At 55.0% G+C, this 69898-nt stretch overlaps 1 protein-coding gene across 2 annotated transcripts; it reads left to right on the top strand.

The window, feature by feature from the left end:
• Nucleotides 1-31432: 31432 nt before the first annotated feature.
• On the top strand, nt 31433-42207 carry CFAP161 (cilia and flagella associated protein 161). 2 transcript variants are annotated; one of them, XM_049614344.1, is made up of 8 exons: nt 31433-31620; nt 31856-31947; nt 32701-32790; nt 34042-34274; nt 35230-35314; nt 39534-39692; nt 40689-40762; nt 41377-42207. In XM_049614344.1, the coding sequence occupies exons 2-8, from the start codon at nt 31879-31881 to the stop codon at nt 41570-41572; spliced, it is 906 nt and encodes a 301-aa protein (XP_049470301.1). In that variant the 5' UTR covers nt 31433-31620; nt 31856-31878; the 3' UTR covers nt 41573-42207. The 2 variants fall into 2 exon arrangements, with proteins under 2 accessions (XP_049470301.1, XP_049470300.1); XM_049614343.1 differs by lacking the exon at nt 31433-31620 and having other exon boundaries at nt 31806-31947.
• The last annotated feature ends 27691 nt before the right edge of the window (nt 42208-69898 follow it).

The raw sequence follows: 69898 nt of genomic DNA, 5'->3' as shown, positions 1-69898 counted from the left end.
AGCCCCCCCGCGGGGGGCCCTATTGCCTTCCTGTCCAGCCTCTCTGGTTCTCTAACCACCATGTTCCCTGCACCAGCCTCCGGCCACCTAAGGTTACAGGACCGACCGCTCAAGTCCACGGCCGTGGCTGGACGCGCCTCGGGGCCGGACGCAGTCCTGTGGCCATCCCGCCATCCAGCGCGTCCCCCGTGGGCTCCGTCTGGCAGCCACTGGCCTTCCCCTTCTCAGGCGAGGCCCGCCGGCTCCCCACTTACCGAGGAGATCGAAGCCATGCACTGAGAGCCCGGAACCCCTCTCCATCCGAGCCGGTGCCCGTCCCACCCGCCTGCCTCCAGAGGAGCCCCTTCCCCAGGGCCCGCCCTGCAGGGTCCCCCCCTTCCACCCCTTCCTCTCTCTGCTTCTTTTCTCTCTGGCGAAATGCAACCCCCCCGTCAACAGTTCTCCCCGGGGGGTTGTCGCTGCTCTGTCCAAAGAGTGGCATGGCTTCTCCCCTCACACCTCCTGAAGCACTGATGTCCCTCGTGTGTAGAGAGATTTGGGGACATCGGATGCGAACTGGAAACACTCAGGAGAGCCAATAACTGCCCCACCCCCACCCGGGCCCCTTTTAGATTCTGGTTTTAGATTTTTTTTCTAGGTTCTGGATCGCTGCCTCCTAGCTGGGACCCAGTCTGTGTAAGGAGACCTTCTCCCATCTCCCCTCTTCTCCAAGGCCGGGGGGACCCTGCGCCCGTTTCTGCCATCGGCGAGGGGACAAGTCCAAATCCCGGCTGGTTTCCTACCCAGGCCACCTCTCCCCGCAGAGGGAGTCCCATCGGTGTTTTCTCACACATGCGCGCGCACACACACACACACACACACACACGGTCATTGGCTCCTTAACAAACATACGGAAATGGCTCAAGCTGCAGCCAGCTTTTGGAGCAAACTTTTCCTTCCCTGCTACCAGTGGTGGGTACAGTTTTGTCAACGACACTCTTGCTGTCCCTGGTCACACACGCCACGAGAGACCCTGTGCCTCACATTCTGCCTTTTTTCTTTCCCTTTACTTTCCCTCTTCCTTTGTCTCTCTCTCTCTCTCTTCCTTCCTTCTCTCTCTTTCTCTTACTTAGAAGGTTAAGTGGGGCTCATCACTGGGTATCACGGGGGTCGCTTAAGAGAACCCTGGGGCCCGTGGTTTCCATTCACAGTACGCGGCTTTTACATTCATTTCTTTAACGTTTTCCGAGGGTCTACTCGATGCCAAGGACGCTGACAGGTGCTGGGGATACAGATGCTGCCATCATCCTTCAGAGCCCACAGATTGGGAAAGGAGAGACCCACACAGTGGTTTTGGGTCTGAATGAGTGTATGTGCAAAGTCAATCTGGAGGCAAAAGACCCAGGTTTGAGACCTCGGTCTCCTTGTCGCTAATTCAGAAACCCCAGGGGGGTCCTGAAAGACTGGGGCAGGTTCCCGGGTTAGGCCAACGTTTACACCTGACAGTGGGCAGGGTGGGACTTGGGGCCAGGAGTGCCAACGTCCGGCTTAATGTCCCTTTCTTTGGGCCCTCCTACGGCCTCTCACCAGGGAGAAGGCCCAGAGGATTCCCAAAGTGCAGCAAGAAAATCATTGCAAATTTGAGCTTCCTTTCTTCTTGGAAGGCTTCTACACGACGCATTTAAAAGCACCCACTTTCATGAGCATTATGTTTCACCACTGTCCCTCTGATGAAGAAAGCAGAGATTTGGAGAGAAACATTTTCCACCGACTGGGGAATTCATTAGAGGACGGATGATAGAGGCAGCTTTGGGCCAGCACATCACAGGATGAGGCAGGGGACGGAGGAGCCCGTGGCAAGGATGCGGGTTTCCTAATCTAGTTTCCTAACTCTTCAAGCTCACGAATAATTTATGGAACAGCTTGAACTTGTTGCAGAGACGAAGTTTTTTTAAAACCTCTACACTCTTCCCGCGACTGTTCTGTGCTGAGTCTCCCGTCTTTCCCCCTTCGTGGCGTCTCAGGCAGAGTCGTGATGGGGCGCCCGGGTGGCTCGGTGGGGAGGCATCTGACTTCGGCTCAGGTCATGATCTCGTGGTTCGTGAGCTCAAGCCCCGTGTCGGGTGAGCACGAGCCCCGGTGAGCTCCGCTTCTCTTTCTCTCTGCCCCATCGCTCACTTATGTCCCCCTCAAAAAAAAAAAAATTGAGAAAATAATAAAATTTGGTGATGATGTTGAGTTCAGTGCTCACTGCATCCGGGTCCGGCCTGCCTTTTACAGCCCTGCTCTCCCTCCCGGGGGTCACCCTCTCCTCCGGGCGCGCTGGGCGTTGATGCTGATACAGCCCCTCCTCTGTTGCTCTGTCTCCATCGCGGCCATCTGGGTAGCAAGTGCTCGGGCGGATCCTCCTCTGTGGGGTCCACATGTGAGTCCTGTGGAAGGAGGACCCTCTTGGAAGGTGCCTCTGCCCAGCACACTTCCCTGATGTAGGAGATCCATTCTTGCCTGGGGTGACCTCTTGTGATTCCCAGAAGCTCCCACTTGGATGGTCTGTTCCAGAACTTCCCACGGGAGAGGCTTCCTCACCTGCTGGCCATCCCTTCTGAGAGGCTTATGGGTAAGAAGTCTCAGTCCTGGCTACTGTTGTGGTGTTCGCCTCCCCATGGGAAATTCACGCGGCCTTGACTCTCCAAACTGGGGAATTCAGACCCTGCTATCCCACTTTCCACTTGTTCTTTCTCCCCAGTTCTCTCCCCCCCCCCCCCGCCCCGCCATATCCTGGAAGCGTGTCACTGCTTACTTTGTGCAAGCAGCCATGTAACCGGAAGTAAGATGCCCGTTTCCCATTCTTTCCAGCTCCCTGCTCCCTGTGACCGGGTATCTGGGACCACCCATTACAGGTGGAAAAGCCCCACACAACATCCTGCTGCGATTCAGGAGATAAAAGATTCTCACGGGATCAAACCAAGGTCTGAATTAATTTAGACGGTGCACAGAGCTCGTCGGGGCCTCTCCCGTGTGGACCCCTCCCAAGGCCCTGGGAGGGGCCCTCCAAACGCGTTCCATGGTCATAAGCTGTTTTACAATGTGAACAAACAAGGTATTTTTAACCACGTTTGGTTAAGACCACGGTGTCTTTCCACTCGGACTTCCCCTCTGCTCATTTCCGTTTTGTGTCAGCAGGCATAGCAGTGGCTGCAGGTATATTTGGGTCTGGAATAGGCTGAGGGATACATCTATTTTGGGTTTGGTGGGACCTATTTACGTGATTCACAGTCACTTCCACGTCCAGTGAAACTGTCCTTCCCCATATCCGTATAGGAACGGCCTTCAGGAAGACTCATCGGTGCTGTGTTGTCACCACCCATAGGGACACAGAGCACGGCCAGCATGGGAAGTGCGTGGTATTGGTAGAGAAACAAGGTTTGAAAAATATTCCCACTCAGCCTAGATGGTTGTCTATATCCAACCGTAACATAAAGTAGATTCCAAGGGATCCACCCAGATTAGGAAAACCAGTTCTGGTTTAAATTTATGAGACGGGCACCCGGGTGGCTCAGTGGGTTAAGCATCGAGCTCTGGATTTCGGCTCAGGTCATGATCCCAAGGTCATGGGCTGGAGTCCCACGTCCTGCTCTGCACTGAGTGTGGAGCCTGCTCGGGATTCTCTCTCTCTCTCTGCTCCTCCCCCACTCGTGTGCACACACCCACTCTCTCTCTCTAATGATATTAAATAAAGAATAAGTAAATAAATTTATGATAAACGCAGTTATCAACTTAGGAAGATGAATTGCTTTTATATATGAAAGACGCCTGACGGAGGTGTTCCCAAACTGTATAGCAGTTGTAAAACTATGTGATTCTGCTAACGATGAGTTGTGGAGCTGGAAGGAAATTTTTAACCTGTTCATAGTAATAAGCAATTTTGGTTGGCCGTGCCAGAGGAAAGACTGAGTTAAATTTCTCTTGTTGCCACATACGATGATACTCAACACGGCCATCGTGTGAACAGGACATCGCAAAGTATGGAACCGAAGAGGTAGGAAAAAATATTACAGAGGGGCGTCCATTAATTAGTGAAAATTATCTTTTGAATTTTGCGAATTTGTGGCATTGATGTCTTTGAAACTTTTGCGATCTGTTTTGAATTTTTCTCCTCCCTCGTTCGAAAAGCTCACTTTCATACTTAGTTCTTGTTTAGTGACGTCGTATTCCTTTCTCTTTAAAAAAGATTTTTTTAAATGTTTATTTATTTTTGAGAGAGAGAGAGACAGAGTGTGAGCAGGGGAGGGGCAGAGAGAGAGGGAGACACGGAATCCGAAGCAGGCTCCAGGCTCCGAGCCGTCAGCACAGAACCCGACGTGGGGCTTGAACCCACCAACCGTGAGATCAGTGACCTGAGACGAAGTCGGAGGCTCAACCGACTGAGCCACCCAGGCGCCTCCGTGTTCCTTTCTCTTAAAGACAGTGTCTTGATTGGCTGAAGCTGTGGCATCACAAGCTTGGCTCTGCCTTTGGTCATCTGCTGTTGGCTGTTGCAAGGCCGTGCTGGTGGGGCTGGACTCCATCCTCCTGGATCCTCGAGGTTTTACGGCCTTGTTGAAACCACAGGGCTCCGGGTCTGTCCTCAACGCGGGTGAGGGTGTCCCAGGCCAGACTGTCTTGCGTTTGACTCTTTTGAGGCCATACATCAAGAGCCATCTTGATCCCGACTCTTGGGAATTTGTCCTAGTCAACTAATTCCTAAGAAGAAGCAGCTGGACCTTCCCGATGGTTTTACTACGTAGCATCTGTGGGGCAGCTCAGATGGCCAGGCCTCAGGACACAGTCAGAGCGCGACGGTGCGCCAGTCCTCAGTGTGTCCGTTGGCAGGAAAAGCGCTCAGAGTGCCATGGTGACCAATCTTCGATCACAAAACGATGCGTGCACGGGAGCAGCAACGTGCAAACACGTCCGCCTTTGGACAATGCCTGGAAGGCGGCAGGACGGTTGCTACACGCAGAGTGGGAACAGGGGGTTTTGCTCTCTCTTTTTCCTTTCTCTTCAGTGCTGCCATAGGCTGACTTCGCATTTGCTCCCAAAGGAAAGAGACTCCGCGTGCTTTGGGCGTCCGCTGCCTGGGACCTCCCAGCTCACTTCCTTCTTTCCCCCCGCCCATTCTGACGTCCCCAACCCACGCACGCAGGAGCACGCGCTCGCACGCACACCGTCACACACACATACGCACACGTTTGCGCACGCTCACGCACGCCCAAACGCACGCCCGCTCACGTGCACCTCCTAGCACCTCTGTTTTCCCAGCCACTGGCATCCACGGCGTTTGCTCCAGAACGAGAGGCGGGGACAGCCGTAACCCCTTCCACCCACCCGCCAACCCTGCCAAAGCTGAGTTTTCTGGCCTGAGCCGAATCGTGCCCTTCTGGGCATCGCCCAGGCCAGGCCTTCCCAGGACGTTGATGCAGGACGCCCTTGTCCGGTGCAGCGCCTACTTCCACACTGGCTCCCCCGGGAACCTCTGCCTCGTCGGCCACCGAGCGTCTGTATACACTAGAGCTGCCTTTTCCCATCTCTAACTTTCTGGAAGATTCCATTTGTCGCTTCAGGTTAAGCAGAAAGGTACCAAGCATGTCTAGTGGCATCACCGCGTGTCTTCTCCACCCCCCCCCCACCATGTCCCTCATGCCCGGGTGCTCCCTTCCTGACCGTGCTGACCCTCGGAAGACCCAGGACAGTCCCCAGTGATGGCCCGGTGGCTGGAGTAAAATCCACCTGACGTGCGTCTGGGCGCTTGCTTGCTGGGTGACCCAGGCAAATCACTACGCCTCAGTCTTTTTCCTTTACAATCTTGAAAGAGTTGAGCCAGGAGATTTGTAAGATCCCTCCTGGCTTTGGTTCCATCACTCATGACCCATGAATCCTTCTCATTAGTTCTATTTTGGGATCCATCGCAGGGCTGTGCCACATGATGGCTGCTGCTGCCCAGGGAGGGGCTCAGATGCTCTGGGGGCAGCAGAGTCAGGAGCTTGAGCTCCTGCCTCCTGGAGCCCCGGGCTCCGGGGCGCAGTTTCCCTACAAGGGGTGGTTATTCGTTTCGGCGTCTGAGCGCAGAGCGAACGCACAGGACTTAGGCTCTGCTTGTGGATGAAAAGCTCGTGTTCGTGGAACCACTGAAGGTTCTGGTGACGTAGGGCCAGACTTCAGGACGCAGGCAAGGAAAGGAGCCTTCTCCTTCTCCTACTCAAGGCAACGGAGAGGACCGTTCGCCCAGATTGGGGAGCCCAGGCGAAAAGCGTCGAAGATGTTGGGGAAGATGGGGGTTCAGCGAAGCCTGCGATGGACAGAACAGGGTGTTTTGCAGATGGATCACAGTTCCAGAAAACAGCATAAAGACCATGGAAAACTTTGTTTAAGGAACTGCCTCTTCCTTTGTTTTGTGGTGAGTACCGTCCGGCGAGCTGGGTACCCAAGCCAAGCCTGTGACAGAGACAAAGGAGAAGGTCGTAAAAGGGGACTCAGGGAACACAGAGTCACGATCGCCTGACAGGTGGGTCCTGGGTCTTCCGAGGGTCAGCACCTTCAGGAAGGGAGCACCCGGGCGTGAGGGACATGGGGGGGAGACAGCACAGGAGACCCCCGGAGAGGCCGGGTGAGAGAGGCCATCAAGGAGGTACCACTCGCTAATGCACACACGTTCTCCACTGAGGAAAACCAGGCTGCTAAGGACACACGGTGACGAGTCTCAAGAACGAGGCCGTGATGGGCGGAGCTGTGCGTCAGGCTCCGTAGGCGATAAGACCCAGCGCGTTCAGTGCTAAATGTTTCAGAAAGGAGACTGGAAACCCCTGCCCGGCGGGTGCCCGGCACTCAACTGAGGGAGCGTTCTCACCGAGTAACTGTCTACCGACTGACCCCTTCCCTGGGGAGGAGACCCCGGACAGACACGCACTGCCATGAGAAAACTGTTCAGGCTGGCTGCAGGGTGAGGTCGTCACCGAAGTGGTCGAAGGTTGGCAGGGTCTGTCCCTGGAGATTGGGAAGGATGGGATCAAGGAGCCCCCGACACGCACGTCCCACTCAGGGCAGGGAGCCAGCCTGAACGAGTGACCGGTAACCTGACGACACGACACAGACCTCTGCGGCCTCTTTTTTGAGTCCCTTTTCCACATTGTGGGCTCGTGGGATGGACACCCAGAGCCGAGGGTCCTTCCCACTCAGCCCAGGGAGAAGGGGCTCCCACAGGACAGATGGAATCAGCCAGGGAGGGACCCCACTTCAAACAGGGAAGTTAAGAACCAGAAAAACCATTGGAGCTGTGGTTGCCGGGGGCACAGACTGGGGACTGACTGGGAGAGCAGCATTGGGAAATTCTCTGGGGTCGCGGGAGAGTTCCCCATCCTGATGGGGGTGTGTGTGTTTTCCAAATTCATCAGGCATGCACGTAAGATATGTGCATTTCTTCGTGAGGGAAGTTTTAAATAGATATTTAAAAATAAATGGTGGGGGAGATTATTTAGAAATATTCCTGCGTGGGGGCGCCTGGGTGGTTCAGTTGGTTAAGCGTCCGACTCTTGGTTTCAGCTCAGGTCTTGACCTCACGGTTTGTGAGTTCGAGCCCCGCGTTGGGCTCTGTGCTGACCGTGCAGAACCTGCTTGGGATTCTGTCTCTCCCTTTCCCTCTGTTCCTCCCCTGCTCTCTCTCTCTCTCTCTCTCAAAGTAAAGAAACATTAAAAAAAAGAAAAAGAAAAAGAAATATTCCTGCATGGTCCATACTTCAAAAAGGAAAGAGTATGTCCTCAGGCTACAGTGCCAACCTGGACAGGGGGACCTGACAGGTAACTGGCAGAAAATTCGAGAAGACCCAGATTCAAGACCCGGGCTTGCAGGCCACTCGTTATCAACCACCGTCTCTCACTCTCTCTACCTCTGGCCTAGTCTATTAGACTAAAGGAGTTTTACAAGGAGGCGGCTACACTCTGGTGATCGGAGACTCTCTGTCCCCGCTTTCCGAGACAGGGGCTGACCGGATGAGCCCTGGGTGTGGCCTGATCTGGGGATTCTTCTGATCTGAATCTCTTCCACATGTGTGGTGTCAGCCGGGCGCGGGGAGGGGAGGGCCGGGCAATCCGAAACCTCCAGGAAGTTCAGCTTCGCTGGTGCTAAAATTAGAAGCAGGCTGCAGCTTACATCAAGGTCATTCCTTGCCCGGGCCTCTCCGTGAGCTGACTTTTCCCTCCGCCCGGCGTCCTGCAAACGCTCACGATTACAGCGGCCCGTGTCACGTGAGCGCCAGATGACCCCGGGCCGGGGACCGAAGGCAGAAAGGGGCGTGGGGTGTCTGGTCTCGCGGGGACCCTTTCAGACACGGAGCCAGAGAGCAGGTGAAAGGAACAGGAAGGAAGGAAGCAGGCAAGAGGACAAGGAACGCAGCCCTGGGCCTGGAACGGGGCAGGACGGGGAGGGAGAAGGGCTGCCCAGGTCTACTGGGTCCATCGTCAGTGTCTTGCTGCTGTCCCCCGAAGACAGCCGTCCATTCCACTTTTAGACGACACTCCCGAAAGAAGGAAGTGAGTTCTGCACAGGTGTCGTCTTGCAGTAATGGCCGAGACCCCCGTGCCCGCCAGGAGAGAGCAGGGGTCCCAACTCTGTCGCTGAGTGACCAGGATCCTGAGTGACTCACCTGAGGGCTGATGCCTCTTCTCCCTTATCAGCAGAACAGAGATAATGGGTGGGGTGCCGGGAGGATGCGGGGACAGTGGGGGGGGGCGGGGTGGGCATGCAGTAGGGCCCCTCCGAGGAGCCCGAGCAGGCTGCCTGACCCAGGTCTCACTGGACACGTGTAGACGATTTCGGGGTCCGCGGGTGTCTGTGGGGTCTGCCTCAGGGATCTTGCACCGCTGGGGGTCCCCTGCTTCCTTCCTCTGGGCCGGCGCGCGGAGAGGGCGTCTGGCCTGTGCCTCCCCTTTCTGGGCCACCACGGAAAGGCGACAGTAGCTCCCTGGGAGCCGCCCTGCGTCGGTATCCCCGCTGTCGCAGCCGTGTCTTCCACCGCGAGGGGCGGACCTGCCCGAGCGCCATGGCCCCGTGCGGCACGACGGCACAGCGCCCGACGCCGGGTGGGTGCGCAGTAGGCGCCCAAGACGGTCCTTGTGCGCTCCGGTGGGTGATGAAGAATTTCTAAAAAGTCACTCGATCAGCCAATTCATTCCTTTGAGGCTGTGGGCTTTCCAGCTGAACGAAAACGTGCGTACTTTCTTTGGGGGACAACACAGTTTGGCGCCCGGGGGCCCGGCCGCTCCTCCCCACGAGGCCATTCTCGTCGTTGCTGTTAGCGGTAGTGACTACGGCGGCAGGGGCGGGGATGAGACGCTGAGGCGCCAGCAGGGCTCTCGTGTCCTACGGGACGAGACTCAGTCATCAACTGGATCCTGTTGAGCAAGATTCAGGGAACGAGCTGCACAGAACCGCCCTGCCGGGCTGCACCGCGTCCACACCGGGGCCGCCCCGGACGGAGCGACAGCCTGCGCGCGGGGAGCGTGTCCAGAACGACATTTCCCTCCGCCATCCCGGCTGTCCCTCCTTCCGCCTGACCTCTCCTTTCCCGTGGCCACCTGCCGCTGAGGACAGCGGGAAGTGGCTCTTCGCCAATCTTGCCGGATGTGTGCAGGCCTGGGGTGGGCACCGGGACCTCCATTCTGGGGTCTCTCCCAACCTGGAGAGAAGGGGACGGGCCTCTGGAGTCGGGTGAGTGACAGGGACGAGCTGGCATTTCAGGAGCTGCTGTAGTGGCAAAAGACACGAAAAGGAAAGAGAGAAAAGACAGAGACGGTTCCTTCTGGACATAAAAATCTGAGGCTGAGAACCCTGGAGGGAGCTCAGCGGTTGACTCATGGGGGGCATGGCTGTTCCTCGGGCACGTTTGAGGCCCCACAGGGGTCTTTTCCGTGGAGACGAGTGACCCACTGGATCTCCTCAGTGGTAGGCATGGAAGAGAGCACTTACGCTCGGGTTTCTGTCCCTGGGCCTCCGTGCTTCCCAGTGTAGGTAAGGAGGTCGGTTGAGATGGTCAGTGGCCACCTCTCTCCTGCCTTTGGAGCTCGAAGTTGGACATCCCAGGGCTCCCATATTCTGGTTCAGCCCCACCTGTGGGACTAGACGTCTCCGTCTGCCATCTTGGTTGTCCCAGCATTCGGTCGTGAGCCAGACCCGGGGCCTGGTGTCTCTCTCACGAACTAACTGTCTTTCCTCAAGTCTTTTTCGTTGCCCATCATGACATCTGTGAGGCTCCCACACCTCTTCCGAGTCTGATGAGCAATGGATCCCTTGACATCATTCAGCATGGGGTCCCATGGGGGACAGACACTGGTTGTACTTGAACACAGAGCCCTGCTTGCCTCAGTGGGTACCAGCCCCTCTGCGGTCTGCCCCTTGAAGGGTGACCCTTGTCCCAGCTCCAGGACACCCCTTGCTGGGGCACGCTGGCCACCACAATCTCCGGGATGAACCTAGATGTGGTCTTTGGGATCTGATATTAAACAGACTCACACCAACGTTTCTTCCTCCGACGTTCTCAAGGTCTCTACAGCTGCGGAGAAAGCCCTGGATATGGGCCACGTGGTCTCATTTCCTTGCAGAAATCCCTGGTCTCCGAGCCGCGGTCGAACACAAGAATTGCCCGTCTGAAGACATCTGGGTGCTTTTGCAAAAAGCTCGTTGGAGATGCTGCTGTGTTACCTCATGTCTGTTATGTAAGGGCTCGCTTGATAAATTTCTCCTTGAACACGGTGCCAGGAAAAATTTCTCTTTCCAATCTGATTCCAGTCATTGTCCAACGAAAAGTACACGAGCCAGCCTGTTTCCCCTTCATCCAGGAAATTCAGAGATAAATCCAGCGTTGGGCTGTAGTAAACAGCTCATTGCAGGTGGCTCGAGACCTAGTGTTTCTCTCTTACCCTCCCTTGTCCTTCTGTGAGTTTTGTTCAGCTGGTCAAATTTCCTCAGAAGTTTTGGGACGTTTTGGGAAAGAGTGAGATGCACCTCCCCCCAGAGACACTCAACGCACACACGCACATGTGCAAGGCACAGACGTCCCCACTTCTTACCGTCACCCCCGCCACGTCCCCGGTCCGGGCTGCGCGCCAGGTGGCCACCCTGCCCTGAGCGGCTTGCGGTTGGCCGACGGGGCAGATAGGCCGACGGAGAACGGACCTGAAGGTGCGGCACAGCCGGGTCCGCGCCGAAACCAGGCGGCGGGGGGAGAGGCTGGCAGCGTTCAGAAGTAGACGTGGGACGTCAGCACGGGGAAGACTTCTTGGAAGAAAGGGAGGCTCGCGGGGAAGGGCGGGACAGATTTCGAAGGCAGAAACGGAGGAGGAACACTGCTGACGAGGGAACAGTTTGCACAAAGTCTTGTGAAGGGAAAAATACACTGCCCTGCGCGTTTGGCAAAAACATTGGGAATCTAGTTCAGCTGGCAGGTCAGACACGTAGCGGAGGCACCGGGAGCTGAGGATAACGTTCTTGTACTCTGCAATTTGGAAGCGGAATCGGGCCCGATCTATCCTTTTGCCCAACCACCCTATGAAGCAGGCAGAGCAAAACTGATTGTGCCCTCGTTGGGGTCAGGGGCTGGGGCAACGGACCCGTTAAGTCACTTGTTCACAGAGACCCCGCAGAAGCGAGAAACCCGGGGCCCCACACCCAAACCTGGCTCTGGTTTCCCTGCCTTGTTCCATCTCTGGAAATGCCGGAGGAAGGGGTTCGCGGGGTCGGGCTAGGGGGGCCCACCTCGGAGATGAGATTCAGAGTTTTGCTTTGTGTTTCCTTCAGGGGCGGGTGGGGTGCTGGTGAGAATCGAAGGGAGGCGCCCCCGGGTACAGTCACAGCCCAGGTCCCCTAAGAACGCCCGCACACGGGTGGATCTCTGCGTGGCCGGCTTCTCTGTTCCTTTTCTGCTGCAGAAGAGGAACAATGAGGGAGTGAGGGGTGAGCAGTGATGTTTATCGTTCCAGCTCTGAACTTCCAAATGCTGGAATCCCCCGGGTTGGGAAGGGTGGGTGTGGTCACTTCCCACCATTGCCAAGGCGGACCTGTGGCGGCCCCCCTGGGGAAGAGGGGGTGTGATTTCCTCCCAAATAGGAAATGTATCTCTCGAATGGGGTTCTGCAGAGAGTCATCAAGGACTTATCTCCAGAAGCAGATGACCAGAGAGGGGCCCTGCCCAATCCTTTACCCCAGAGGGAACGAGTTGGCCAGGGGAGGGAGAGCGAGGTCAGGAGCTGAGGACCGGCCAGGAGAGCCCGCTTTCCTTTGTGCAGGAGGAGGGCTTCTCCCTGCCAGACTCTCCCGGGACCTGGGGACCCTCCGAGGGATCCCAGCAGCTCCTTCCAGGACCTCCAGCGTGTTCCAGCCAGAGAAGCGAAGTTCACTTCTGTAATTGAGAGGACAGGGGAATCTGGGTCCTTTCTTCCGACTGGGTCCCGGATCCCTGGGTGATCATCTCAGCTCTTGGAAACCAGGCTCTGGAGATTCAGAAAGCTCCCCCAGTCGCCCCAACCTGCGGGCTGTTTGTTGATAGGAGGCATCCTCTTAGCGCACTCAGAACATTGCGGCAGGAAGGACCCCTGCCCCTTTTACAGATAAGGGACTCGAAGACGGAGAGACAAAATAGATACTCAGTCAAGCTTATCCATAGTGTCATTTCAATGTTTCTAAATCCTGCTTTATTTCCCTGTGCTGCCCTCATCCTCCTTGGCCTGTCATATTTCTAAAGGGTTTTTCCTTTTATTTGCACAAGTAATTGACTTCTCCGCACCCATTTTGTCACTTAGGAAGTGGGGGTGATCTTGGCCACGGACGTGTGCAGGATTCAAGTGCCTACAGCAGTGGGAGTATGGTGTGGAAAGCACTTTGCAAACATTTGAGAGAAGCTGTCGTGAGGGGGGAGAAAATCTCCCATTTTAATTTCTTCCACCTCAGCCGGCTTTCCAGGTTTTGGGTATAAGTCTGGGATTTTTTTTTTTTTTTTGGACGAGGTTTAATAATGCTCATTATTAATAAGTCCTTTTTTCTTCAAGAGTTATTGAAGTGCATGATTTTGTCAGTGTCTGTCCGTGTGATTATTTTGTCTGAGTTCTGTGCCCAAAGTATTCCCACGCTTCTGCAATATACGTATTTTCCCCATTTATACAGAGCAAGTCCTTCCATAATTCAGTCTCCCTATTACTGAGTGCTTTAACTTGGTTTACAGCCCACTTGTCCAATATTGTCAAGGAAAGTTACCTAAGAGGCATGTTTTGCGCTGACTTATGCCTTAGAATGTCCTTCTACTGCTTGAACCACAAACACCAACTTGCTGGGCTCTGAAGTCTCGCTTTGCCGACCTCGCCCCTCAGAGTTTCCTTGAGGCTGGTTTCATTGCTTTTCCCTCGCCCCTGATGTTTATATGCCTAGATGAGGGTAGGCGTCTCCCTTTATCCTTGAGATTAAAAAAAAAATGTCTCCACTTTTTATCTCTTAAAAGTTCTCACTCTTAACAAAAAGAGGTTTGACCTGGCCAGATAACTCCCCCACCAAACGTTCACGCGCGATCTCCTTGGGAGGTCATGGAGGTGGGTAGTGCCTTCTTTCCCTCCCCCCATGGTTGAGGGCTGGCTGTCACGTCTGTGCTCGCACCTCAGGGATCTGGCTACCCTCTTGGTTGGCTTGAGGAAGGAGTCCAGAAAATCCCCAGATCTGTGTGTTTTGTTTTTCATGATGCTACTTGACCGGGGCAAGCATTCCATGATCAAATTTCTTTTTTTTTAATTTTTTTTTTCAACGTTTTTTTATTTATTTTTTTTGGGACAGAGAGAGACAGAGCATGAACGGGGGAGGGTCAGAGAGAGAGGGAGACACAGAATCGGAAACAGGCTCCAGGCTCCGAGCCATCAGCCCAGAGCCTGACTCGGGGCTCGAACTCACGGACCGCGAGATCGTGACCTGGCTGAAGTCGGACGCTTAACCGACTGCGCCACCCAGGCGCCCCTCAAATTTCTGATCAAGTTGGCTTTCCTTTTGTGAATAGGTCCAGCTGGCATTGGCAGCCATGACATTTACCCACCTGTCCCAGCCAATCAGAAAGAAGCAGAAGTCGTTATGGGGGCAGAGGTGTTAGGGACCCCCTCTTGTGCCAAGTCTTTATCCTTAGTGGTTGAGGAATGGTGGTGGTGGAGGGGGATGATGTTGGGTGACCTGAGAGGGAGGGACTGGGGAAGCCATTGTAGCAGAGGGCCACTGAGGCAGTTCGGGGGCCACAGTGTTTGTAACCGGTGTGGAAGCCGATCGTCCACTGAAGGCAGAATAGCCATGCCAGTGCATGTCCAGCCTCCAGCGTCAGGGGCCAGTCGTCTTGTCTGTGCCCCACGTTCTCCATCAGTACGTCTGCTTGCTCGTGGTCCAATTGGCAAGGATATTTTGCAAGGCCACTTGAACATCAATGGCGTCCTTCAAAGCCAGGAGAAGGACAGACAACGACAGCACGTTTTCCAGGCATCTCAGCAGGTGCCTGAGGGACTCCCCTCCCCACACCGCTGCACGTTGCTCCCTCCTCTCCCCCTCCCGGGTGAAAGGTACAGCTCTGGGGGTACTTTGGGGGATGGTAACCACCATATGCGTATTGAACCGAGATCGGCATTTAACTGCTACTAAATCTCATCACCCCCTAGAACTGAGCCAGAGAACAGCTCTATCACATGGCAGCCAAACTGTTAGGAGAACAGAGCCAAGATGTACAGATCCATCGGCACAAACAGCGACGGTACTCAGAATATTCTCGCACGGGGTCGGGGGTCGGGGGGGGGCGGTCAGGAAAACAGTGGCTGTGATCTTGGCACCTGAGGCATGGGGTGAGATTGGGTCTAGAAAGGGGGTAGGACTAGGCCACGGCCAGGTTCTCTCGGCCAGCTCCTGGGCAAGGCCTCCTTCGGGGAGCATGGGAGGCAATGGTCTGGAGAGTGCAGTGCAGAACTGGCTCACAATCATGTAGACATTTGGATTGCTTCTGGAGACAGCGGCTGCTGTATTTGGCAGGCAAACCCAAAGGAAGACCGGCTTAGCTTGCAGATAACCTTGAGACCCAGGGCTGATGGGCCAGGGCAGGTGACGGGGCAAGAAACACAGATGGTGTTGGGTCGTTACACTGGGTATTAATTTAGAAGGGAAGAACTTGATCGATGGGATTGACCGCAAGAGGTTCATGCTACGGGCATGGAGCATCCCAAGGGGTGGGAATAAAGGAGGGTATTGAGAGGGCGCCGGACAGACCCTTAGGGAGGTTCTCGGGCTGCAAGGCTAAGTATTGCAGGCCACTGCGGGCCCGGCAGCCAGAGGAAGGAAGGACGGAGGAAGCCTGTCGTGATGGTGCCGATGACGACGGTGCTGATGACAGATGACATCTATTGAGCACCTAGTGCAAGGAGCCTGACGCCATGAAAATCCACGAGCTCACATACTTGCTGCAGCAAGGGAACAAAGCTGGTGGTATCACCATCCCCATTTTATAGACGAGAAAAGCGAGGCACAGAGAAGAACAAAAACCTGTTCAAAACACACAGCTAGCGCGCGGTGGAGTCAGGTTCTTTCCCGTGGGTGGAGAGCGAGCCAGCAGACTCCCAATCGAGTCGCAGAAGTCAGGATTCTTCCGCGACACGGGGAAAATAGCAGATTTCAGCACGAGGAACGGGAACTGGTTCGGTCGAACGCTGCCAGGAGGCGTCCACAGGCAGGAGATTTTAGCCAACTCCCTCGCCCAGTTTTTCACTTTCCACGAATGCAAAGAAGCCGGGGTGGCATCCGGAAAGGCACGGCAGCAGGCCGGGGGCCGGCGGGGGCTCTGCTCCGAGACCCCCAGCAAGCCTTGCTGGCTGACACAGGCCTAACGGGACAGAGGCGGGCAGAAGTGTCGGCCCCTACTTGAGAGACAGTGGGGACCCAGGACCGCCCGGTGGAAGGAGGTAGGTTGAGATGAAGTTCAAGGTCTCGCCACAGTAAGTGTGGAGAGACGGACACGACATGGCAAACTGGAACTCCTCCTCGGAGGGCCCGTCCTCGGGGTAGATCGGTCGTGTCGTTTACAAAAGCATTGCAGATCATGGGCTCTGGCTGGCTCGAGTCACACCCCATCAGGGCCAGTCCCGTGCAGCTGCTCTAGATTCCTCCCACCGAGCAGCCGTCCTGAACGTGGAGCCCTTTCCACTGGGGTTGGCAAGGCCCAAGAACAGAAGGGGTGGAGACACTTGCCAGGCAGACTTGGGCAGGAGGTCATTTCCACCTTATCCTGTGACAGGTGACTGGGCCATGATCCTGGACAGAACTTACGGGGCAGGTGCATGTTGGGGAAGCTGGAGTTTCTGGACAAGGTGTGAGAGGCAAATAGTGGGCATGGTTGTATAAGGTCTGGTAGGAGTCGCTGAGTCCAGACTGTGCCGGAATTTCAGACATGCTGTTGCCAAGAGGCTGGGAGTTGAGTTCAGCCCTGCTCCCTACTCCTGCTTCATGCGCCAGCCAGCTCTTGAGGTCAGATAGGGGCCGAGGACGATGGGAACCGGTTGTCTGTCTCCCGCGGGGGTGGGGTGAGGAAATGAGGCTAGATAGCCCTCATCTGGGAAGTCTCAAGGTGTAGGAGACACACAAAGGGAAGCTAGCAGCCACAAGGGAGGTGTCCTCTCCCACGAGTGGACCTTACGCTGTGCCAAAGGGACGCAGCACCCGTGAGTTACAAGGCACGAGTCTAACCTTCTGTGGAATGTTCTAGAATGATTGCGTTTGGAGATCACACACTGAGGAACCATCGAAAAGAATTCTTTCGAAATGTCTTTATACCTAAATCTTAACACTCTTCCAATCTGGAAGTCTGGAAAAGTCAAAACCTACTGAGAGGATTCACTACGAACTCTAGAGTTCTCTGTGTCCCCAAGTCACAAGGGGTCGGTGGTTCTCAGTGTCAGGTGTAAGGTGTCATTAAATGTTGAATTCCAAGGTGGCTTGGGTTTGTGGACCGGCTGGATGGCTGCTCACCATGAATAAAACAGTGGCACCCGGGGTGTCCACCAGCCTACGTGGGGGGTCCAGATGGGTTATCTGTCGGGTTGGGTGTGGAAGAGTGATAGGAGGTCTGAGCAAGGTGGCGGCAGCTTGTGTTGATGTCATCTGCTTCTTCTCTTGGCATCTGAACACCATCAGTAAAGTCACTAAACTCACAAGTCAGATTTAGCATATACACATATATATACACACATGCATATATATGTATATATTTAGCAAATGTATGCATATATACACACAGACATATATATACATAGACATATATATGTATGTATATATATATATATATATATACACACACACACATGGATACATGTATGTGTATATATATCTACACGACCCCCTTGGGGGTCCCCACCCCCGCCCCCGACAAAGCAGGGCAGAAGTGAGAAAACAGAGTCAGGGACCCAGAAGCAAGAAAACAGAGTCAGGGACCCAGAAGCATTGTCACACCCAGATGCAGAAGTTTTGCTTAGGGCCTGATCCCTCTAAGAACTATAAATAATGTGTCTTTAAGTGTTCCTTCGCAGAACTTTATCCTCTGCTCATGACCGCAGCAAAGTCTTCTTGGTATTGACTTATTGGACCGCTATGACATCCTTGGGAGACCGATGTTTATCTTGTAATTTTGCAGAGGAGGGTACTGAGGCTTTGAGACGGAAGTGGCTTGCGTTTACAGTGCGCTGGGATTGGAACCCAGCTCCATTTACCTGCAGAGCCCTTCAGCTCACCTACTCCTTGCTGCTCTGTCTTCTGCAGACAGCTGTCGTAGCCTGAAGAATACGGATAGAATAAACCGTAGGATTTCTTTCCTGCATCGGAGAATCGCCAGATTATCTTCGTGCCTTCCGGCCACCGACCACTGGACACATAGGTTGTCACAGACTGAGTGTCTATGTCCCCTCAAAATTCATATGCTGAAGCCCTAACCCAGTGGGATGGGACTCGGAGGTGGGGTCTTGCGGAGATAATTAGCTATGACGAGGCCACGAGGGCGGAGCTCCAACATAGGATTAGTGTCCTTAGAAGAAGAGACACCAGAGGTTCCCCTCCCTGCCACGTGAGGACATAGCAAGGGGACGGCCATCTCCAAGTCGGGAGGAGGGCTCTCACCAGAACCAAACCTGTCTGCATCTTGATCTTGAACTTCCAGGCGCAAGAACTATGAGAAATTAATTTCAGTTGCTTGAGGCACGCTACTTTGTGATCGCAGCCCAAGCTAGTAGGTAAGTTTCTATATTTGTCTTACGAACACAGCTTTATCGTTTTCGAAAAAGAAGTGTTGCAAAAAATTTAAGTGGCATGAAACAAAAGCACTAAGGAGAAACCATTCCGGATTCCACTACCCAGAGACTATCGCCAAGATGGATTTGCCAGACATTTGCCCAGGCATCCTTCTGGGCTTCCATACATGGGTATCAATTTGCATAACATTTTACAGGGATCACATCACAGTGAAACAAAGTACCACCAGCCGGGGAACGACCAGGGGAGTTCGCTCTCACACGGCTGAGGCTGCAGGTCTGAGATCAAGGTCTTAAAGGGCGGGTTCATCCTGGAGGCTCGGAGGCGGGCATGCTTCACTCCTCTGTCTCAGCTTCTAGAGGTTTCTGACAATCCTCTGTGTCCCTGCACGGAGAACTCTGTCTCCCTCCTCACTTGGTGTATTCCCTGTGTGTTCGTAGCTGAATTTCCCTTTTCTTATAGGGACACAAGTCATTGGATTAGGACCCTCCCTAATCCCATATGACCTCACTTTAACTTGATTACATCTCCAGAGACCCTATATGTAAACAATGTCACACTCATAGATACCAGGTAAACGTGTGTTTTTTTTTGGGGGGGGGGGGATGGCTTTCCATCCAGTTCACCCGGCCATCTCTTTATGTAAATACATGTAGACACCCATTTTTCTAAAGGGCAGGATAATATTTCACGGGAGATCTATATTATAATCTCTATGGATTTACATCTAGATTATTTTATTTTATCTTTGGGCTATTTTTTAGCATCTGTGTGATATACACCCTTGTACTTAGACTTTATGATTGTGTATTCTTCTTAGAGAAAAACTACCAATAGGGTTGGTGATCCAAAGGGCTTGGGCTTTTATTATCTTGACGTCTGTTGACCCCCAAGGAGGATGGTCCCAGCAATGGCTGAGCGGGGTCAGTGTCTGCAAGGGGTTCTTCTGTTACACACCAACTGTGATAGTTTCCCGAGGATTTCCAGAGCCTCCCCGGAAGCCCATTTCAAGGCCACAGGAGACTTCTGGATCTGACGCATGGCAGGCATTGAAAGAGTCTTTATCAAATGAATATGGGTGTTTATGAAAAACAGCATTTTTTCGCCAGCAAAAAACAAATAGTTTATTTGAGTGCCACACTGAGCAGAGAGAGGAGATTTCTGCGTGTTCCACAGTGATTCTTCCTCGGACGCCAAATGCATGGGGGCTGGGGTTGGGGAGCAGGTGCTTCGGCGGTCTGTTCTGGCACTGTCATGGCGGGGCCCGTAACCACCGTCTGCACGAATGTCTGGTCAAGGGAACAGCTCTGTCAGTAGGCTGTGCTGTGACGTTGGTTCACAAGCCTGGGGTCGGACCAGGACGGCAGCGGCCGACACCCATCGAGGGCTCTGTGTGGCTTTCAGACCGGATGGGGTCACGATCCCTGCCCCGAGGCCCCCCCCCCCCCCCCCCAGCTTACGGGAACAGAGGAATCCGCTTATCAGAGTTTTCTGCCTGCCCTGGGTTCAGAGCGTGCTCTGAGTACGAGAGGAAGAAGACAGCATCCTTCCCCCACGGTGTGGGGAAACTGAGGCTTGCCTAATGCTGAAGCGTCCACGTGAGCCCCGAGTGGACAGGTGTTCAAAGGCTGTCAGCAGATGGGAAGTTGTCAAGTCCCTGTGCAGACACTCTCAGTGTTTACTCAGCAGCTGGGTATTTTCAGGGACTAACATTTCTGTCCACGACTGGGGCAAGATGCTGGTATAGGACCGGCCCATGTCTGGTCCCAAGAGAGCTGGAAAGGAAGAATATTACGGAGCCGCTCACTGATGTAATGTGTGCTCTGAGCACCTGCTCTGTCAGGCACTGTGCTAAGGACGTGCCACGGAAATAAAGACCGCTGTTCCCACGGGGCTCACACTCGTCCAAATCGCTCGTTGCTAAGAAAACTTGCGTACATTAGGGACTGTAGAGAAAATACAAAGTTACACGAGAGCCCAAGGTGGGGACCTGGCTTAATGCAGTCTGGGGATGCTGTCGGGGAGGTGGCCTTGGGGTCAGTCTTGATGAATGGGTAGATACTGCACAGAGAAGGTGCATCTTGAGTAAGGACATCCAAGTCGATGAAACATCAAAGCCGGAAAAGCGTTGTGCTGGGGACCTCAAATATTCGGACACTCTTGGAATCTAATAGGAAACGTGTTACCACAAGACTGTTGCAGTGGATAATGGCTCACTAGGCTTTTGACATGTGGCTGACTCTCAACGTCAGTGTTCGTCATTTGGAGGGAAGACGCATTATAATTTCTAGAAGCCCTGCTCAACATCTCCCTTTGGGAACATTTGTAAACTGGGTCTCCTGTCCCGATCCCACAGACCGTCTCACCCTGGTGTCATTGGTACAGACAGAAAGCTGTACTCAAGACCAGCCACACGAGGGCACAATTGCCCCACGATGGACTCAAAGTCCCCCCAAGAAAGGTCAGGAAAGACCTTGTCCTCAAAAGCTCTTCTTCCCCACGACACTGACCAAGGAGTGCATGAAATTGTCCCACCTGATTATATTAAAGCCACCGACATCTGCTGAGTGAGGTGCTTGGGGGAATTTGGGCGGAAAACTGGCTCCCATTCTCGGTCCTAATGTCTCCACCCCCCTGAAACATTCTGTCTGTGATTCCTGCCGCTGTGATACAGATCAGAGCTTCCGTTTAGGTAGGTGTGGACTAGCACCGGGCCAGTGCTCTCAGAGTATTTTCTTTGTTTATGATTACAACAAAATGCAGGCTCATACAGAACGTCTGATGTCCCCTCCCCACCAGCTACATGTATCAGGATCCTAAATGTATATAGATTATATACTTATTGATAATATATGCATATGATTCCATATAATATTAGATATTATATTATATAACACCCATGCATGTTACACATCTAAATGTACACACACATGATACACACAAATTTATAAACTATATAGGTTTTTCCCTAGGATACACATTTTTACAAAATAGACGTCTTACATTATAAACTATTTTGCAATCCCATTTTCATCTAATATATGGTGAAAAGTCCCCAGATCATTAAATAATGTTCTTTAAAAAATTTTTTTTAATGTTTATTTATTTTTGAGAGAGAGAGAGAGAGAGAGAGAGAGAGCCCGAAGAGGAGAGGGAGACACAGAATCTGAAACAGGCTCCAGGCTCTGAGCTGTCAGCATAGAGCCCGACGTGGGGCTTGAACTCACAAATTGCGAGATCATGACCTGAGCTGAACTCGGTCACTTAACCGGCTGAGCCACCTGGGCGCCCCAATAATATTCTTATATCATGATTTTTAATAGCTGCATAACTTTCCAAAACATAAATGCTCCGTAATTTACTGAAACAACCCATTAGTATCGGATATTTGGGTTGTGGGTTTTTTGCAAATTGTTTTTTCTATTAAAGGACACATCTCCTTAGTTTCATATGGTTGAAGTGGAATTGAGAGATACAGGCACTTAATTTTAAGGTGTTTGATATCATAATGCAAAACTGCCTTCCGGAATCATTACCGTGGTTTCCTGTCTCAACAGCTTCGGATAAAAGGGCTTCCCGGATATTCTCAGGGTATTTGTCAGATGCTGATAAACAGAAGATCCCTGTCCTGGCTGAAGTCACCGGGGCGTGGAGTTGCCAGTAATCCTTGGGTGGGTATTTGAAGGTGAGCCTCAGGAACTCAAGGAGGGCCGTGCCCGTAACTTGGGGCTCTAACGGTTGGAGGATTCAGGGAGCACTGGACTTGGGGTCCGAGCGTCTTGGTGCTTGAGCCACGCCATAGCCTGGCACTGGCTTTATGTTTTCGAGAAGTTCAGGTCTCCCCACTGAGCCACAGATATCACCCCAAGAGCCAGGACGATGATCCCTTTGTAGAGCATGAACTCCCTGCGGGATTTTTTCTTCGTGCTGCATTTTTTCTTTGTGCTTTGAGGGCATAGAGCTCTCGTACTCAGCGTCACTGCCATTACTATTTGTGAATTTTGTATCGAGGACATGCTTCAGCTTTCAGCATCTTAGTTGGAACCTTTATAGTCTAATGGAAGAAACGACGAGTTCTGGGTCTTGGCGCCTGCTCTGACAACACTAGCTGTGACCTTAGACACTTATCTTCCCCTGGCTGGGTCTTCGTTTTCCCATGAGACAAATGAAGTTTCCCTTGAACTCGAAAATTGCAAGTCTGGCAAACAGAAAACTGCTTGGTCGTGCCCCTCCAGAAGGCAGTGTTTGCAAAACGGTAAGCAGCAGTATCTACCGGGTCCCTCCTCTGCCCTTGGCCCCATGCTGAGGGCGTTTCACGCATCTTCTCATGCATCACCGGAACCACGCGAGATGGGCATTACGATTTCCTCATACTACAGGCGGGGAGGCTGAGTCACAGAGAGGTTGTGACTCGGCTCGACAGTCACACAGCCCGTGAGGGGTTGGTTCTGGGACCTGAACTGAGGATGTCTGACTCCGCAGCCTGTGTCTGAAATCACAGAGCTGGCCCCAGAACCTAGAATTATCTTCCAAGCCCTTGTAAGGGCAAAGCCGGAACGAAATGATGTGTGAATAGAAGCGGTGTAGGACCTGTGGTCCCCGTGAGCTTACGCTGGGGCCATACTTCCTGTCTTCTCTCCGTTCTCCCCTCCACCTCTCTCCCTGCACTCTGTGGTGGGTTTCAGTTCCGGCTCTGATGCGAACTTGGGAATTTCCCACAACCTCTCTGCACTTCTGTTTCCTTGTTTGTGGAAGGACACACCCTGTCTTTCCCCATCCGATGAACGACGCTGGAAAAGCGGCCAGTCTGGGCAAATGTGCATTTCTCCTGATTCCCTCCTGGGCGCATTTACCCGGTATCTTGGAGGATTTCCTGGAACGAGCTCATTTTCTGTGCCCAAAGTGTTGGAATGATTGCAATGCCTCCAGAATGACTGGCTTTTGGCTTACAAAGGTCCCCTCTTTTGACGAGGAAGGCAGGCCGAGGGGCAGGGGGGCACAGGTGAGTAGTCCCGTGGGCGGGGCGCTGAGGGCTGCGAAGCAGGTCCTGGGCTGAGCAGAATGCGCGAGGCATTGATTCGAGGCCCCGTTCTCGGCTGTGTCGTCGAGTCCCGTTCTGCAAGCCCCAACCGTCTCACCTATAAAATCAAGGGACAACCTGGGTCCGTGATGCTAAAACTACATTCTGCAGACTCTGAGGGTCGTCCAGCGGGGCCAAGTGGAGTTCGGGGGCTCACCATTCGAGTCAACCCTAAGACTGCCCCTTTTTGTCTATTTTGCAGAACCGAGGTCTGATTGCTTTTGTTGGACAAGGGGGCTCCCTGCTTTCAAAAGGGGAAGGAAGGGGCACCTGGGTGGCTTAGTTGGTCGAGCGTCCGACTTCGGCTCAGGTCACCATCTTGCGGTTTGTGAGTTTAAGCCCCCATGGGGCTCACTGCTGTCAGTGAGGAGCCTGCTTCAGATCCTCTGTCCCCCCCACCCCCCGCCCCTCCCTCGCTCATGGTCTCTGTCTCAGGAATATATAAACATTTTTTTTTTAAAAAGGGGAAGAAAGTTTGACATAAATTTCTGGTGACTTTAAGAGAGGAATGCTCTTGTAACCTAAATATCAGAGGCATCCCCGCTCTTTTGAGATGTGGAACAGGTGGCTCCACGTCCCCCTTCATGCCCCTGAGAAGCCCAAAGTCCTCCCCAGACTTCATGGGTCTCAGGGGACTTCTTTTCTCTCTCTGGCTCGAGCTGCTTTTCCAGAATGCTCCACCCTGTTGGGAAACTTGCTTTCTTTCTGTTCTTCTAGGCAGAACCACTTGGCTCCTTCTCTCCCCTGCTGTCACACCCAGCCCTGGGTCCACTTTGGTACTTCCAACCAGCGTGCTGCATAGAACGGAAGGGTTTCCTCCCAACAGGGTCCGCCCTCTACAGAAGCCAGGATTGTACACGGAAGGAAATTTCTTCTGCTGCCCGGACTTCAGACTACATGAAAGTCTATCACCCAAGAGGTAGCTTGAATGGAGGGGCACTGGCCTTTGGCACAGGGGTGACGAGGAGAAGACGAGAAGAAGGAGTCCCTCGGATCCTTCCCTGTGCCAAACGCCGGGCTCTCTGCTCACGTCCGGCTGGGGAGAGTTAGAGGGGCGCTGGTGGGGGGTCTTTTCCGCAGGGGTCTGGCACACCCAGGAGGAAAGCAGATGGAGACAAAAAGACCAGAAGACCCCTTCCGCTCTTGGGACAGGACTGGAGACGCCTGATAAGACGAGGCTTTAGAAAGTGATTGCGCAGTCGCCCTGCCTAGCTCACGGAAGGACGTTGTTCAGCGGGAAAACACCTGCCGATACCCCTTCGGAGGAATCTGCTCTCACTGGGCCTTCGGCAGCGTGCCTCACACGTGCGCACTTGGTCAGTCGTCTCCTCTGACTCAATAGCCACAATAGCAGGAGTGTCTCCGTTATCTCCGTGTCCTGAATGCTGAGCACGGAGCTCGGCACGCGACCCGTCTGGGTCGAATGAACTGAACGGATTCCCCAATGCGCATTTTCCGAGAGGTGACCGTAGCCACGCGGGCTCTTTCCTCGTTCGGTTCTGCCTCTGTTCTCGCTGCCGCCACCACACTTACATGCGTTCATCACGACGCTGTTTCCCGGCTGGGCCTCCTGCCTGCTGCCCGGCCTGTTGGCCCCAAGTCCGTGCAACAGCCTGTGTGGCCCCAGCAAACCCCCCCACCAGCTCGACGGGCACACCTCGCTCTCCCGCACCGCGTAGACCTTGCATTTCTTACGAACTGAAGCTTTGCGGCCACGCTGCGCCAGGCAAGTCCGCGGGCTGCATTTTCCAGCAGCGTCCGCTCCCTTTGTGTCTCTGTGTTTCATTTCGGTAACTCTCGCCATATTTCCAACGTTCTCCTGACATCATTCTTATATTGGTTATGGTGGTCTGTGCTCAGCAATTGTGACTCACTGAAAGCTCAGATGATGGTTAGCATTTTTTAGCAATAAAGTATTTTTAAATTAAGGTCGGCGCGTTGTTTTAGACACCATGCTGTTGCGTGATTGATAGACCGCAGTGCGGTGTGAACGTGACTTTTATATGCCCTGGGAAACCAAAAAATTCTTGTGACTCACTTTATTGCAACATTCGCTTTATTGCAGTGTTCTGGAAGGGACTCTGCACGTCTCTGAGGTGTGCCTGGCCTCTGCCGGCGGTGGCATCGACTTCAGGACCTTGCGGTGGCTCTCTGCCACTTATGCAAGAAAATCCCTGTCCCCCACGGTGGTGCCGGGGGCCCTTCACCATCTCCCTCCATCCACCTTCATTGCCCCATGGTCCTCTCTGGTCCTTTAGATGTTCCCTGAGTCCCTGTTTCTGTGCTGACTTCATCCTGCTGCCTCCCCAACCCCCACTCCTCTCCCCTACCCCCTTCCCCCATCCCCCTCCCCCATCCCAATCTTTCCTTGGTTCTTTCAAGAGCATGGCCAAATCCTACCTGTTTTTCATATTATTGTGTCATTTGAGCTTCACAAAATCTCTGAGTCCGTCTTAAAGTATTGGTCTTACCAGCTGATTCTTTTAAAAAGGCTTCCATGTTTGCAGGGGCGCCTGGGGGGCTCAGTCAATTGAGCGTCCAACTTCTGCTCAGGTCATGATCTCACAGTTTGTGGGTTCGAGCCCTGCATCGGACTCTGCACTGATAGCTCAGGGCCTGGAGCCCGCTTCGGATTCTGTGTGTCCCTCTCTCTCTGCCCCTCCCCTGCTCATGTTCTCTCTCTGTCTCTCAAAAATAAATACACGTTAAAAATATTTTAAAAAGCCTTCCACGTTGAATTCAGCTGGGGCAATACTGTGTGTCATCACATCTTTGTGGGTTTATGACACCATGATGTCTGAGGTTCCAAGGCAGGCTATTATGAGGACACCCCTCTGACCCGCATTTCCTAAACATACTGACAACAGAGCTCTTCCTCACTCTGATCTATTAACACACTGCAGAGGATCTGGGAAATGCTTCCTGGAGAGTTATTGGGGAGGTAAGCCTTAACCTGTTTTTATTGGTGAAAGAACCGAGGCTCCAAGACAGAAATGCTCACACGAGCAGAGTGAAAGGTGCATCAACCCCGTGATTTTCTTTACTATGCCTTGATGACTTCCGATATTTGTCATCCAGGGAGGACTCGAAAGCTTATCCTTGGGACCCCAGGACTTACTGGCTCCTAAGACTATAACTCAGTTCTCTTTCCTAATAGCTGAACTTTGTCCCACTTCTCTTTTCTAAACATGATCGCGTCCAAGTATTTCTTTGGCTTTTCTTTTCCCGCCAGATGTTTCACAAGTAAGTAACAAAAGGTTCCAATTAAATTTTTCCAAGGGTCTCATCAAAGCATGAAAAGAAATAGCAGATATGTTTTCTGGTATATACCTGGTCTACGTCAAAATCATAGTAACTGGAAAAGGGAAGGAATGATGGCCTGATTTCAAGGAGATATTTATGGCTAAATAAAAACTGAGCCAATTTTATACTGGCCAGAAAGGCATGAGTGTATCTCTGTTTTAACCTTAGCTTTGAGGGTTTTGGAGGGTTACGAATGAAAAATGTTAAATAATTATGTAGAAAATAAGTATTTTCTAATGTTTCAAAAATGAAAGTAAACATTTGGAAAAGTAAGAAAAAAACTTGCATGTTTGCTTAGCATTTTGTTATTATTATTTTTTTAAATGTTTATTTTTGAGAGAGAGAGCAAGACAGAGTGCAAGTGTGGGGGAGGGGCAGAGAGAGAGGGAGACATAGAATCCAAAGCCGAGCTGTCAGCACATAGCCCAGCACAGAGCTCGAACTCATGAACCGCGAGATCATGACCTGAGCTGAAGTCAGACGTTTACCTGACTGAGCCACCCAGGCTCCTTAGCATTTTGTTATTATTATCTGACCTTTAAATCCATCTGTGTTGTAAGTTGTGAGATGCCCTGTTATGGTACTTTGTTTATCATATTAAGAATCATTGTGGGGGGGGGGAGTCAGTGCCCTCGTGAATGGTACCCCTGAATGGTGACATCAGAGGGCTGCACACTGCTGGGGGAGGGGAGACAGGTCTCAATGAGCCAGTCCAACCAAGGTCGCCAAACAACAATAGGCACCAAGTGTGGAGGATCATGCACAGAATTGCTATCGCACATTGCCGAAAATGTCTAGCTTCCAACAAAAGATTATGAAACCTGCTAACACACAGGAAAATGTGAGTCATATTTGGGGGGAAAAGACAGGCTTTGAGAGGGTCCAGATGTTGGACTTATCAGGGAAACTCTCCAAAGTGATTAAGAATATGTTCAGGGGCACCTGGGTGACTCAGTCGGTTAAGCGTCCGACTTTAGCTCATGATCTCACGGTTTGTGAGTTTGAGCCCTGTGTCAGGCTCTATGCCGACAGCTCAGAGCCTGGAGCCTGCTTTGGATTCTGTGTCTCCCTCTCTCTCTCTGCCCCTCCCCCACTTGCACTCGCTCATACACACACTCTCTCTCTCTCAAAAGTAAATAAACGTTAAAAAAAATATGTTCAAAGTACTAAGGGAAACCATATTATAGAATTTAAGGAAGGTATGACATCAATATCTCATCAAATCCATAACACTCATAAAGAAATGATAAGAACCAGGCAGAAATTCGGGAACTGAAAAACATTGTGACCGAAATGAATTCACTGGACAGGTGGAACAGCAGATTTGAGCTGTTGTAAGAAAAAGTAAGCAGAGGGGCACCTGGGTGGCTTAGTCGCTTGAGTGTTTGACTTCAGCTCAGGTCATGATCCCATGGTTCACGAGTTCGAGCCCCGTGTTGGGCTCAGTGCTGACAGCTCAGAGCCTGGAGCCTGCTCCCCTGCTTTGGATTCTGTGTCTTCTCTCTTTCTTTCTGTCCCTCACCCACTCACACACTCTCTTTCTCAAAAATAAATTAAAAAAAAGAAAAAGAAAAGAGAACGTAAGCAGACTTGGAGATAAAGCAATAGAAAATGATGCAATCTGAGGGCAAGAGAGGAAAAAGAAGGAAGAACAATGAATGTGGCCGTAGAGAAATGTAGGACTTCACGAAGTGCACCCACGTTGCGTAATGGGAGTCCCAGGAGAAGAGGAGAGGTAAAAAGGAGGAGACAGAAATTCAAAGAAATAATGGCAAATCCCATATTTGATTCAAAAAGAAACCAGTGTACACACTCAGGCAGCTCAGTGCGTTCCAAGAGGGACGAATGCCTGGAGACCCCCCCCCCCCCCCCCCCAGACCGTAATCGGTGACGAAAGCCAAAGACGCAGAGCGCATCTGGAAAGCAGAGGAGCCCGCACACCAGCCTTACCGATGGCACAGGGACAGCCTGAAGACTGACGGCTGACTTCCCATCGGAAACAGTGGAGGTCAGCAGGCGGTGAATGAAAGACAAAAGCGTCCCCACGGATCGCACATCCGGTCAGCTCCCTTACAGCACAGAGGGCAACCTAAGGAGGCGAGCAGAAGCTGAGGGACCGTGTGGCCAGACCCGCCTTACAAGAAACACAGAAGATGATCAGGTCACAGGTAGCAACGCCAGGCAGTGACCTGTACCTGTTATGCCCAGAATTCGCGATCCCCAAATACCACCAGGGAGCTCTTTGGCAAAAGCAAAAGAGCCTTTATTCGAGCTAGCTCGAGCTCGATCGCCTACCTGCACCGACGCAGTGGGGAGATGCCGGGGAGAGTGAACGAGTTTCAAAAGCACAAAGGTTTTATTGGGGTCTAGGGGCAGTTGGTGGGGTAATGGCTGTGGCCTCAGCCGATTGGCTGGGGAAGGGTCGTGGCCTCGGCCGATTGGCTGGGGAAGGGTCGTGGCCTCGGCCGATTGGCTGGGGAAGGGCCGGAGTCCCGTTGCGCAGGTCGCCTGCGTGTTTTGATTGGGAAGTTTGATCGGGTGAGCGGGAGGTTACTCAAGGGGAGGAGGCGTGGTCTGAGGTTTCTGCGATTTTCCCGGAAAGGGGCCGTGTTGGGTGTCGGGGACATAGTCACTCAAGGTGGAGGACACAGAACAAGACGGAGTCGGCCGGCGTAGGTCCGCTCTTTCATACCCCCGCGCGATAGCAGGGAGCACCGGCGACAAGGATTGCGTCCATCGTCACCCAGTTGTGTCCGTTGCCCAGGTCTTCTCCTGACTCATTTAAATTTTTTTTTAACGTTTATTTATTTATTTTTGAGACAGGGAGAGACACAGCATGAACAGGGGAGGGTCAGAGAGAGAAAGACACAGAATCTGAAACAGGCTCCAGGCTCTGAGCAGTCAGCACAGAGCCCGACGCGGGGCTCGAACTCACGGAGTGCGAGATCGTGACCTGAGCCGAAGTCGGACACTCAACCGACTGAGCCCCCCAGGCGCCCCTCCTGACTCATTTAAAAAGCAGTTTCACAAACGGGATGTGCATAGCGTACTGTTGCGCCCATAATGCGCAGAGACGCAGCATATTTGATTAGAGCGGCGCCCCGGAGGCGGGGTGGGGGGGTGGGGGGGGGCGCAGCCGCACTGGGGTAAGTTCTTACCAAATAACCGACTCATTACAACTTCATTAAGTTATACGGAGACCGGCGGGGGTGGGGGGTGGCGGGGGGCTGGGTGGCTCAGTCGGTTGAGCCTCCGACTTCGGCTCAGGTCACGATCTTTGAAAACGTTGGCTCCGGCCTATTCTACCTTTATCAGGAATTCTTGCAAACCACAGGCTTGTCCGATCACTTGGAGACTGGGGAGGGGGGAGGCAGGGATGCCGTGAAGCCCAGGGAGCGGTGTCCTGCCTCAGAACCGCGTGAACAGAAACAGGCTAACATGACACGTTTCCTACTTCTGAGGCAGTGACATTGTAATTCTGCCTTCCCGCTTCCTTCGATGTTATTTGGGTTCCAAATTTCTGCACTGAGGATGCATCCTTTGAGGGTCAAGTTCACTCTGCTGCTGCTGCTGCAGCCACAAGACAGACGGCGGGGGTGGGGGTGGGCGGTTTCCATCCAAAAGCTCCTCTTTGTGTCAACGAGTGACGAGTGACGGATCCTTTACCTGCACTGTGTTTTCCATTCAGATTCGAAAAGTTAAAGGAAAAGGAAAATGATGTGGAAAAGGTGGGGGTTTGGAGCCAACGGCCAAGAAAGAATTCTTGAACGGTCTTTGGTGCAAAAAGGCGACCTTATGAAAGCAAGGGGACTGGACAGGCGGGCGGGGGAGCTGCACTGGGGTGGTGAAGAGTGGCTCCTTATATACTATGCAGTTGGGGAGGTGAAGGCCTAAGGGAAGCCTCCAGAAGGACTTTGATGTGCTAAGATGCCAGGGGCCCTGCTGTTGTCCAGCTGAGGCTGGTTTCCCTCCTGGGAGAAGTTAACACTAGGACCGCAGGGGCTTGGGGGGGTGGAGTGGGGAAGGTTCTACGTATTTGCCTCAAGTATCTCAAGGGGCTGCAGGTTTTGACGAAATTTAATGTCACCTGCCATTTCCTTCTGGTCTCTGTTCCCACATCACTGTGGAGGGGAGGGTGACGTCTGGGCTCCAGGAAACGGCCTATAGGTTTCCGGAGCTTAGGCTATGGGCAAAGTTGCCTTTTTCTTGTAATTTACCAAGACATGTGTAAACTGATGGGGACTCAGGTTCCCCAGGGCTGTGATCTCTATCAGTTCACCCTTTGTTTGCTTTTTTTCTTTTTCTTTCCTTTGTCCTGGGGCATCTGGGAGGGTCTGAGGAATGTTACACATGTCCCCCCTGAGGCATGGGGGTGGGGTGGGGTGGGGTGTCAGCTTTCTTTCTGTTCCCTCATCGAAGGGAGAGGACCAGGGGACAGACCGGGCCTTGAGGAGAGACTGATTATATACTTGGGAGTTGGGGGAGGTAAACACAGGGTGAAGCGTCCAGAAGGACTTTCATATGCTAAGAAAGACTCACAGGATCCTGGAGGCCTGGCTATTGTCAAGCCAAGGCAGTTCTCCCCTCTAGCAAAGCATTAGCATTAGGACAGCGGAGAGTTCCAGAAGGAAAATCCTCCTCTGCCCGCCTCAAGTATTTGTCAGCGGGCTGCAGGTTATAAGGCAATTTGATTTCATCTATATTTCCTTCTGCCTTTGGTCCCCACATCAGAAAATGGTTTCGTATTTATTTTCAAGATCTTGATCTCTACGCCCAAGGTGGGGCTGGAACTCACGACCCTGAGATCAAGAGCCCCACCCTTCCCGGACTGAGCCCGCCCGGAGCCCAAAGAAGGAAAAGGTTTGACGTGTTTAACTCCACGAGGCCTGCCCGCTGGAGTTTCTCCTCCCCCCTGCTCTGCAGCCCAGCTCAGGTAGATCTCCCCTGGGGGGTGGAAGATGCAGGGGGTGGGGAGGGCGACCCCTCCAACCCCCACCTACCCCCACCCTTCCTTTGCCCTTGCCTCCAACCCTCACTCCTCCCCGCCCCTGGCTCCTGTGCTGTCACTGATTGGCCAGCAGGCCCCGAACCTGGCCAATCCGCGGGGTTGGGGGGGGGCGGTTGCCATGACTACGAGGCACGCTAACACCACCGGTGTCCGGTGTCAGGGGCCGACAGAGGAGAGGGCACCATGGCGCAGAACTTGTATGGTCCTCGAGTGCGGATGGGCAACTGGAACGAGGACATCTACCTGGAGGAGGTACGTCCCGGGGACCCCCCCCTCCCCGCCCCAAGTCCAGCGTCCCGGGCTCCTTCCTCACCCTGCAGGCGCCCAGTACCCCTCACCCCGCGCATCTCCGAACGCCCAGAAAGTTCACCTGCCGCCCACTGACCCGGTCACACGTCCCGAACTCGGTGCCTCCGCGTTAGTCCAGAGCCCATCACGCTCCCTCCGTCCTTACAGACTCAGGGGCTCCAGAGGCCGCCGTCCAGGCGGGGAGGGGGCTCTACGTGGACGCACTGCCCCCTGGCACTCCCCCACCCGTCACACACTGCCTCCTAGGTGTCCCCGTGGTGTCCCTGTCACTGACACTGGCTCAGACGAGGCCCTGGGCCATCGCGTGTCCATCCAGCTGTATGTGTGTGCAGAGGGTGGGGCGGTGGGCTTTCAGCGACAATCACCGACCAACCTGCTGAGACCTCAGCCGGGGACACATGGCCTCCAAAGGTTACTCAGGACCTTCTCTGGCTGGAGTCCTCCAAGGTGATGCTGCTTTTTCTTTTCTTTCTTTCTGTTTTGTGCTTTTCTCATTTTTTTCAAACATTCTACAATGCAGCAAAAATATTAAAAAAAAATGCTAAGAGAATTCCCACCCTTCCCCATTATGCTCACATTTCTTTTGGTCAAATTTTGCCCTTTCAACTGGATGTGCTTCTGACCTACCTGCCACCACCATCTGCATCGTTCAGGCCTGTTGTCCTTCTGGGTCACGTTCTCTCCCTCCTTTACCAGGAGCTCATGAAGGACTTCTTGGAGAAGAGAGCTAAAGGACAGCTTCTCATACAGAGAAACAGGAGACTCAAAGAGAATCTCTTGAGACCGGTAATTTTATTTTATTTTATTAAAAAATTTTTAAAAATATAATTTATTGTCAGGTCGGCTAGCATACAGTGCATACATAAAATGTGCTCTTGGTTTTGGGGGTAGATTCCTGTGGTTCATCGCTTACATACAAACACCCAGTGCTCATCCCAACAGGTGCCCTCCTCAAGGCCCATCCCCCATATTCCCTGCCCCGCTCCCAGTCAGCCCTCAGTTTGTTCTCTGTGTTTAAGAGTCTCTTATTGGGGCGCCTGGGTGGCTTAGTTGGTTAAATGTCCGACTTCAGCTCAGGTCATGATCTTACCGATCGTGAGTTCGAGCCCCGCGTCGGGCTCTGTGCTGACAGCTCAGAGCCTGGAGCCTGCTTTGGATTCTGTGTCTCCCTTTCTGTCTGCACCTCCCCCTTTTATGTTCTGTCTCTCTCTCTCTAAAATAATTAAAACATTAAAAAAAAAAAAAAACGATGGTGGGGCCCCCGGGGGGCTTGGTCAGTTAAGCGTCTGACTTCGGCTCAGGTCATGATCTCGCAGTCCCGTGAGTTCGAGCCCCGCGTCGGGCTCTGTGCCGACAGCTCGGAGCCTGGAGCCTGCTTCGGATTCTGTGTCTCCCTCTCTCTCTCTGCCCCTTCCCCACTGGCACTCTGTCTCTCTCTCTCTCTCAAAAAATAAATAAACAATTAAAAAAAAAGAGTCTCTTACTGAGACTGATAATTTTAGACTCAAGCACTGTTTTCAAAATTCTACTGAATTAAGTGTGAGTCAGGCAAGCAAACGTTCCATAAATGAATTATCATTTGGAAAATATCAGGTTGTGTTTTTTCCTTTAGATCTGAAAACCACAGTTTAAAATTCCCTAAGATTTTAGGAACAGAGGAGAAATCTGCCCTTAATTATGTTTACCCTCGTTTTCCGAACGAAGAAATGAACACATCAGTGCAGGAATATGTAAAACACCCTTTGGTTGGTGCTGAAGGCATTTCCAGTGAGTTTGAATCCATTAGTGGTGGAGTCAGCCTGAGTGGTTTTTCATCGGCTTTTTCTACCTCACTGGGGATTTGGGGGGGGGGGGGACTTTGGCGACGTGGGAGGGGATCGGTGGCAGGAAAAGGAAGGAAATGGAAAACTCGAGGGAGCCAGAGTGGTTATTACCCAAGTGGTCCGAGTGGTATTACCGCCAACGAAATGGGTCCTAGACAGTGAAGGAAGGAAGGTGCAGTGAGGTGAGTCTGAAAAACTCCCATTTCCGTTGTAGATGCAGCTTTCCGTTTCGGAGGATGGGTACGTTCACTGTGGTGACATGGTGATGCTCGTGAACCCCGCCCACACGGAGGTGGAGGCCCACCTGTTTCTGGGCGGGGAACTGAGCCTGTGCACGACTCCCGATGAAATTAAAGCGCATCTGAGCGACGAGTTAGAGGTGCCGTGTGGCCTGAGCGCAGCTCAAACCAGGATCCCGGTTGGCAGAAACACTTTCACCATTTTGAGGTAGAGACAGACGCTCCCGTTGTCCGCGCGTTTTTGCCATAAATACGTTTGCGCGCAGAGCTTCAGGGTGCCTGGAGGCCGAGGCGGTGGGAACCTTCTCTGGGATTCCCGCCTTGCGTCCTCCCCTGAGGACGCCGTTGGGGCCCTTTACACACCCTTCACCTTGAACCTCAGGGCAACTGCTAATTTGTGTTCGATGATAAAGGCTTCTTTCCGAGGTATTGGATCCAAGGAACTAAATTCACACTCTGCCTGGACTGGGTTTTGCTAACAGCTTCTCGGGGTGCTCGGAGCTCATTATGGGTGTTTCTGTGGCTTTTAATCACTCTGTTGCTTTTAGAGCGAAACTAGATAGCTCGGTGCAAAGGGCGTTGCTCTTTTGTGATGAACTGTTTACCAAAAATGTGCCTGACGTTTTGAAAATGAGCGATTAAATCCTCAGAGCAGAGCCACGATTACAGTAGGAAAGCCTTGCTTTCACTTTGCTCGTGAAATAAGGATAGCAATGTTTCTACTACGAAAATGTAGCCCGACCTCTTAGTCTTCAGATTTCTTTTGAATACCGGTAATTCGTTCATGTTGAGACCACCACACGCCGAGCACAAGTTCCGCGTCCCGGAGGGTTGAGGGGGAAGGCTGTGTTAGGTGTGTTCGAATCAATGTGTTACCCTGGATCTTTCTAAAGTTGTCCGCGCACCTGACCAGAATTCCTCAGGGCAGGGCAGCGTGACGTGCTCTGGGCCACAGATAAAGGGGCGTCGTGCGTTCTGGCTGTGGCGGGACACAGGGACAGGGTGCCAGCCGGCTCTGAGGGCCAACGGAAACGGCCATCTCGAAAGTGTGGACACGCATTAGCGAGAACGTGGGTTATAAGCAGAGTTGCACGCGCCAGAACTAGAACGTGGCAGGGATCGCACTGCAGAGACTTGACGCGATGCTTATTCTTGACGTGCAGGGCCGACGGAAACGCCACGGGTCAGGTCCTCAGGTACGGACAGGACTTCTGCCTCGCGACCACGGGAGGGTTTGAAGACAAAATGGTGAGTCGCGGCCGCCGGCTGAAGGGGACAGGGAACGCTGCAGGCGTCTCTGGCTTCGTCCGGGTCTCAGCCTGGAGCTTTGCACACGCGGTGTCGGGGGTCACTTCTTGCCTCGTCGCTTTTCCAATTACGAAGCGAATACCCTCAGGCGCTAAGGAGGAAGGGAGAAAACCCTCCTTTGCTACGCAGCTGACGCAAAACCAAAAAATGATTGGATTAATCAATAATCATCTGACACCTGTCAATGTCACCAAGGCCAGCAAGGCGTATTATCTGATAACTTTTTTTTTTCCTTTTTTTTTTAAACTTGATTTTTCCCTTTCCCCTGGGGATTAGATCCAGCTACATGTGGGTTTAACTCCAGCTGAAATGTCGATCTATGGGGTGGGGCTTTGGGTAAAGTTGTTGACCTTTCTTGAGTCTTTGTCGTCTATAACGTGGGATTGTTGCACCTTGCTACATGCTTAACTGCCTCACTTGTATGAACTCACTTCGATATCCAACAAGTCTGTGAGCTAGGGACCGTTTTACGCCCATTTTACTGATGGGGACACCGAGGCACAAGGTCAGGTGATTTTGCCCCGGGTCGCTCAGCCGTTAAGGGGCGGACTGGGTACTCCGCACCGTCTCTCACCGAATCACAGCTTCCATCACTGTATCGTGTAGCATTACTGGCTCTTCTGCTACCAAGAAAAATCAGCGTTGCCAGTCGAACCCCTACACCGCAGATGGTCAGCTGCAGCCTGATTTGAAACGTAGAAAGTAGAGAAAATACCAAATCGTTGAAGGAGGGGAGTAAGTCACAGTTGTCCTATGCAGAGATTAACATTCCTAACATTTTGGCTTACTTTCTTTTATAGTCTGTTCCCTCCCTCCCTCCCTCCCTCCCTCCCTCCTTTGTTCCCTACCTCTCTCTCCACTCTCTCCTTAACTCTCCCAACTCCTTTGTCTCCTATAAATTATCTCTTCTCCACCTGTGCATTGATTTGCATTTATTACCTGCCCTTCCACAGACGATAACGTTCTGTCATTTTGCACGTAATGTTTCCTGCCACCTGCTACGTGGCTTTTATTTTTATTTTATTTTTATTTTATTTTATTTTATTTTATTTTATTTTATTTTATTTTATTTTATTTATCTATCTCTCTATCTATCTATCTATCTATCTATCTTCTTTGGCTACTTGGCTTTGAAATGGTAGTTGTTTTACCGTATTTTTGAATAAACGGATCAGTGTTTCCCTTTGCAATTCCTGCCCCTGCCCCAGAGATACTATAGAAAGAGAAACTTGCATCGACTTCTTGGTGGCTCAAGTTGACCTTGTGCTGGGATTTGTTCTTGCTTTCTTCTTCTTCTTTTTTTTTAATGTTTTTTTTTGAGAGAGAGAGAACATGTGGGTAGAGGGGGGCAGAGGGTCCGAAGCGGGCTCTGCGTTGACAGAAGAGAGCCCGACGTGGGGTTCAAGCTCACAAACCGCGAGATCATGACCTGATCTGAAGTCCGATGCTCAACTGACTGAGCCTCCCAGGTGCCCTGGAGTTTTTTCTTCTTTAATTAATGGATTTATTTTTATTTTAGAGAGAGAGAGAGTGGGGGAGGGGTCAGGAGAGAGAGACAGAGACAGAGACAGAGACAGAGACAGAGAATCCCAAGCAGGCTCCGTGCTCAGGACAGAGCCCCACGTGGGACTCGATCCCACAACCTTGGGATCATGACCTGAGCCAGAACCCGGAGCTGGAGGCTCAACCAACTGATCCCCCCAGGCGCCCCAGGTCCTCCTTAGCCGCTTGAGATTTATTCTGATACAGGGTTCCGTGCAGACATGTGATTTCCCCCCCAATGACTAAAGAGCCACATTTGTGTTATTTCTTGAATAATTACTCTTTCCTCACTGACACATGCCTTGCGTAGCACCCGTTAAGTCCCCATACGTCCACGAGCTCTCTCAGCTTCCTATCTGGACGCTCTGAGCTCAAGTTGTGTATTTTTGTCCGAGGGTTATATTCTACCTTCGGACAGCTCTAGGGCTGTCTCTCTCTCGTCACACCTCTTCGTCTGCATCGCATTAGGAATGAACGTCTCAGTTAGATGCAGCTACTGTTGCAAGTTTCTCTGCTCCCCCCCCCCCCCCCCCCATGGGGAGAAAGATCACGCGGCGGTTTTGATCGGCCTGTAAAACTGCACAAGTTCACGGATTTAGTAGCTCTATGACACGCATGCTCTTCTGAGATGCCCCGCCGTGTACTCATTTATTCTTCCCATCTCTCAGTGAAGTTTTGTGGTTCTCCCCAAGTGGACCTGACGCCTATCCCGTTAAGGTTGTCTCTTGGTGTCTCGCACTGGGTGTTACCATAGTTGCAACAAAAATGTGACCAAGTCATTGATGTTCATGCTCGCCTTTGATGAGATCACTCACTCCTATCGCTTCCAGTGGTTTTCCAGTTGGTTCTCTTCTTACTCTTTTTTTAAACGTTATTTATTATTGAGAGACAGAGAGACAGAGCTCGAGCAGGGGAGGGGCAGAGAGAGAGAGGGAGACACAGAATCCGAAGCGGGCTCCGGGCTCTGAGCCGTCGGCGCAGAGCCCGACGCGGGGCTCGAACTCAAAAACTGCGAGATCATGAGCTGAGCCGAAGTCGGACGCTCAACCGACTGAGCCCCCCAGGGGCCCCCCAGTTGGTTCTCTTATGACTGCTGGGCAGACAGTTGTTTCTCTTTCCAGGGATGATGACTGCCTCTCTTCCTCAATTCTCATATTTCTGGACCTTGTCTTTGAATTAGCAAGTATTTCTGGGGCGTTCCTAAAAAAATCTGGTAATCGCCACCTTTTAGACTTGTTCCTGAGTCGTTATCATCTTTCTTTGACAAAGTGGGGTTTGTGGTTTGATGTCGGCATTGTCTGCCTGTGTGGGCCCGGCCGGCTTCCCTGCCCACATCTAGCTTGTGGTCAAGCCCACGGGTCTCCCTTTGCAGTGCTCCTGGCCCTCTCTTTTCATCCCCAGTGCTGGGACCTCAATCCAGGCCCTCCGTGGCTTGACCCCTCCGGTCTGTCCTGACTTCAGACCACAGTAGATGCATGCTGCCAGATTGATCCTTTAGGGGCTCGGGCTTGGTAAGTGCTGCCACCACGGTGGCATTTAAGGCCCTCTGTGACATGTCCCGTGTCCACACGCGGTCAGCCTTGCCCGCGGGCTCCCGGCACCACACTGCTTCCTCCTCAGAGCTCTCATGAGCCCCTGGGAGAGCACGTGTCCCCACGTGCGCCCGCCTACAGCTCTGCACGTCCCTTCTGGCCACCACGCCTCATGGGTGCGTCCCCTTCACCTCCTCTGTCCCCTCTCCTGCTCGTCAGGAGACACCTTCACGATGGCAACCCGTTGCTGCCTTCCCCGTAGCGCCTCACGGCACAGCTTTGCACATGAAAACCTACCGAAATCTGCAGAGATGGCCTCCAGGTTCAGGGTCAAGGGGAATCAGTAAAGGACTAACAAACAACTAACGTTTTGGAGTTTTCTGCAGGATGGCGTGCTTCTTGACCCAGTTACAGGTGGCCAGAGAGCGGTCTAAATAAATCCCAAGTGTGGACATCAGCTCCACGGGGGCGTGGGCCCCCCTCCGAGGCTCACAGTAAACGTAGCTGTGACAGTGACGGTTTTAAGGACACTTGGCTTCATGGAACAAGTTTCATGCATAATTATTTCTCAGAAGAAAAACAGTGGTCCAGGCCTAGGTCCTGAGAGTGAGGAGAGGGGGACGGATCAGGAGGAGACAGAGGGTTTGGTATTCAAAGGAAGGAAAACCCCAGGCGGATCAGTCGGTTGAGCATCCGACTTCGGCTCAGGCCATGATCTAGTGGTCCGTGAGTTCGAGCCCCGCGTCGGGCTCTGTGCCGACGGCTCGGAGCCCGGAGCCCGCTTCGGATTCTGTGTCTCCCCCCTCTCTGCCCCTTCCCTGCTCATGCTGTCTCTTTCTCTCTCAAAAATAAATAAACACGAACAAAATTCAAAGGAAGGAAAGGCAGTGGAACTGATGCGGGCGGCCTCAGCATTCTGAGATGGCGTCTCGACGGCAGAGGAAAACAGAGTATTCTCAAAAGTCGGCAAGAACGGGGTTTTCCGAAGCTGCTTTTGAACGCCCTTGACATCGGCCAGTGAGCTGCTCGTGTCCCCAGCCTTTCGAGCAGCGTGACGTAGCTCATCTGTGCGCTGTCCTTTTCAGCTGTATTTATCCAGTGACCACAGGACCCTCCAGAAGTCGTCCAAGAGATCTCTGCTCCAGGAGGCGTACCTGACGGATGAGGTCTCCTACCTGAGCTGCTGGCAGGCCGCCTTCCTGGACCCCCAGCTGCGCCTGGAATACGAAGGCGCCCCCGTTCCGGTGAGCTCTGCCTGGGGGAGACCCGGGCGCTGTTCCGAGGATGCGATTTTCTCCCGTCTGTACATCGGGGCTTCTCAGCGCGCCAGGGCCTAAAGTGACTTGTGTGCTCTCTCCGCCCAGCCCCTGCCAGCTGTAGACACACACAGGCTGGGCGCCCGCCCCCGAGTCAGGCTGAGAGCCCCCTACCCGGGACGGTGAGGGTCATGACCTGCTTCCTTCCAGGAAGAAAATTTCTGCAGGGCCTGGAAGCTTGGGTCCTGCGGGGCCATCCTTCCTGTTCCCACTGCTGACGTTTTCTCGGGAGCCTGGGCCCTGCGGGACTGGGGCCCCACGCACGGGCCTGACGGGAAGGCGAGTCCGCTGGGCCAGGCGCTTTGCTGCTGGCTCCTGACGCTTCCCGCGGACGCAGAGTGGGGGTTGCTGGGAGTCGCTGGGAGCGTGCGGAACCCCAGCGGGCAGGGACTCGAAGGGGTGACCAGCGGGGTGGCCTCGCGGGAGGGTGCCCCCAGCTACGGGCCACCTGCGCCCACCGGCCCCGTGCGCCCCCCCCTGCGGGGCTCTGCAGGCGGACCCGCGCTCACCAGGGTCTCTCCTCTGGCACGGAGAATGCACGCGGGGTCCCCGGCGACGCGCCCCCCGGCCCGGCTTTGCTCTCCTTGAAATCGCTCACCGTTGCCATGATCTCAACCGTTAGCGTCTCATTTTCCTTCCCCGTGGAGCGTCGGTGAAGACGGCGGCTGCCTGACGAGGTGTGGGGAGGAGTAGGTGGCCAGTGCGTCCCCTGCGCTCGCGGGAGCAGTGCCTGGCTGCCGGCGGCTCGCGCGTGGTCGTGCCGCGGTCCCGGCTGTGCTCGTGCGAAAGCAGGGCGCCCGGCCCGTTGCTGACCCAGACCCCGCTTGGCGCCTCACCCCTGGCCGGGCTACCAAAATTTTTGCTTTTCAGGACTCGGAGGCCTTAATTCATAATGCAAACAGCACTGTCTCTTCCTCTTTAAAGGCAAATGCAAAGATCCTCATCTATCACTGCCGCACGAATCGGGGGCTAGCAGTCCACAGGCATCTTTTCTTGAGGTACGGAAGGAACTTTGCTGCAGGGTTTCGCATCCACGATGGGCGTGGAGGTTGTGCCTCTGAGCAAAGCAGCTCTGTTTAACGAGGGTGCCCGCCCCCCCCGACGCAAGAAGTCCTTTGATGATGAAATATTGTCACCAAGGACTCACTTGGTGGCGCGGCAAATCCTACCGGAGCCCCTTGTGTCCCACAAGCTTTTCCCTGACAAGAGGATTTTGTTTTCAAGTTTATTTACTGATTTCGAGAGAGACAGAGACAGCACACGTGGGGAAGGGGCAGAGAGAGAGGGAGACAGAGAATCCCAAGCAGGCCCCGCACGGCCGGCACAGAGCCCGACGCGGGGCTCAAACCCACGAACCGGGAGATCGTGACCTGAGCCCAAACCAAGAGTTGGACCCTGAACCACCAGGCGCCCCTTTGCCAAGAGGATTTTAGCGGTAATGGGACCCCAGGCGCTTCGGCGTTGCCCGAGCAGGTCAAACATCCAGCAAAGACGTACGGTAGAGGCAGCCCCGAGCGGAGGCTGTTGAGCCAGGGGCTTGGAAGATGATGTGGACAGCTTACCCAGGGCCGTTACCCCGTTTCCAACCCGTGTCCCTTCTCTCTTGGCCCAGTACCTATTTCGGGAAGGAAGCTGAGGTGGCCGTCCACACGCATCTGGATTCACACAGAGTCGAAAAGCCGAGCAACCATTGGATGTTGGTGACCGGGAATCCCAGGAAAGACTCGTCCGCCATGTTGGACCTGCCCAAGCCACCGGCTGAGGCTCCCCCAGCCCTGGAGCAGGCCACGGACCCCGGGGCGCAGTGACTCCAGGCGCGCTCTGGAAAAACGTAGCTTTGCTGGAAATCGATGATCTTGGCCGTGCCCCAAGCCATTTTTCAGTAAGGCGTACAAGTCCCTGAACACTCTATTAAAACAAAGGCTGTGTGAAGATTCTTGAATTAGTGGTGGGGGTCTGGGCCACAGAAAGAAACTGGCTCTGGGGAGATGGCTCCTAGGTGGCATTTGAAGGTGACGGATGATACTCTTTGTTGATCACTAGTTCCTGAAGAACTGTAGATCCCATGTAGCGGCAGCTTCTACGAGGACAGCGTGTTCCCTTTGAAAGCTACGTGTGTGCGATAAAGCTATCAGAACCACACGGGATCTTTGTCACCCGCCCCCCCACCCCCAACACCGGCCCCACCAAACAACGTACTAAGAAATCAACAGTGTGGAGCTGTGAGCCGTGGCCTTACCTTGGAAACGAATGCTTTCCCCCTTGTATTTTTATTTCTACCTCTGACTCGGGGGCGGGGTGGTCAGGACCTCTACCTGCCTGGTCACGCCGTGGTGTCATGATTTTCAAACCGCAGAACCCCTTTACTCTTTGAAACGGGCACTTTAGTCATGGCGCCCGCGCGATCAGCAAGTTCCTGATGAAATAAACGTGTTGCCTTCTGCGTGTTTGCTCGTCTACTCACCCTTCGTGGAGGGTCCGTGACGTGTGGGGTGTTTTAATGGGATGAAGATTCCCCCAGCCCTGTGGGTAGCGATGAGCCGGGAGCCTGTCTCCCACGTAAATATACCAAGAGGCAGACAGGAAGCCACAGGTGGTGTAGACGTGTTTTACCTAGACGCTCCTTCAAGCCGATGTGGGTTGACACTCTTCAGGGAGGCCTTTGCCAGCAAGTGCTTTGGGAGTCAGGGTGGTGGTTCCCTTCCGCGGCTGTGTGGTGGATGTACCTGGAGAGCTCTGGCAATTACTGGTGCCTGGGCCCCAGCCCGGAAACTCTGATTTAATGCAGCCAAGGTGGAGACCCACTGCGTGAGGAGGAGGAGGAGGGAGCAGTGCTTCCTTGAGTTAGTTTTCCTTCCCTTCCCCTGTGTTCACCTGTTGTGTTTCTTAAATTCCACATATGAGTGAAGTCACGTGATACCTATCTTTTATCAGTCGATGGACATTTGGGCCCCTTCCGTAATTCGGCTATCGTCGATAGAGCTGCGGTCAACATTGGGGAGCGTGTGCCCCTCCGCATCAGCATTTTTGTAGCCTTTGGATAAATACCTAGTCGTGCCATTGCTGGGTCATAGGGTAGTTCTACTGTTAATTTTTTGCGGAACCTCCATATTGTCTTCCAGAACGGCTGCACCAGTTTGCGTTCCCACCAACAGTGCAAAAGACATCCTCTCTCTCCGCACCCTCGCCAACATCTGTTGCTGCCCAAGTTGTTCATGTGAGCCATTCTGACAGGTGTGAGGTGGTATCTCACGGTGGGTTTGATTTGTAGTTCCCTGAGGATGAGTGCTGGGGAGCATCTTTTCACGTGTCAGTTGGTCATGTGGATGTCTTCTTTGGAAAAGCGTGTGTTCATGTCTTCTGCCCATTTCTTCACTGGATTATTTGTTTTTATGGTGTGGAGTTTGATAAGTTTTTTATAGATTTTGGATACTAACCATTTATCCGATACGTCGTTTGCAAGTATCTTCTCCCATTCCATAGGCTGCCTTTTAGCTCAAAGCATACTGTATTTTTTTATGTATTAAAAATTTTTGTGTGTGTTTATTTACTTTTGAAAGACAGAGAGACAGAGCGTGAGCAGGAGAGGGGCAGAGAGAGAGAGGGAGACACAGAATCCGAAGCAGGTTCCGGGCTCCGAGCTGCCAGCACACATCCTAATGTGGGGCTCGAACTGACAAACCCTGAGACATGACCTGAGCCGAAGTCGGATGCTGAACGGACTGAGCCCCCCAGGTGCCCCAAAGCTATTTTTTCTCTATAGAAGACACCCTGTGTGCCTTTAAAGGTAGCTTCCAGCTGTATGAGTAATCTACTTTCAGCATCTGATCTGGGCTTTGGTGGACACCTAGACTTTTCTGTGCAGAGTGACCTCTTGTTCTGGATGGAGTTATAGTGTCCGAAAGGCACACAGCACCTCAGCGGTGGCTTCCAGTGTGGGACACACAACACGGCCCATTGAGATGTGGAAAGAAAAGCTTAGAACTTCTATGCCTATCATTTTCTTACTCTATAAAGTGCATTAACGTGTGTTTTCTAATGTTCAAAATGTTAGTTTTTAAACGTACGTAAGAGTTCAGGGGCGCCTGAGTGGCTCAGTCGGTTGAGCGTCCGACTTCGGCTGAGGTCAGGATCTCTCGGTCCGTGGGTTCGAGCCCCGCGTCGGGCCCTGTGCTGACAGCTCGGAGCCTGGAGCCTGCTTCGGATCCCGTGTCTCTCCATCTCTCGGCCCCTCCCCTGCTCATGCTCTGTCTCTTTCTTTCAAAAATGAATAAATGTTAAAAAAATTAAAAAGTGTACATAGGAGTTTAATAGGCATGTGTAAAATTTAGAAGCACAAATGTGTGTGTGTGTGTGTGTGTGTGTGTGTGTGTGTAACTCAGAACTTCCTGTGCAGGTTCACAGTAGCAGGTGGAGAAGGCAGCCGTGTGCTCGGTGCCTACGTGGGGGTTTTACACGGGACGAGCCGCAGGCTCACGGCTGCTGCTTAGCGTCGTTGCCCTGGGTCTTGGCCCCCAGGCTCCCCCAGCCCCACCGCTCGCTGGCTCAGTGGTTGTGGGTCACACCCGGTGTGCCGCCTCTGTTGCTGGGGCGGTGGACACAGTGAAAACGGGACAAGATCCTGCAGCGAGGGAGGCAGGAGACCAGCCTCTGCGCAGAGCGCTCGGGCCCAGCCGGCCCTGGAAGAGCGGGGAGGTCACTGGCGTCCGGGGACCAGATGACATCTGAGCTGGAAAGGACACGGAGCATTCCAGGGCCGGGGGTGGGGGAGGGTGGCGTTCCGTGTCCCTGGGCTGCAGCTTTTGTCGCTTTGCTGAGAGGCAGGGACTTGGCCAGAGGTGGCTCCTGTGGGCCGCGTATGGAGCTGATGCTTAACAGGTGCCCCCGGCAACCCCGGCGTCTCCCTGGGGGGGGGAGGGGACCCCTGCACTTCACTACACCCCCCCCTCCCCCAACTGAAGGAAGGGTTCTCGTCTGGCCCAGCAAGGGGCCTTCAGGACACTGTGGCCAGAGTCTGTTTTGTTTGCTTGGTGCCCCGTGATTTTCAGGGAAAACGGGGCAGGTCGTTAACTAATTTGAGTATCACTGGTGGCTGTGCGTGTCAAATTGTTGAAGTCGAATTGCAGCTCAAAGGCGACGGTCCGCTTTTGAGAGAGTTTTGAGGAGGAAAGTGGCATGATTTTGCTTTAGAAAGATTATTATGGAAGCAGCAGGGAGGGAGAGGGGTCCTGGGGGGGAGAGATGAGGCTCTGAACTAAGGCAGGTGTCAGGAGGCCTGGGGAGGGAGGACGGGTGAGAGAGATGTCCAGGGAGGAGGGGGGGAGGGAGAGAGAGAAGGAGAGAGAGAGAGAGAGAGGACTCCATACTTGGGTGGATTAAGGCCAAGAGAGGACGAGAAGGCAGAGCCCAGGTTTGGACAGGGACCCATCCCCGAGATTCAGAGCACAGGAGGGCGGGCAGGAGAGGTGCCTGGGGTGTGTGACCCCGAGTGGAGGCGGGTTTTCCGTGGATGTAGACGCATCCCAGCCACAGTGTGGTCCTCTGCTGGGGGGTCGGCCCCGTGGGAACCGAGCTTAGTGATTGGTAGCAAATACAGCTTCAGGACTGAGTAGTACCTTTGACTTCCTGGCAGGGGGAGCACGGAGAAGTCCAGCAAGTTCGGGGGGCTGGGATCGGCCACTTGCCACCTTTCGGGGAATCGGTGTATCACCTGTGACGCGAGGAGAGTAATGGGCAGCTCTGGAGCAGCCTGGTTACGAGAGAGCAGGTGTTCCGCACGCGTGAGCGTGTGTGTGTGTGCGCGTGTGTGTGTGCATGTGTGTGCGCGAGCCTCCCCCGTCTCCCCTCATCCTTCGTGTGGGAGTCAGGGGGGGCGTCCAAGCCAGGAAGTGATTTTGTCTCCATCACCCCGCTCGGTTCCAACCTGGGACCGGACCCCACTTCCTTCTCGCTCGCACCCCACACCCGGTGCCGAGCTGGCCCCGCGTCGGCCGGAGCGGCTGCCCTGGGGAAACGCGGGCTGTGTTTTGGCAAGCTGACGGCGGCCGCCTGTGGCTGGGACGCGGAGCCAGAGAGGGGCAGAGGGACAGAAGACAGGGACAGGGACAGGCAGGGTGTGCAAGTTTGCGTTTCCCTCGGCGGGCGGTGAGGGGTCGCTGCGAGACTCTGGGCAGGAGAGGGACGGACGAGAAAGGAAGGCTGAGCCAGAGGGAGCGGTGCGGGGAGACCAAAGACCAGGGGATTTCTGAGTCTGTAGTCACAGTCCCGAGAGTCTCCAAAGGCCCGAACGTGGGGAAGGCAGAGCCGGCCCTCTAACGGGTTTAGCAGACGAAGTAATTTTTTTCTGCTATCCCTTCACCAAAGGCAAAAAATCCCCCCAAAGCAGAAACCATTGCTTTCTCCATCAGTAACTTCACACAGTGTCCTTTGGTACCACTCGGAGCGTTTTAAAAAGGGACGTGGCCGCTTGATTGGTAAGAATAACCATTTAGCGTCATCGTAGACTCGGTAATAATTCAGCATTAACTCAGTTTGCGTGAGGAGAGCCTGGCTGCATTAGTGGGGTTTGTTCCTGAGGGGACACCATGTGGTAGGAAAGGCGAGGCGGCTGCCCGCTACTCAAAGTGTCCTTCACGGGGACACACAGACACCCCGGCAGAAACAGCAGGCCGGGGGCTTGACCTGGCGCTCATGGAAGAAACCCCGCGAGGGTCCGCCAAGCACCGCAGAGTGTGTTCCTTTGAAGGCTGGGGTGCTGACTTGTCTGCCTCCGACTGGAAGGCAGTGAGCGACAGTGGCCTCCCAGCTGGTTCAGCCTCACCTGGACCTCTGACGGGGGAGGGAGGGGGCCCAGAGCAGAGAAGGGACGTGCCCCAGGCCGCGGGGAGGACGAGGGCTGGGTGCTGTGACCGAGGACAGGTCTGGGCTGGTCAGTCTCACCCCGCCCCCGCTCCTGGAGTGGAGGTAACAGGGATTACCAACCCCCCCCCCCCCGCGCCCCCCACCGGAGGAGGCGGGGGTCGGTTTCCTGGAAAAGCCCCCGTCCCCGCCTGCAGTTCTCCGGAACGGCCACCAGGTGTCAATGTGGAAACCGCAAACAAGTCAAGGCCGGGCCGTTGCTCAACCCAGAGCCTCATCTCGAAACACCAGGGAGATTCCAGTTTTAAACGTGTACATTTTAAGAGAGGAAAAAGCGTAAGAGCCCCGTGGCCGTGGCCGGGGTATCCGTTCATTTCCTCCCCCGCGGCGTCCCGGGCACCTGCACCGCCCCCCCCCCCCACAACCCGGGGCCAAGCCCAGCCCCTCCGGGACCCCGGGCAGACATTCCCTCTGAAGTCTGGAGTTCTCTCCAGGCCCACGGACTCCGGAAATGGCCCCGAGTGACGGCAGCCTGACGCGGGAGCCGACCCAAGGCCTGGCTGCTACTTCTCAGCCTCGCCCAGTCTGGGGCCTCTGGACTTCCTCTCGGAGCCGCCCCCCCAGGTTACATGCACGTGGGAAAGGCAGGAGTGGGAGTGGTTCTGGGCCCGGCTCTGGGGCCATCGGCTCCACGTGGACGCTGGTCACCGCTTGCCCGGGTGGCCTTGGAAGTCAGCATGAGGCTCTGCCTGCTCCTGGGGTAAAGAAGGGCCCCCCATCAGCTGTCCCCGGGGCCTGCCGTGCACCTCAGGTGACCCGGTGTGTGCCAGGCGCCCAGGCTCGGGGCCGCATTCCGCCCGTGACGACACTGACCACCGCGCCCTGGGCATCCCCGTGGGCATCTCCGCTGTCTCGTGCGCCGTCTGGCACTGCTGCTGACTGGTTCGCGTCTCCCACGCGGCTGTGAGCTCTTCAGACAGAAGCTGCGTGGGCACATGCCTCATTTTCTAAAGAGTTTGTTTATTTATCTTGAGAGACAGAGAGCACAGCAGGGGCAGAGAGAGAGGGAGAGAGAGAATCCCAAGCAGGCTCCGCGCTGTCAGCACAGAGCCCGACGCAGGACTGGAACCCACAAGCGGTGAGATTGTGACGCGAACTGAACCCAAGCTGAGCCCCCAGACGCCCCTCCAAGCACGTTCTCGCGTATCAGCCGCTCGGTTTCCCACACGCAGCCCCTGAGATGGGCCCTGTCATGAGCACTTGACAGAGGGGGGAACGGAGACATGCAACGGTTGACTCAACGTCCAGCAGCTGAGCAGGGGGCCCCAGACCCAGGACCAGAGCACGTAACCAGGAAGCTGGACGGACTCCCAGGCAGGAAGCCCTCCGTGTGGCTTTGTTGGCTCGACGTAAACCCAGAAAATTGGAAATCGATCTGTACAGACCGCGGTGTACGTGGGGAGCGACCACGGCTGTGCGTCTAAGTTCTACGTTCAGACCTGCTTTAGACGTGCCGTGGGCGAGGGGGCAGGAGAACCGAGCCTGCGGGGTGCGGTGGCATGAGTAGGGGGGAGGCCGTGAGGGGAACCTCTCGGCTCTGTAGCTGTCCAGTCCCGGGCAGCGGGGTGCGGTGGCAGGGGCCACGGAGGAAGACTGGAAGGCGCCGGGAGCCCGTGGTGGGACCACGGGCAGCCGCCCTCTGAGAAGGCCCAGCCCTGGGAGCTCGGTCACCTGTTGCACCTGCACACCGGATGCCGGGTGGGCTTCGTCTGGGGCACCAGCCCGGGGGGGGGGGGGGGGGGGGCGGGCAGGGACTTTCTAGAGCTCCGTGCCCAGCAAGACGGGGAGTGTGTCCGGTCCAGTGGAGCGGGCGTCAGAGGTGGCCCCCTGTATCCGTGAGGGGGCCAGTCACTTGGGTCCCAGTGACTTTCTGAAAAGACCCCCAGTTCCTGCAGCCCCTCCGGGCCCCGTAGGGCCGTCGGGGGGCCCGGTACTGGGGTTGCGGGCTCCGTCTGGGAGCCGAGAGCAGCAGGCTGACCGAGCCAGGGCTCCAGCCCAGAACGCTGGCCCCGGGTGCTCCCGGCCCCACCTTACGGCGGGCACTCCCTCCCCCAGAGGGAGTGGGCACGGAGTGTCCTGAAGCTGTCCCCAGCTGCTGGGCAGGAGCCTCCTCCCTTCCCCCCTCCCTGCAACGTCTCTGCGCTGTGTTATTGTTGGCCGACGTGAGCAGGGTTGAACACGGGCCGAGCATCTGCTCATGTCTCCTGAATGTGCTCCCGAGCAGACGGGCAGGAAGCGTCACCACCCTTGAGCTGAAGCCCCAGGGCCGGGGAGCAGCCACACCAGGACGCTGCCTGGCTTGCTGGGGGGCTAGGGGGATCCCCTGAGCTGGGGGGGGGGGGAAGCGCTGGGAGGGAGGCGGGACAGCCCTCTTGGCTCCGCATCCTTCCCCTCTTCCCCAGAAGGGGCGAGGCTACGTGTCAGGGACGTTTGACAGAGGACAGGGGTGGCCGGGGTGGGCGGGAGGGGCCGCGGAGCCCCACCCCTACTCCTAGGACAGGCGTGGGCGCGGGGCGTGCCCCAGTGTGGGTTCCTCAGGAAGCAGAGCCTGCGACAAAGATGTGAGCACGAGCATTTATCTGACGTGCGTGCATCCGCGGGGCTGGGAAGCAGGGGGAGCGGAAAGTCGGTCGAGTGCCTCTGAGTCAGCAGGTGATGGACACGGAGGGCGACCGGGACTCGCTCCCACGGAGGGACCTGGGAGACGGGGGGGGGGGGGGGGGAGCCTCAGGGACCCGCCTCGGGGGCGAGCACGGTCCCACAAGCCCACCTGCCACCGACCGAGGGCAGCTCCAGGCATCGGCTTCCCGGCTTTCCTGGCCCCGCGTGCAGCAGGCGGGGAGGGAGCCTAGGGTGCTCACGGTGGGGACACACAGGGACTGTGGTCAGGACGGGATAGCCCGTGCCGCGAGGGGAAAGGCCCGTCGGGTAGTTGGGGCGCTGACCTGTGGTCAGATCCCCCCATTCACGGTCTCCTGCCCCCCCCCCCCGCCCCCTTACAGGACGTAAGCTCCTGTCTGCCTGGCTTTGCCTCTGTCTTCCTCTCCTTTGCCCCTCGTACCTGCCTCTCCTCCGGTTTCACACGTAGCCCAAGCCCCGGGATGGGGCTTCCTCCTTCCCTTCATCCTGTCCTGCGGGCTACCTCCCTCCTGTCCCCTGGGGGAAGACTCCGAGGCTCCCTTGGGCGGGGAAATGGCCTTTGACCGATGACCACTCGAAGGCAGAGTCAGTCGGGAGGGCACAATGTTACTTTCCCTTGTCACACCCAATCCCTGCCCGCTCTCTGCTGGCGGGACGCCCTGGGGGGTCCTCTCTTCCTCCTTATCGAGGGACAGTCCCTCCCTGACAGCCACTGCAGGGAGACAGCTCCTGGGTTCTCCGCCTTGGATCCGTCTGCCTTGGGGTTTCTGCTGAGACCTTTGGGGGACCCCCCCCACTCCCGGGGATTCACCGGGACGCTGCTGCTGAAGGAAACTTGTCCCTCCTCCCACCAAGGCTCACTCTCAGCCCCCGATCAGCCCCCCTTTCTTCTGGGCTCTGCCTGCCGAGGTCTGCGTGCTCTTCTGGGACCCCCGCCGAAGTGACCCCGCACCCCGTTTTCATGCGTGGTTTCCATCTGGCCCACAGGCCACCGTGGATGCTTCGAGTCCCTCGGACTCTGGGAGTGTAGGCCTATCCCAGGGTGGCTGTCTCTCGTTACCCTCAAAGCAGGCGGGTGCTTTTTCCTCAGTGCCCTCTCCCCAGGGGCCCCTCCCCTGCCTGGCACCCAATCCAGGACTCCAGGGTAACTCTCCGGTCTAGCGAGGGGACACCATGAGCCGTCACGGCGGTGTCCCTGGAGAGCATCCCCGTGCCCAGTATTTAGCTGAGGCTCAGCACGTGTTTGCTGAGTGGCTGAACGAGCCCTTCGGGTTTGGCCAGGTGCCATCTGGGGCCAGGAGGGCTCCCTGGGGTGTGCCCACTGAGCGGGACGCTTGCACCAGGACCTCAGAGGAATCTGTAACTGAGGCTGGTGTTGAGGGCCGGGGCCAGCCCCCCGCCTCCTCTGCGGTGTTTGTGGATTATCATACTCAGGGGAAACGGGGGCTCGGGGCTAGGCCAGTAGCCTTGAGTCTGGGACGGCGGGGCTGTGTGTCCCTTGTCCGCAGAAGTCAGCGTGGACCGGGGGAGGGCACTTTAAAATGAAGTGTGGGCGCCTGGGTGGCTCTGTCGGTTAAGCCTCCGACTTGAGCTCAGGTCATGATCCCACGTTTCATGGGTTCGAGCCCCGTGTCGGGCTCTGTGCTGACAGCTCGGAGCTTGGAGCCTCCTTCTGCTTGCGATTCTCTGTCTCTCTCTCTCCGTCTCTCTCCTCTCTCCTGCTTGCATGCTCTCTCAAAACAAATATTAAAAAGAAAAGAAAAGAAAAGAAAAGACAAGTTGGGGACGAAACGGCTGTTTCAACGAAATGGTTTCATTTTGAGTCTTGTTCATTGACTCACTCACTCGTTCATCGAGGCCCTGGCTGTGGCCCAGGCGTTGGGGACACAAGAGTCAGGCAGATGGACCCTGGCCGGCGTGTTCCTTTCGGACTTGCACTTGGTGCTGGCCCCACGCACGTGCACCAGACAGAACAGGGAACGCTTGCTCCCCACGAGTGACTCCTCCCGCAGCCCCCTCGCTCCATGCTCCCTTCGGACCACCGGCTGCGATGCCTACCTTTAACGTGGGCTCCTGGCCACGGGGATTCCGAGAGCGGTGCCTCGGTGGTACAGTTTGGAGAACTTCGCAGCTGCTGTGATTTTCATCACCAAGTCCTACCTTCCCGTAAAGGGCTGGCAAGGAAGGGGCTCGTCAGATGGCCTCCAACCCTGGATTCTTATTCTAATGCAACGATTCAAATAGTCCCCTTTGGTAAAATTGTTGATCTCTGGCTTGCCCCCACCGTCTTTCCCTACCCCCGCGAGGGCATCTGGGGTGCACGGGGGCTCCCCAGGTGTGCCTGACAGCAGGGACCAAGAGGGTGTGACTGGATGTCCTTGCCTCGGCGAGCCGCCCTGTTAGATCGTCGCTGAGCCCTACCCCGGGGACCGGGTCCTCCTGGGCTGACGACCGATGAAGGGTGACGCCCCCCTCCCTGCCGACATCCTGCAGATATGGGCGATGGGAGTGTGAGGCCACAGTGATTAGTGATCTGGTGTCTCTGCTGGCCTGGTCAGGACGTCACGGTCCTTGCTGGCTGGCCCAGCGTCTGCTCAGATCTCGACAGAGCTGTGGCTGTCCTGGCATCTTCAGGTACAGGCTACCAGCCAACTTCTGCTTGTCCTTTTCCAGACATTGGGACTTTCTTTTTTTTTTTAATTAAAAAAAAATTTTTTTAATGTTTATCTATTTTTGAGAGACAGATCGAGAGAGAGAGAGAGAGAGAGAGAGCGAGAGAGACAGAGTGTGAGTGGAGGAGAGGCAGAGAGAGGGAGACACAGAATCCGAGGCAGGTTCCAGGGTCTGAGCCATCAGCACAGAGTCCGACGCGGGGCTCGAACCCACGAACCGTGAGATCGTGACCTGAGCCGAAGTCGGCCGCTCGACCGACTGAGCCCCCCGGGCGCCCCAGGACATTGGAACTTCTGGGTGGCGTAGCACAAGGGAATGGGAAACAGCTCATTACCACTAAGCTCGAGGACCATGTCCCTAATCCGGAGGCAGCTCCCGTTCACGCTGATGCGGTTCCCTCTGGGCCGTGCGGACCGTGACTTCCCGATGGCCAGACGCGGGAGGAGTCCCGCGTGAACCGGGCAAAATTACTTTCCTCATCTTCCCTCAGACCTCAAGACCAACCTATCAGCCCCCTCCCCCCTTTCCTGGCCCGTCTCCCCTCACGTCCATTGTCCTCTGGGACCAGAAGCGTGGGCTTCAGTTTCCCTCCTTGCCCGCGTCGGGCTCTGTGCTTCGGATTCCGTGTCTCCCTCTCTCTCTGCCCCTCCCCCGCTCACACTCCCTCTGTCTCTCTGTCTCAAAAATAAACATTAAAAAAAGAAAGAAAGAAAGAAAGAAAGAAAGAAAGAAAGCAAGCAATGAGTAGCACAACTGAGATGCTGTTGTAACAAGATCCAGAGACACGTGGCCCTCCACACTCCAGGAGACCGGCGGCCCCGGCCCGCGGTGGTCAGATGCCGGTGAGACTGGTCGCCTGCGGTGACCTGGAAGGCGCCTCGGCTCCCGATGGGCTCGCAGATTCAGGGGAGGAGGTTGGGTTGGGACGGAGTCCGCCAGTCCCAGCCGGTTGTCCCTGGCCGCTTAACAAGGTGCGACTGGGGAGACGTGGCCTCCCGAAGGGACTGATTTCCCATAGCAATGCAAGGGAATGAAAGAAATTGGAAAAAACTAACTGCCTCTCGGCCATAAAGTAAGAAACTGGATGAGGCGAGATCTTGAGGGTCCAAAGGGAAATGTCAGATTGAGGGTGCGGTGCCCCGGGTGGTGCCCAGTCGGAACCAGGGAGGAGCTCAGATTAAGGGTGAGGCTCTAACACCTGTTGAAACTCTCCCCCCCCCCCCCCCCATTGCCTTAAAGCAGCCACTCTCGCACGGAGGGAAGAGGCTTAGGGGCCGGGAATGAAGGAATAAGGCCGATCTGGGAACCAAGTCTTGAAAGAACATTGGGTGTGGTTCCTGGACTTGAAACTACTACTGAGTTTCAGAGCTGTACTGCCAGAAAGAAAGATCCTTCCTTACAAAAGCCTGCGATTCTTGGAGACCGTTAACTCTCTAGCTGCCCCGAGACCCCCGCCGTCCACGGGCAGCGCGCAGGCTGGGGCGTCTTTGCGGCCCCCGTGGGGGACGTGCTTGCCAAAGCCCGCCTCGGATGAGGCCGAGGGAGCAGAGGAAGAGGAAGAACCTTCCAGAATGTGTCCTTGGAGAGCAGTGAATAAGGCAGTGCCCTCCCCAAAGCAGAATGAAGGGCTAATCCCGGAACATTCTCCGTCCTCAGGTTGGAAGGCTTCCCAGTGGCCGCCCGGTAGTATTTCAGAATTTCTGTGGACCAGTGATTGCTGGGGGTCTCCTAGTTTTCTCTGCTCTGAAAGGGACTCTTTCTGGATATTGCTGTGTCCCTGCAGCACCACTGAGTACCGGGCGTGTGGGACAGGCCTGAGTGTCTGCAGCAGAGACCTTTCGGCCCACAGGCCTGACATACTGACTCTCTGGCCCTGTAAGGAGAAGCCTGCTGATGCTCGTTCTAGAAAGATAGGCCTCTGGACCAGGAGGAGCCACAGTCGACCTGATGCATCGGCTGGAGATTCTGATCTCCCGAGCAGGGCGCTGAGGTTGGATGGGACCGTGGGTTGTCGTCCATGGGGTGGGAGTGTTTTGTTTGTGGGGAAAAGAGGGCAGAAAGGGTCACCGACACGGGGACATTGGGTGCTCACTGAATATCATGTGCTCTTTCTAGCTGCCTTGAGGTTGGGCCTGGTTGGGGGGGGGGGCGGTGTAGACGGTAAGTCACGAGTAGAAATGACACACATCACTTCAACCTGAGACACTGAAAGGCCCCTGTCTGGTCCCCCATGCTGTCTCGTCCCCGTCATGGAGCTCTGGAGGGGACACGTCGTGATGGTGGGGGCACAAGAAAGGGACGGTCTGGTGCCCTACGTGCTGCCTTGAAGAGGAGCCTGACATTCATCAGACTCTGTGGGGATGAGGAAGAAACTTCTTTGGGGTTACGTGCTGAGATTTGAGGATTAATTTCTCTCCAAAATTGCCATTCTGACTGGTAGAGACTACATCTCACCCACGTCATAATTCAAATAAAATTGAGTTTATACTTGTAGACAATTGGTATTCAATGACACAGTTTTATATCTGTCATTAATAGCTCCTGTCCTGCGTAAAATGGTCTTTGAAAAGGCGACTTTTAATAGCTTCCTTGTATTTCCCTGGGTTATTTCATTGATCGTGTACCGTGCTTGGGAAGGTATGGTGAGAAAGACAAGTTCATTCACTGCCGGTAAAAGAGTAATTTAATGTAGTTTTTCAATTTTTTAAATGTTAATTTATTTTTGAGAGAGAGAGAGAGAGAGAGAATGGATGAGTGGGAGAGGGCCAGAAGGAGGGAGACAGGATCTGAAGCAGGCTCCACACAGTGAGCACAGAGCCCGACATGGGGCTCGAACTCACGAACCATGAGATCATGACCTGAACTGAAATCAGGAGTTGGCCAGTTAACCAACTGAGGCCACCCAGGCGCCCCGATGTAGTTCTTCCGATACGCAACTTAACAACCCGTGTATCCCCTTTGACCCAGTAATTCTATTTCTGGAAACTCATTCTAGGGAAGCAGGGGATGTGGGCACCACTGGATGGGTGACAATTTTTGTTCTAGCTTTATTTATAATGTCAAAGCTGGGAAGGATCTCACTGTGCGACAGTAGCCAAATAGTTACATAAGGAAGACCCTGCCTCTGGCCATTGCCTGCTCGTTGATGTGGCTTGTTTAGATCAGACGCCTGCGGCCGGGACATAGAACGTGGATCCCATGTCACAGCTGGGGGATCGGATGTCTCCGCCTTCACACCACCACCGATTCATCCCTTGCCGGTGGCCTTCGATCACGGACGAGGCGGGCCAGACCCCGTCCCCTTCTCGTCCCTTGGCAACGCATGACTTCTGGCTGCAAAGATTCTCCACATGGTCTCTTGGACATCAAGCGGCGACAGCCCAACATTTGGTTACATAAAGTGCAAATGAATCATGACCACGTGGATTATATTTCCGCTCAAGTTGAACGGGGATTTCAACTTATGGGAAATGGACTGTGGGCCGCACAAGTTAGCGCTGGGTTTTGGGAAATCGCTTGAATGGCTGACCCGGTCTTCAGCCCGTTCGTGTCCATCTGCCGTCCCTCCCCCTCCAGGTCCCCTCCTTAGCACCCTAGAAATGGCAGCTGTTCGACTCCAGGGGCCTCCGGGAAAGAAGGGAGGCCAAGTGAATTTGCCAGAGGTTCCTGGGGTTTGTTTGTCCGGACCCAAAGCCAGTGAAGATTAAGTAAAGATGCAGAATGGACCCTCCCTTCCCCTTGGCTTCTGTGCTGGAACTTCTAAAATGCTTCTATCTCTTTCTTCAGCGTCTTTCCTGCCTTGCTGTTGTGTGTCTCGTCCATTCCACGGCTCCCCCGCCCCTGTGGTGGACTTTCTAGGTTATTTTCCACCGGAGCCCTTGGCTTTGACTGCCGTCTATACGCTGATGGTCGGATGGCTGTCCCCCAGCCCCCGTCTCGCTCCTGACCTCCAGTCCCTGCGTCCACGTGCCCACCAGACACCTCTCCCCTCTGCGCTCCCCCGGAAGCTCCAAACCCCCTCACGCAAACCGCCCTCATTCCAGCTGCTCCCCTGCGCTCGCTGTTTTCGCAACTGGAAGCACCAATCGTTCAGTCACCGGCACCACTATTGAATTCGCTCAGAGACGTCTGAGTTCTCCCTGTGTGCCAGCCACTGAGTTAGGCACGGGGACGCAGAGGGGAAGAACACCTAGTTCTTGCCCTCAACATACTGACAACCTGGTGGGATGGGTGGAGACGGAGGCCAATGATTATGGACACGGGGAGCACGGCGTTGGGAGGGCACAGCGGGTCTCACGCGGCCCAGATCACACTGGTGGGGCGGCGGGGTGGGGGGTGGGGGACCAGGGGTTCCAAGGGGGGATTTAGAAAGGTGATGCCCAGGTGGTGGGTGAAAGGATGAGGTAAAGAAACTGGGTGGGGTGGAGGGGAGGGAGCCGTGCAACATCCTGGAGGTGAGGAGTAGTATGCTCGGGGGAGCGGGCCCGGGCAGGGGCATCTAGTGGGGCTGCAGGGGGCACAGGGGCCCGAGAACGGAGGTCTTACGTCCTCGGTTCATAGGTTTGGGTTTTATCGGGTAGCTTATGTGGACTCTCGGCGGAGTGTTACGTACACGGTGCAAAGGTTGAGTTTCTGTGTCTGTGGGGGAGGATATACTTGGGGCAGAGGAAGGTAGGGAAGCCAGGAGACTCTGGGGGTACCCTGGCCCCATGGTAGGGGAGCCTCAACCAGGAAGCGGCAAAGTGAACCGAGAGAAGTCACTGTGCCTGAGAGCTGTTCAGAACACACACTGGCGAGACTTGACTTAAAAGTAGAATTAAGGTGGGGCACCCCGGGGGGCTCCGTCGGTGAAGCGTCCGACTTCGGCTCAGGTCACGATCTCGCGGTTCGTGGGTTCGAGCCCCGCGTCGGGCTCTGCGCTGACAGCTCGGAGCCCGGAGCCTGCTTCGGATTCCGTGTCTCCCTCCCTCTCTCTCTCTCTGTTCCTCCCCCGCTCATGCTCTGTTTCTCCGTCTCTCGAAAACGAATACATGTTAAAAAAATTAGAAATAAAAAAAAGTAGAAATAAGGAAAAGCAGGAGTCGGGGTTAGTTGCGGGTGCTCGGCTGGGTGATGGGGAGCGCAGTGATGGTGTCGGAAGGGAAAGCACCGGGGGTCTCAGATACAATCTCCACGTATCGACTGGTGCCTCCTGAAGGCATCTTGTTTCCAGCCCCGTTCTGCGGTGCACTCAGTCCCTCGGTTCAGACAGGCCTGCCTTCCAGCTCTTCTGACCTTCAGATCAACCCACGAGCCCAGGGCTCCTCTGACCTGACGGTGTGGGGTCTGTGCCTGCTTCTGTGCTCCCAAATCTCCCAGGGAAAGACGTATCCTAAACCCCACTCCACAACATCGTGGCCGCCTCTGACCCCTCCCTGCCCGGTCATTCTCCCTTCAAAAACTCCTGAGGACGCAGCCCGGCTGCTGTTCAGTGGCTGTCTGCTGAATGCATCTTGGGAAGAGGTGAAAATTGTCCTTTCTGATTATAGAATGGGGATTCAATGCGTTCAAGAAACGAGGACATCCTGGAGGGCATCTGAGCCTTGACTCTGTGACACCTGTTACCAGCGTGGTCTCAGGCCTTCTGCTGGTATGATGTAGGGCTGTAGCGACTTCTCTGGGCCCTATCTGCCTATTAGGTGAGCGGGGACTTCTGCCTGTGGTGCAGCAGCCTGGAGCAGGGGCCGGTGACCCAAGCTGGAGGCTCAGGCCTTCCAGAAGCGAGTGCGGGGGAAGGGCCGTGAAAGCGTGGGCAGCGGTGGGAATGGCAATGGGGGGCCGTGGCAAGGAGCCCAGACGTGAGGCCGTCCTCTGTTCGTCAGCAGGGCAGAATGAACGTCAGCTGCAGGTGGGGTCCTCGCGGAGGCCAAGGACAGAAGGAGGAGACACAGGTGTCGGGGATGCGGGCCCTGGGCTTTACGACTCGACTCTTGGGCCTTCCTTGAGAACTGAGCTCTGGCCTTTGGCTCCAATCACCTTGGAGAGGAGACCTGGCCCGGGAGGACCGGTGGCCTCTTTCGGGTTGGCATCCATGCAAGTAGGAGAAGTTGCCCTTGGAGAGGGGGGGGGCTCACACAGTCGTCCTGTGTCCCCGGCTTGACATTCTCTGTGCAAACTCCATCTCAGCGCTCCCGCCAAGCCTCTGCCTCCCCTGGGCGTCCCTGGCTGGGCCCACGGAGGATTCTCTCCCTGCAGGACTAAACTGACTTGAGACGCTGAACCGACCAGATCCTCTGGGTGGCGGTCCCTTCCCTACGCATCCTAGCAAGGGAGCGTGAGGACGTGAGGGCCCAGGGCTTACCGTGCCGCTTTGGTGCCGGTTCAGGCTCCCGGGTCATTCCCGTGCCCGTCCCCTCTCTGCGGTCCCCTATGCTTCCCGTGCCCCTGCACGGGCTGGGACTGGAGTCACTGTCCTTCTGGCTCCCTGTGCTACAACAGATGGCCTGGGCGCCCCTCCACGGTCGGTCAGCCAGCCAGAGAGCGGCCACCGGTACCTGCTGATAACTTGTCTGTTCCTTCCCTGCCTTCCGGTCCAAGTTGGAGGACATAGCCAAGCCTCGAGGGACGCATTCTGCCGCGTGGTGCTGACCACGTGGGCTTAATGAAGACAGGTGAGGGTCAGGAGTGATTGGCACAGAGCGAATACTCAGCACTAAGTAACTGTCACCGCCGTCACCACCACCACCATCGTTCATTACAACTACTTGTCTATCACCTCTCCATCTCGCACGGTCCGGGCCCGGTGTAGACGATCCCGCCATCATATGGACTCAATCAGTGTGGCCGACAAGTGTGTCTCGAATCCAAGGGCTCCCCCTCCAGAGCGGAGGAAGCATGCTTCCTACCTGGAAAGAGAGAAGACAAGCTGTGTCGTCTAGGGGGGGAAGCCCTGATTTCCGAGGGTCGCTGAGTTCGGCCCATCAGTGGTCAGTCTGGAGCCGGGAAGAGGTTGGGGGAAAAGAGTGACATGGGACCGCAGGGGCAGAGCTCAGGGGTCCTGAGAATGGCCTCACGAGTGCAGTTCCTGTCCTGCAGGAGACGACTCGGGTCAGACCCGGGAGAAGGGGAGAGAGGGCTGCTGGTACGTGCTGTGCCCGCCTTGGTGCAGGGGTCTGGTGGGGAAGACCCTGTCACCTTCCACGGACGTCCTGGTGCCAGACAGTATTGTGACTTTCTTCCCTGTGACCTACGCTTGCTTCTGGGTTGCTCCTGGGGGCTCACACATGGCCAACTTAGTGATGGCCACAGACAGATAATGATAAAATGATTATAATGTGTATCATGCGTATGCACACACACACACACACACACACACACACACACGGCAAAGCTTTTACATTAAAACAATAGATGTCTTCCAGAATAAAGGGAAGCTTGTATACCTCTGGGCCCGCAGAAAATATTTCAGGATAAATTAAAGACGTAAGAGGTGGGGAGATACTTCGGGATGTGCTTTCAAAAGCACAGAGCGTGTGAAGGCTTGACAAAGCAGGGTCCTGCCTGTCTCCGCAACGTCCCGGGATGTGTCTCTGCGTGGGGAGACCGTGAAAAAAGCAGACCGACCGGGGCATCGTTGGGCTTCCCTCTCTGATGTTAGCGCGCGGCAGAGTGGTCACCAAGGGTGGTAGAAAGGGATCCTGGGGACAGAGGACTGGTCGGGACGGGTGGTCTTTAGAACCCCGGCCATCGCCGTGATCGTTCGTCTTTGGACGCGTCATTTTCCCTCCCGCCTCGGAGTCCCACGCGTGGATGAGATGGGCGCTTTAGGACAGAGGTTTGCAGATGTGCTCGGCTGACCTTGGGGTGGGGGGCTGCTGAGGAGTGGTAAGCGGGGGGGCTGGGGCCAGAGATGAAGCCTAGCCATCCGGTCCTCAGCCAGACCAACTTCAGGTCCACTGTCGTCGTTTTATCTACTAACGTTCCGTGTAGATGTCTGAGAAACGGGGATCTGGTCCTCCTAGAAGTTAGCAAGCCACACAGCTTAGCTCGTCCCTCGTCCCTCCGGCGTGTTCTCTCGGGCTTAGAGTGGGTTCCCATCTGGGGGCCCAGGAGGAAGTCCTCTGCCCATTCGTTCGTGATTGAGAACCGGACAGGCACTTTTTTGGTCTTTACCGAAGAACGATGGGTGTGTTGCCCCCAACGTGTCCTACCTCTGGGACCCCAGCAGGCCCCCCGCCTGCCTCTCTGAGGCCTTCATTTCCACACCTGTAGAATGGGGAGTCGGCCATCACGTCAGGTGGTTAACAGTGAAGCGGGCTGTGTGGTTTCCGGAGCTGCGGCAGACGACCTGACAGGATTTCGGGACTTGCTCTTGATATTCGGGAGCCCCAAAGCTCCAGGCTGGAGAATCACTGGGTGTTTTGTCCTTCTCTGAACGGTACAGGAGGCTCATTTGGTCCCTAAAATAGATGTCCAAAAACTATAAATGCCCTAAAGTGGTATATTAGCCTGTCTCTAGAATTTTCTGAGTACAAAAGTAAATTTCAAAGCCAGTGAACATTTCGAAATGAACGGGCTGCTTGACAGGGACGTTTCATCCTTGGGCGCAGTTACCGTCCCCGGGGATGAAGGCGTTCAGGTGAATAATTACACATTAGACTGAAAAAAGAGTTTGCTGGCTTTCACCGAGCCAGTCCAGGCTCCCTTGGGGTCACTGTCGTGTAGGCGGTCCCATGTCCCTCTACGCAGTGTGGCCGCACCGTCTGTGAGGAGGTGGGGGAGGGAATGCCGACCTCCTGGGGGGACACAGCAGGCCACGTGCTCTTGGGGGCACTGCTGGAGGGCCAAGAAGCAGAGCCCGGGAGGTCTGTGGTGTCGGGGTGAGGCTGGTAGGCAAGGCTCGGTGCCTTATTTGTTTTTAATTTTGTTTTCATGTTTATTTATTTTTGAGAGAGAGAGAGAGAGACACAGAGAGAGATCATGAGCAGGGGAGGGGCAGAGAGAGAGACACAGAATCCGAAGCAGGTTCCAGGCTCCCAGCGCAGAGCCCGACACGGGGCTCGAACCCACAAACCTCGAGATCGTGACCTGAATGAAGTCGGACGCTCGACCGACTGAGCCACCCGGGATTTGACACAGTCAGTGGGGGACTTGGAGGGAAGAGGGAAGAAGCGGTCCCAGTTTGCTGGGGACCCGGCTCCAGGGAGCAGTGGGAGCGGACGGTGTCGCGGGGAGCTGAGGAGCTGGTCGTGATGGGGCCGTGGCCCCGGAAGGTGCCCGTGCAGGAAGCGGGTGGCATGTGGGTTGGAAGAGAGGAGCGGGGCAGGCCGCATGGCCCGGTGTCCGAGTCGGAGGGTGAGAACCGGAGGGAGTGTTCAGGGCAGGTCCCACAGGGAGGGCACAGGCCAGTCTGCGGAAGCAGGCGGCAGGCTTTCCGGACCGGACCGACACCCTCGGGCAGGAGGCCCAGGGCTCCCAGGGAGCAGGACAGGCCCTGAGTGCTCCCACCGCAGTGAGCGTCGCCGTGGGTTCACCAGCCACTCTTGCTTGGCCGTCTGGGCAGGATTGGCTCAGGACCGGGTAGGGCCCCCTTTATAGTCTGTGTCTACACCTCTGAGGGGCTGGGGCCACAGGACCAGCCAAGGAAGGGGATCCAATCCTCTGAAGCGGGCACACCCCAGGGGGCCTGCAGAGGTGGGAGTGTCACACATTTCCCCGTCCTACGACCCTAGCTCTGCTGGCCGGAGCAGAGGCAGAGGCTGAGAGAGGACAGAGGGTCGGAACGCGGGCGGTTGAGGTCACCTCCCCCACCGGGTGGTTTGACAAGTGAGAGACGGGACCCCCGTTCTTTGTTGCAGACCTTGTCAGGCGCATTGAGGGTGGTACGGCCGTAGACCAGATGTCGTGTGACAAACAGAGACTCCCTCAGTCCCCCCATAGCGGGGAACAGGGCCAAGGAGGCGACTTTGTTCATGGGAGGTGACTACATGGAAAGAACCGAAGACACGGAGAAGGCCCCGCCCAAGATGTGAGACACCCCCCCCCCCCCCCACCCCCCCCCCCCCCTCTCACCATCTGTGGTTCTAACTGAAACTGTGCCGTGTGGCCCCCCCTCATTCTCCTGGCTCGGGTACCTTCTGGCACACGTTGCCGTGTGAGGAAGTCTGGAGGCTTGGGGGCTTCCCGGTGGGGCTGGTGGTGGATGGACCCCCCCCCCCCCCAGGGACCAGGGTCAGGGCCCCCCCGTGGGGGTCTTAGCTTCTCCCCTGCCGCACACTTTGGAAATGTTAACCTCAGAGGCCACGGCCCCCGGCTGCTCCCTATGCAGCCTCTTGAGCTTTCCATGGAGCCCCCGGGGACACAGAATAAGATGAAAACTGGTCATCGGGGCAGAAAGCCGGCCCCAAGGTCGTCTTAGAGCCATGAGGACTGGCTGAGGAAGTCACCCAACAAATAGGGCTTCCTGTAAGGATATCGCCCCCTGGTTTTGCTAAGAAATAAACTTGTTCTTTTTAGAGGGGGGAAAGAAAGCAAACTAGGAAATACAGACTGAAAGAAATAAAAAGCACTCATAATCCCACTGGCCAGAGATAACTTCTGTTCACATCTTGACATGTAGCTGACAGGCTATTTACAGAAAAAAAAAAAGTGACGTATAAACATCCAGCCTTTTCCTGTTTCTCTGTAACTGAATTTACTCATAACCCCTCACTTCTGCAGGTTATGGAATATTAACTTCGCCAATGCAAAGTGAGCTTAGTCATTCCTGATTCACCCCTGATGCCACTCAGTCCCCTCTGGGACCTACTCCGTGACTTCCGATGTCCCCCACGGGGTTGCTGAGTGACACGAGGTGGGGGGGGGCGCCTCTCCACGGATGGAGCCTGCCAGCCTCTCCTTGTGCGGGGCACCGGGTATGTGCTTCTCAAGGCCACGCAGCTCACTCTCTTCCCTCCGCATCCACCTGTCCAGAGCTCCCCAGCTGAGCTGGCATGCTCAGGCCACCCTGGGTACCTTGTCAAGCACCGGGAACTTGCAGCCACACTCCCTCCATGGGAGGACGTGTCCACTGGGCAGGCATCTCGGGCAGAACGTGTGTCCTCTCTTGTCCCCTGTGCGTCCTGCCCTGGCGTCTTCCTGTCAGCCAGCAAGGAACAGAACGGGGGCTCCTTGCCAGGCCCCCAACACACGGCCCTCGAGCCCCAGACCTCCCCCCACTTGGGCAGAGACTTTCATCTCCCTTCGGATAGGACGACAACCGTTCTTTTATCATCGCACGCTCTTCCCGGACCTGTGAGTTGACGGGATAAATGTTGTGCTTTGATAAATGTTGGGCTTTGCTGCCTGTGGTCGAAGGCAAGCTTTTGGCCTCGAGGAAACACACAAAATAAGAACACACTCAAACGTGTTGGTCTCCCGTTGCCGCTGTAAGAAATCACCACGGAGGTAGTGGCTTAAAACAGCACAGAAGCGTGATGATCTTGTCCTTCTTGGGGTCAGGCGTGCGAAAGCGTCTCACCGGAGCTGAGGCCAAAGTGCCGGCGGGGCTGCGTTTCCATCTGGAGACGGGAGGGGAGGCCCCATCGCCTTCCTTCTCCAGCTTCCGGAGGCCACCCGTGTCCGTGGCTCGTGGCCCCTTCCTCTGTCATCACAGCCGGGGATGCAAGTTCGTGGGCTCGGACCCCCTCTTCCGCCTCCCCTGTGATTTCCTGGCGCCCACCTGGATAATCTGGGACGATCCCTTGATCTTAACGTCCGCTGATTAGCAAGGTCTGTTCTGTCTGCAGCCTTAACTCCCCCCTCATGTCCTAATACGACATACCTGCCCAGAGATTCCCTATACGGCCTCGGACCTTTTCGTAGCGGCCCAGATCCCGCCTACCACACCAAATAAAAATCCCTTTGTCAAAGGCTGAATTCCTATGATCAAAAGCCATGACTTCCGAAATGATCGTCCTTGCTGTCGACTTAACCAAATCTACTTAGGAGTTCTAAAGCCAGTGACTTAACTGAAAAAAAAAAAAAATTCTTTTCGATTAAAATTTTTTTTTTCTATCATCCTCTAGATGGTATGAATGCAAAGCTATTTCCACTGCCTACATTGTGGGGAAATCACCACGGACATTGGCAAGTTCGTAGAGGAAAACACCCTCAATTCGACTCCCCGAATTTAATCTTCCTTCAAGTATACAGATCCTACCGATCACTCTGCAATTTGTAACCAATTTGTTCCCTCGGTAACGTGGTGCAGACGTCTTTCCATGACAGCGCACCGTACTTATCACACCGTTTTGATTTACGCAAAGCGTTCCGCGTTTACGTGGCCCCGTCTCTCATCGTTGCCACAGCGGGTCCCGCTAGGACGAAGGCCAGGGTTCTGGCCCCCGTGCTGCTGGCGGCCGAGCTGAGGGTCCTGCGGTTTTGCGGCCCCGGGCGGTCACTCGGTTATTCAGAGCAAGATAGGCCTGGTGGTGGCCGAGTGCCAGCTCTGGATCCCAACCCCCAGCCCAGGATGGGGATGACTCTCAGGGAGCTGTTCCCGCTCTAGGTGCTGATAGCAAAGGTTTTTCTGTCAACCTTGCAGCACGGGCCTGAGAAACGGTTTTTTCGGGTGTGTGCGGGGCGTGCGTGTCTGCAGAGGGACCGCAGTGACCCGGAGGTGGTTCGAGCAGAGTGATGCTCACTCAGCAGGCTTTGAGTCTTCAAGATCCTGAGTGGTGGTGGCACTGACTCTGGTCTAGTGGGGGCTCCTGGCAGGGGTGGGTCACCCCGGGACCTGACCACGGTCTGTGCCACTTGCTTCTTGGTGAGGTTTTCTCTCTATCGGATGGAACAGGGTTGCCTTTCGGTCCTGCCATCCGTTGCGGCGTCTCCAAAACGGTCACATTCTCCCCCAGTTTCCAGCTCTGACTCTTTGCCTACTTATTGTATATTCTTTTGGTCTTTTCGGTGGGGGAATCCAAGGATTTATATAACCCAGCAATCAAGTTGGTCACTTAAAATAATAGTACATCTTGTCCAAGTCTAAAAATAAAATCTCCTGGTATGAGAAGACAAGCGGGGGGAATTGGGTACAGTCGGCGGAACAGATTTTACAGCCCGCTCAGCCGGGGCTCGCGCCCACTTTTCTTTTATCCCTGCTTGTCCCGGCATGGGCGGGAGTCAGAGCGCCTTCTGTTTGTCCTGATTAAAGTCAGCCTCCACCTTCCCCGGAGCCCAACTGCCCTTCTGGGGACACAGGCTGCATTCACCAGCAGCCGCTCTGCCCCAGCCCTTTGCAGATTTTATGAAAGGCGTTTTCACTTGGATTAAACAGGCGCTGTGTTTGTGTGTGGTGTGTGTGAAGGAGAAAATGAATCACTTCAACTTTGGGCAGAGATTTTAGGTGTTGTGTTTGTCCCTTGCAATTACATAAACACACCAGAACTCATTAAAAACAACAACAAAAAAAAAGTCCGGGGGGAGGGGAGCTTGTAGTGGGGAGCAGTCTAGCCCTTGGGATGATCTAAACAGTTTAGCACATTTTCCATACGTTCGACCTCAGAGAGGGTTGTGTTCACTCCTCTCCCAGCAGAGTCTGAGTCCAAAGGAAAGTTTGAGGTTTTACATTTCTGTTTGTGGTACAGGAAAAGGCTTATGATCTGAGGGCTCGATCCAGTGAAATAACATCGCCTTCATGCACAGTTGCTTCGCAAGAAGGGCAGGGGTGGGAAGCAACCGTTCTGAGACGCTCAAGATTTGCTGGCAGCTGGAAAGGGCTTCTCTCCCTCCCTCCCTGCCGGGGGGGAGAAACAGCTCTAACGAGGACTTACTTCGTACTTCCAACTCCTGTTCAAATACTCCCCGCCCAGAAGCTGCCGGTGATCCCCGGGGCTTGTCGAGTGAGCTGAGCGGCTGGGGCTCTCGGGCTCCCGGGGACTTTTCCTGGCTCAGCCTCCTCCTCGAAGCCCCGCGGCATGAGTTTGCAGAAGAGAATCTTCCCCCGCAGGGAGACCGGTAAGTGCCGCTTCTTCTCAGGGGGTCGCGGGGAGCTGGATACGGAGGGGTTGACTCTCCTGACATCCTCAGGGAGGGGTCCGCTGAGCATGATTTTGGTTACGCCGTATTGTGTGTGTGTGTGTGTGCGCGTGTGTGTGTGTGTGCGTGCGCGCGTGCACGTGTGTGGAGCAGGACACATCCCCGTCTGTCCGCGTTGTCTTTGCAGAGCCGGCTGGATGCTCAGTAGTCTGCTGGCCAGAGAGGAGAGGGGCGAGGGTATCGCAGCGCCCCCGCCCCCCCAGGAGAGAAGAGGGAGCCCTGACTGGTGCCCTCACTTCCTCTGTGAGCGTTGCTGGCAACCCTCAGGGAGCAGGGGCGTCCGAGCAGTCCGGGTCCCCACCCGCTGAGCTCTGGTCCTAGCAGGAAACAGAACAGAAGGGGGAGTTCCTGGGTGTCTCCGGAGAACCGGAGCAGGGGCCCCTCTGAGTCTTGCAGGGCTGGGCGCGGGGAGGGGAGAGGTGAGGCTGGGAGGGGCCTGAGCGCCCTGGCCGGACTCCCTGCCTTGCTGCAGGTATAGATCCGATAGATGGTTTCTTTGACCACCTCCCTTTGCTCTGGAAACGTGAATAAACAGGCGCCAGGGGAAAGGATTTGAACCCCTCTGCTCAACTTTTAAAGTCAACGCTGGCAAAATTCAGTTCTGTTGTAACTTTGGCATCGGAGAGTAAACACATGGTTTTCTTTAAAAAGGGGAATGAGGCAAGTCAAAGGCACACTCTGACTGCTCCGGCTCCAGGAAGATATGGAAGATACGGCTGGAGCCCTGGGCTCCCTTGGTGAGGCTTCACTCAAGCGTCGCTGGGGTCTGAAGAAAGGCAGTGGCACGTAGGGACCAAGAGCCGGGCTGTGGGGTCCAGCCACCTGGGGTGAGGTCTTGGCGCTGAGGTGAACAGGCTAGTTGACTTGGGGCAGGGTGTGTAACCTCTCCCAAGGCTCGGTTTCCTCCCCTGCGAAACGAGGGCTATGGGTTCCTACCTCACAGGACTACAGAAGCAATAAAGGAGATAACGCCTGCGAAATGGCCCGAGCATCATATGCGTGATGCCCGGAACACGGGAGCGTCTGGATGCAGCCTCCTGCCCTGTGGTGACACGGGAGCCCTCACAGAGCACCCAGGGCTTGGGGATAAAGGGAGCGCTCGAGGGCCAGGTCGCCATGCCTTCCCTCTCTTACAGCAAGTGGGCCGAGCCCTCAGAATGTCTCCCTTTGGCTGTGGACCATATGGATGCACTTACTGGGGAGTCTTCAAGAGCTGGGCTTGACCTAGTATTCAGTAGGTGCTCACAATTTGGTGAAACCATTTTATTTCTGGGGACGTCTTGCCACTTCCTGCATCGCCTTGTTTGGTGGGGTGTCCCGGTAAGAAAACAGAGATTTGTGTAGGAAGGTCATTGGGGAGTGTGCTTGGGGACACCACCTGTGAGGGGTAAGGGAGGCAGAACTGGCCAGAAGGAAAGCTGGGGGGAAGGCATGGTGATCCACCGGATCCCATGGGTTCTGTACTCCCGTGATGACCCATCATTGCCTCCGGGCCGCTCTACGGCCGGGGTACGACCTTGGACGAGGCGGCTGTCTTTAGCAAAGGGTAGTTCTTGGAGAGAGACTCAGCTATGACCATCACGGGGGTGGCCCTTCTTCAGCTGTAGGAAGGAGTGCCTCGGTGCTGGGTCTGGGTGCTTCTCTGGGGCACAGCCTACAACATCACTTCATAGTGATGATTAGGGGCCCCTGGGTGGCTCGGTCGGTTGAGCGTCCAGCTTCAGCTCAGGTCATGAATTCGCAGTTCATGAGTTTGAGCCCCGCCTCGGGCTCTGTGCTGACAGCTCGGAGCCTGGAGCCTGCTTCCGATTCTGTGTCTCCCTCACTCTCTGCCCCTCCCCTGCTCACTCTCTGTCTCTCTTTCTCTCTCTGAAAAAGAAACGTTAAAAAAACAACAAAAAAAAATAGTGATGATTAAGTCCCCTTTTCTCTTGAGTTCCGCTGTAGGATAACTGGGGATTAAATGCATCAGGCTCTGTCCGGTTAAACCCTTACACTGTAATGTGACCTGGGAAAGCCCCTTCCCACGGTGGGGTCGCTTGTCCCCGTCTAGACGGTGGAGGGACTGACGGAGCAGCGTCGGCCTCGAGGAAGACTCCCAGCTGTGCCGTTTCACACGTGCACGTCCTGAGCGTGTGACCTCGTGGCCGCTTGGATCCCCAACGGTAGGTCACGTGACGTCCTCCCCAGGCGCCTCGACGACTCCTGCTGGAAATGGAGCCACAATTCCCCGGGGGCCCTCGGGACTCCCCGTGGCCAGCTGCCAGCAGGAGGGCTGGGCCTTCGAGACGCAGAGGGCAGCTCCGCGTAGGGCTGGAGCGTGGGGAGCGGGGGTCTGCGCTCCTTCTCCCCCGCAAGTTGGTGTTTCTCCCGAGGAAACAGTAGAACCACGTGAAGGGGCACCATACTCCTTTGGTGGTTAAGAGCTGCATGGGGCTGCCCAGGACAACGCGGATGTACTGGGTCTGTTTTATCGCCCGCCTCACCCCACCACCCGTTTTCTACTTATTTTTCAATCCGCAAAGAATGAAGTCACTTTCTCGAACACTTGGAACTCATTTTCAGCCATTTATTTAGAGCATTCTAGGCACCGGGCTGGGCTCCGGGGACGGAGTGGGACATGCAAGATGGACGGCACAGGTGTGTAAATCTGACACGGGGTGCCGGGCGTCTTGGGTGCTCTGACGGGGAACTGACCTAGTGGGTGGGTCGGGGGGCTCCCCTGAGGCGGGGCTGTTCGAGCCGAGCTCTGAATGGGGGGCGGTTACGTGGGGGCAGGGGGAAGCAAGCTGTAGGTAAAGGGAACAGAACCTCGGAGGGCAGAGATGAGGGAGGAGAACTGTCTCAAATCTCACCAGCTAATGAGCCACTGTAAGCATTAAAAAAATTTTTTTTAGGGGCGCCTGGGTGGCTCAGTCGGTTAAGCGTCCGACTTGGGCTCAGGTCGCGATCTCACGGTCCGTGAGTTCGAGCCCCGCGTCGGGCTCTGTGCTGACGGCTCAGAGCCTGGAGCCTGTTTCGGATTCTGTGTCTCCCTCTCTCTGACCCTCCCCCGTTCATGCTCTGTCTCTCTCTGTCTCCAAAATAAATAAACATTAAAAAAAAAAATTTTTTTTTTAAATTTTTCTTTTTTAAATTTTAGAGAGAGGGAGAGAGTGTGTGTGAGTTGGGGGGGGCAGAAGGAGAGAGAACGAGAATGTCTAGCAGGCTCTACGCTCAGCGCGGGGGCGGGGGGCTGACACGGGACTCCACCCACGACCCCGGAGTCATGACCTGAGCTGAAACCAAGAGTCAGACGCTCAGCCGACTGAGCCACCAGGCGCCCCCGTGAGCGTCTTCAGTGTACCTCTGCCCGTCTGTGCTCTTTGCAGGGTTTAAGAAAACTGCTCAAGGGGACTTGTTAGCTCAGGAAATAACAAGCTTTTGCTGGAGGGCGAGGCCTCGAGACCCTCCTCTGTGAGCATCAGACAGTCACCACATTCCCCACACCTGGTGGCCGGCCAGGTGTGCAGCCGGGAACATCTGTGTGACACCAGACTCTCTCCCGTCCCCCCCCCGCCCACCCCCCGAGCAGCCCTCAGCACCTGGCACCCACTCCTTTGACCTTGCACAGCCCGGGAGGCAAACACGGTTGTCTTTACTTTGCAGGAGAACAGAAGTGAGGCCCCGGGGGTGGGGGGCTTGTCCCCGCAGTGAGCGGCAAGGCAGAGTTGAACCTGGGCAGGTCTGTTTCATCCAAGAGCCCGAGGTTTTCGACGCTGCACCGTGGCTGAGCAAGACCAAGGGTGACCCTCACACGTGCGCATGATTCCACTTGACCGTGGGGCTTGTCGGTTCCCACAAGGGGA

The sequence above is a fragment of the Panthera uncia genome (assembly GCF_023721935.1).
Source record: "Panthera uncia isolate 11264 chromosome B3 unlocalized genomic scaffold, Puncia_PCG_1.0 HiC_scaffold_2, whole genome shotgun sequence".
Classification (NCBI taxonomy): domain Eukaryota; kingdom Metazoa; phylum Chordata; class Mammalia; order Carnivora; family Felidae; genus Panthera; species Panthera uncia.
Note: the sequence above shows the minus strand (reverse complement) of the source record. Positions and strands in the feature narration are given on the sequence as shown.

Coding starts and splice junctions, on each gene's coding strand:
- CFAP161 (XM_049614344.1), top strand. CDS start 31,879: ATGGCGCAGAACTTGTATGGTCCTCGAGTGCGGATGGGCAACTGGAAC. Junction 31,948..32,700: donor AGGACATCTACCTGGAGGAG/GTACGTCCCGGG, acceptor CTCCTTTACCAG/GAGCTCATGAAGGACTTCTT. Junction 32,791..34,041: donor AAGAGAATCTCTTGAGACCG/GTAATTTTATTT, acceptor TTTCCGTTGTAG/ATGCAGCTTTCCGTTTCGGA.